General features: G+C 38.4%; 4 protein-coding genes across 24 annotated transcripts in view; 2 read left to right on the top strand and 2 right to left on the bottom strand.

Annotated features, from left to right (window-relative positions):
* Positions 1 to 104, bottom strand: part of LOC122047146 (molybdate-anion transporter-like) — a 4,287-nt gene extending 4,183 nt beyond the window's left edge. For both annotated transcript variants that reach the window (XM_042608242.1, XM_042608243.1), the window contains exon 1: positions 1 to 104. This exon is cut by the window's left edge and continues 136 nt beyond it. In XM_042608242.1, the coding sequence (XP_042464176.1) occupies positions 1 to 15 (15 nt within the window). In that variant the 5' untranslated portion in view covers positions 16 to 104.
* Positions 105 to 21,549: 21,445 nt separating this feature from the next.
* LOC122049535 (protein TILLER ANGLE CONTROL 1-like) lies at positions 21,550 to 22,492 on the top strand. The gene is made up of 3 exons (XM_042610903.1): positions 21,550 to 21,593; positions 21,655 to 21,721; positions 21,822 to 22,492. The coding sequence occupies exons 1-3, from the start codon at positions 21,588 to 21,590 to the stop codon at positions 22,205 to 22,207; spliced, it is 459 nt and encodes a 152-aa protein (XP_042466837.1). The 5' UTR covers positions 21,550 to 21,587; the 3' UTR covers positions 22,208 to 22,492.
* Positions 22,493 to 45,698: 23,206 nt separating this feature from the next.
* LOC122047145 (myricetin 3-O-rhamnosyltransferase UGT77B2-like) lies at positions 45,699 to 62,348 on the top strand. 20 transcript variants are annotated; one of them, XR_006130488.1, is made up of 10 exons: positions 52,503 to 52,619; positions 52,696 to 52,734; positions 52,889 to 53,501; positions 54,360 to 54,520; positions 56,225 to 56,523; positions 58,805 to 58,967; positions 60,975 to 61,124; positions 61,320 to 61,409; positions 61,495 to 61,802; positions 61,870 to 62,348. XR_006130488.1 is itself a non-coding variant. In XM_042608239.1 (9 exons), exon 1 carries the CDS (start codon positions 45,841 to 45,843, stop codon positions 47,209 to 47,211), a length of 1,371 nt encoding a protein of 456 aa, XP_042464173.1. In that variant the 5' UTR covers positions 45,699 to 45,840; the 3' UTR covers positions 47,212 to 47,651; positions 52,503 to 52,619; positions 52,696 to 52,734; positions 53,425 to 53,501; positions 54,360 to 54,520; positions 56,225 to 56,523; positions 58,805 to 58,967; positions 60,975 to 61,124; positions 61,320 to 61,409. The 20 variants fall into 20 exon arrangements, 16 of the variants coding, with proteins under 16 accessions (XP_042464173.1, XP_042464168.1, XP_042464163.1 ...); XM_042608239.1 differs by lacking the exons at positions 61,495 to 61,802; positions 61,870 to 62,348 and adding an exon at positions 45,699 to 47,651 and having other exon boundaries at positions 53,425 to 53,501; XM_042608234.1 differs by lacking the exons at positions 61,495 to 61,802; positions 61,870 to 62,348 and adding an exon at positions 45,699 to 47,651 and having other exon boundaries at positions 52,889 to 52,939.
* LOC122047144 (ABC transporter G family member 45-like) lies at positions 49,379 to 61,893 on the bottom strand. Its single transcript, XM_042608223.1, has 22 exons — positions 61,752 to 61,893; positions 61,548 to 61,668; positions 60,499 to 60,587; positions 58,554 to 58,638; positions 58,275 to 58,434; positions 57,986 to 58,053; positions 57,850 to 57,903; positions 56,955 to 57,045; positions 56,216 to 56,517; positions 55,280 to 55,878; positions 55,023 to 55,183; positions 54,805 to 54,908; positions 54,353 to 54,518; positions 53,285 to 53,460; positions 52,856 to 53,188; positions 52,396 to 52,686; positions 51,648 to 51,731; positions 51,441 to 51,574; positions 51,131 to 51,358; positions 50,889 to 51,060; positions 49,886 to 50,140; positions 49,379 to 49,804 (listed from the first exon to the last, which is right to left on the bottom strand). Exons 1-22 carry the CDS (start codon positions 61,829 to 61,831, stop codon positions 49,535 to 49,537), a joined length of 4,023 nt encoding a protein of 1,340 aa, XP_042464157.1. The 5' UTR covers positions 61,832 to 61,893; the 3' UTR covers positions 49,379 to 49,534.
* Positions 62,349 to 72,089: the final 9,741 nt, after the last annotated feature.

Below are 72,089 nucleotides of genomic sequence, written 5' to 3'. Positions count from 1 at the left end.
GTAGAAGGTCTCCATTCTCCGGCGACCTTCCCCACACGCAAACGCAAGGATGGGAGGGCGAAAGATAAGTGGGAGTGGGTGTGGAAGCGATGTGAGATCGGCTACTAAATAGGCGGGGTGGGAGAAGGAATAAATAAAGGACTTAATTGATAAGTTCTATAGATTTGTGGCAATTCTCTAAATAACCCACTTTTTTTGAATTTCCATTTTGAAAAAAATGTAGTTGCTGAGTTGCTACAGTTGTATATAAGAGTTTGAATCTAAATAAATTTATATATGCTCCCGATTCTAAATCTACGACTGTTTCTAATATGGAAGCATCACGTTAAAATTAGCAACTATTAGAACATTCTTATTTATAATTTTATAGTTATAATTTCATAATTACTATAATATTATGATCTAATCATATTATAACAATTACGATTTTATAATTACTTTATAATTATTACATCATTCTGATCTAATTATATTATAACAATTATGAAATTATAATTAATCTCTAGTTAATTATATTATAGTAATTATGATTTTATAATTATTATATATATATATATATATATATATATTTTTTTTTTTTTTTTGAGAGAGAGAGAGAGAGAGTGTGTGAGTGTGAGCGAGTGTGTGTGAGAGAGAGAGTGAGTGTGTGAGAGAGAGAGAAGAGAGATTCAACTGCTGCTATATTCTAATCTGTTTAGGCCGAATGAATTAGCCACCAATTAGGCAGCCTTCCTCTTCCAATTCCATGCGAAGGTATGAATGGCGTTGATATTACAGATGCCATACAGACAATTAAACACTCCTTTGACTCTATTCAGTAACAGCAAGAGGTAGAACTCTTCCATCACTTAATGAGTGATCCCAATGCTGTTGATGCTTCGTATAATTGTGTTGCCACAATTATACGAAGCATCAACTCGACAAGTAACAAATTAGACCGATCACGATTTGAAAGTGTCGGTTCGACAATTTTTAACATATCAACGTTTAACTTTATATATATATATATATATATATATATCCTCTAAGATTTTAAAGATGTATTATGAATAGGAATGTAAATGAATCGAATCGAGTTGAATATATAGAAAAATCTAAAGTTCGAATTCATCTCGAAATAGATATATTTGAGTTCGAGCTCAAATCGAAGCTCAAAAAATTCAAAATTTTTTGTTCGAATTCGGTTCAAATTAGGGTTCGGGTTCGAGTTCAGCTTGAAAAATTCAAACATATTCATAAATTATTCGAATTATTATTCGAAAATAGCTACTCAAAAGATTCAAAATTTATTTATTTAATATATATTTAACTTATATTAATAAAATATTAAGGCTCGCGAGCGGCTCGTAAACTATCAAACAATATAATTTGGACTCGAGTTCGGTTCAAAAAAAGTTCGAACATATTCGAGTTTGACTCGAATTCGATAAATTTGAATACGAATCAAATATTTTTCGAGCTGGCTCGAAAAATTCGTCAGCCGGCTCATTCGTTTGTACCCCTAATCATGAATCTTAGAAGTATCAATATTAGTACTTTCTTAAGTATTTAAGTTGTCTAAGTATCTCCTAAAATTTTAAAGGAGTATCATAAATCTTAGAAGTATTAATATCAGTACTTTCTTAAGTATCGTATTTTCTTATGTCTCGGGTGTTAAAACTTGCTCAGGCTTATTATTGGTAAATTAAATATTATGATCCTTATTCGGATTGATTATTTACTTGCCCCTTCGATATTGAGACGACGAACTTCTTCTTTTTCACTATAATTGGAGAATTGAAGTTGAAAGGATCGAGATTTTGAAATTGAAAGATGAAAATAACGATATGAAAATGATGAAATGAACTCGTAAGTTCGGAGAATAAAGAAATATTGAATCATGGTTAGTGATAAAAAGGCTAAATAACTTCAACCGTTTTAAAAAAAAATCCCTCTCTCCTAATTATCAAAATTGTTTTTATTCTTTTCCTCTAGCTTTTAAATCACATTGTTATAAATGAATGGTTAAAGAGTAAAGCATAAATGAATTGTTACGTACAAAGTTGATTGAAATTATTTTATCTATTACTCTTGTTCCAACTATTTAAAATAATAATATAGCAAAAGAAAATTATTAATTAGTTATTAAATAATTAAGTAACACATGAGGATGTCAATGGTTACAATCTAGTTGGTTAGGATGTTATTTTAGATTTTAGCCTTGCTAACAGAATTTTTTTAACAAATTTTTATATATATAAAAAAAACCATGGAACTGACAGTTAAATGGGCCCTGAACCTTAACAAGCCTAACCTCTACCGGGCCAATTATGATTTAGGCCTAATGACTCGGGTCAACGGGTAATCGGCCCATTGACCTGGTTACGGTCCGGGGCAGTAGGCTTATAACAAACAATGTTTGCGTCTGAAAACTTGGTAGCTTAGTTCATATGTTAAACAGAGAAGATCTTGCCAACAATGAGGTAGATAATGTCGCCTAATATTTTGGGATTCTAATTGTATGTTATCATTATATATTTCCTTATTTATTAATTCCTGATTTGTTGAGTTTACCATGTATAAGTATAGGTTTGTATATAAATAGGTAAGGAACCTTTGTAATTATTAGATTCTTTTTGAAGATACTTCAATTCTTATCCTGGTAACAGAGCCATTAAGCAATTCTTTTACGTTCTTACTTATGTTCTTCAAAAAAATTTGTTTCTTTATTTTTTTCATCCTTTAAGGATATGTTCTCACTTGATTGCTGTGTTTCCAGAACTTTTGATTAATCTCCATGGATACAAACAAATTCGAAACTATATCTATCAAATTCAACGACAGAAATTTTGCACTTTGGGATTTCTACTTTCGAGCTTTTGTAGAAGGAAAGGGATTATCTGAAATTCTTGATTGATCGGAGAAAGAAGGTGCTGAGAAGAATTGGAAAATAAAGAATGCACAAGTTATTACTTGGATACTCAACTAAGTTGAATTTGATATTGCCCTGAGTCTTCAATCTTTCAATACTACTACTGATATATGGAATTATCTTAGAGGAATTTATTCTCAAGTGGACCAGTTAAGGCAATTCGAACTTGAATATGAAATAGCCAACATCAGTCAAGAGGATAGAGATATTCACAGCTTTTATATAGAAATGCTAAAGTTGTGGACTGAACAAGACATGATTTCTTCTTCTATGATTTCCCCTATCGCATATGCTGAAGTTAAGAAAGGAAGAGATCGCAGACGACTGATCAGTCTATGGTGTGAGAGATATTGCAGTTGTGTTTTCTGATTTCTGATCACCACTCATAGTATCAAAAGCTGATGGATTTTGCTTATTTTTCAAAAGCTTGCATTCTAAAATGATGTGACCTGATTTCTTACGATACCTGCATGTATTTCGCTTTCGACAATGAGAGTGTACATGCCCAAGTTCATTACAGTGCCTACACCAAGTATCTTCTTTGTTTCCATATCTTTGCTTTGACTGATATTTTCGACGTGAAGTTGTTGAATATAGAACGGAAGAGTCAAAGTCAAGGAAGAGGGGCCCACCAAAAATAGGTCAAAACAAGAAAAACTGACTGACGTGAGAGTTAAAGTCAAGGAAGAAGTCAAAATCAGCTAAGCGGGTCACTTACGTCCGAGCGGACAAGCAAGGTCAAATGGATAACTCGAGATTAAGAGATAAACAAGCAGTGCATCCCTGACCACTCTCTCGGTCGAGTGGGAGGCATGTCCATTCGGATGAGAGGCAGCCCTCCGACAACGAAAAAGTTAAGTGAAGGGAGATTGCTCGGTTCAGCATAGTAGAGCGGGGTGTGTCCTGGCCGAGCTTCCACTGGTCAGCCTATAGTGGGAACCACCCATGTATATCCTCATACTCTTTTGGAGGTTTGTACCACTAACAATAGAGCATGTTCTGCAGGTAAATCATGTTGGTGCGGGAAGCATCCGACGATCGAACCTAGGTTTTGATAATGGCAAAAGGATTCAAAGTTAAGATTCCTTGTTATCTAACGTGCTTAAATGAGGTTTCAAGAAAGTCCTAACTGCGGTTAGGTAGGTGAAAACTTAGGGGGTGGTAACCTTAGGTCCTAGGGGGTGGTAACCCTAGGTGAAGGAAAAATCCTAAGGGGGGTAACCTTAGGTCCTAGGGGATGGTAACCTTAGGTGGAGAAAAATCCTAGGGGGTGGTAACCCTAGGTCCTAGGGGGTGGTAACCCTAGGTGGAGAAAAACCCTAGGGGGTGGTAACCCTAGGTCCTAGGGGGTGGTAACCCTAGGTAGGAAGTCCAGTCGGTCTGGAGGACCAGACTGACACCAGGTAATCTCTCCTGAGGGGAGTAGGTGAGGGCGCGTCCCGCAAAGGGAACAGTAGGCGTCGGGTCGACCTAGGGTTTCCGGTCGAAGATCCGAAGTCAGACCCGGACAGTCCGATGACTGTCACACTCTATAATCATACTGTTATTTATGTTCTAACATTGTCTTGCAGGGTATGTTGTAGTTTTGGGACTAACATGTCTTGCAGATACAAAAGGAACAAGCTAAGTCTTGGATAAACAGTGTCTGAGGTGCCTCCATGGAGATTGGAGGCGCCTCGGGTGCAGAACGTGAGCTGGCCGCGAAGCAGCGCTGGAGGCGCCTTGGATGGAGCTGGAGGCGCCTTGGACCAGAGATTGGAGGTGCCTTGGATTGGCTTAAAGGCGCCTTCAAGTGGATGAGTTGCGACCAAGTCCGTTCTGATCCACGCGACTGACTCGGCTTGTTGGAGGCGCCTTGGTTGGTGTTGGAGGCGCCTCCATTAGTGCATAAAAGGGGCTCTCGAGGCAGCAGTCAAATCAATGATTTCTAAGTGCTACTACTACAACGTGCTGCTCCAAAAGACGCCCTGAAGTGCTGTTACAAGTCCCCGATAATCTGGAGCTCCGAGATTTCGATTCTGTCGTCGGTATAATTTCTTTTAATTATTGCACTCATTGTAATACATCTTTGTACAATCTTTGCGTGATATAGTTGTTGCCCACAGAAAGTGATCAAAGATCGCGGGCCTTGGAGTAGGAGTCGCCTTAGGCTCCGAACTAAGTAAATCTTGGTCTTCTCTATGTGATTGTTTTGTTCCCTTCTTTTTTGTTTCCGCTGCCACAACTCGATACGTTTTTACCATTCCGAAACGAGCGAAATAGCCATGAGCGCTATTCACCCCCCTCTAGCGCTTTCGATCCAACAATTGGTATCAGAGCAGGGTTGCTCTGAATTGGTACAACTACCGTTCGAGCATTTTTTTCGTCATTTTTTCGTTCGTTTAGGGTAAAAATAAAACCTTACGCCTTTCATTTTTTTCCCTCCAAAATTAATTTCAAAAAATTCATTAAGATCTTTTCACGACTGGTCCGTATTAGCGAAATATCACATTTTCAAAAATTTATGGTAATATATATTTTATATTATTTTAATAATATTTTATTATTTTTTCTCAAAATTCCTGAATTACTATTTTTTTTCTCCCGCACTACTAATCCAAGACCAAGTCTTGGAACATTTGTTATTGTTTTTTTTGTGTCCGAGATTTCTCTTTATAAATGGCCCATCAAGAAGGCTACAGCACAACCCGACCTCCGCTCTTCACCGAAGAAGATTTCAGCTACTGGAAGTGACGGATGGAGGCGTACCTTCAAACCAAGGTTCTAAAATTCGCTAGGCGCTAGTCGGGCGGCAGACCAGCGCCTAGCGCCTAGGCCGCCTAGGCGTGGACTAGGCGCCGCTAGGCGAATTCCTCGGTATCCCTTGTTTCATGTGGACTGTAGACAATGGCATATGTAATCTAACTGTTGTCTTAAACAATTTCATAGCAATGGAGATCTAACTATGTATGCTGAAATAAATGCATACTTTCCAATACCAAAAAATGAAAAACTATAAAAGAAAACTAATAGTTTTGTGCAAAGGAAATATACTAGACTCAGTAAATATGAGTAAAAAAAATAGTTGAACAATAGAACATGCAGTAAGTTATCATAATCATGTAGTAAACAGTAAAATATTAGAAAATAGTAGCAATAGTTCAATTCAAGATTACAATGCATTGTGAACCAGTAACCACTAAGCAAAATATAATTGTTAAATAACATAAATCATGTCTTAACAAAATGAGTTCAAAATTAGACAACCAATAATATCTAATAGACTCATATTTATTATGCTTCTTCTTCTCCATAATTTTCAATAACTTGTTCTTCATCGGACGCAAACTCAATATCATTATTGTGATCCTCGTCTTCTTCTTCAGATTCAAAATCATCTTCATGAAGTTCTCTCACTCCAGAGCTTCTCCGGGATTGTAGATTTTCATCTGCTCCACTTGCTTTATCAACCATTTGTCGAGTGAGCCCGGAACCTAGTTCAACTTCATCATCTTCCCCACCATCCACAATCCAACCTTGTGTATTTGAAGCATCTTTTGCAAGAAGGACATCAACATTTCTTTCTTTTTCTCTTTTTTGTTTGTTCAACAATCTAGCATTAAATTGGACAAATACTAGATTGTTTAACCTGTTGGCATCCAACATATTTCTTTTCTTTGTATGAATCTAAAAAAACAGAGAAAGTAAATATTATAGTTAGTACCTGAATATATAGACGTTAAAAATTATAGCTGATTTAATTAAAAACTAAAAGTTTAAAACTTACTCCTTCAAATGTACTCCAATTTCTTTTACACCCAGATAAACTTGTAGTTAATGAAAGTATCCTCAATGCCACCCTTAGCAAGTTAGGTGTGTGAGCATCGTATGTACTCCACCATGCACATGGATCAAATGTATCATCATTTTTTTCACATGCTTTTGCTGCCAATATTTTTCCAAATAACCCTGTCTTATCTCTATATTTTGAAAATTCTTTCTTAATAATTGTATCTTATAGATCTAACTCATTGGCATGGAAAGTTTCCATGCATTCAAAAATCCCCGTCGCGACCTCCTCATAAAGAGCAATAGAACTATCTTTATAGTAAAAATAAGGATTCAACAAAAAAGCAGTGGTATGCAATGATGTATCAAGTCTATCCTGTTGGTGCAGCGGAGGCCGGCAAGAGAGGGGTGAATTGCCTAAAAAAAAAAATAAAGTATACCCTCCTCGGAGTTTTCAACTCAAAATAAAAGCAATAGTAAATAATAACAAATAAATTAATAGAAACAAAAAGAGACTCAGCTATTTACTTGGTTACAACCAAGAAGGTTGTTAATTCAAGGCAGTAAGAAAAAGCGCACTGAAGAATCTCCTTCTCTGAAGGTGGAGAAGCCTTTTACACTTTGGAAGCTTAGAACTATTGCTAGGAAAGACTACACAATTGATTGCTTGAGTTGTATATCAATTCCTAGCTCTAGGGGCCTTTAAATAACCTCTGGAAACTCTATCCCGAGGGTCCAAGGAGCCTCCAACAAGGTTCAAGGCGCCTCCAACTCGGTGTAGCGGATAGAACTTTATCCACTGCGAACGGTCAAATTTGACCAGGCTGAAGGCGCCTCAAAGCAAGTCTGAGGCGCCTCAGCTTGAGGCGCCTTCAACATTGGTTGAAGGCGCCTCGAGCAGTCTTCTCAACTCCGTTTCTTCTTTGCTTTGACTTCTGAGGCTCCATTTGTTTGGGTGATTGCGGCCAATCGAAATAGGGCTCACCCGAACCCAATTTCCGACCTTCTCCTCGAGCAGTCTTCCTCCCCGGCTTAACATCCCTCGAACGCCGCACACGTTCTTCTCGCCCACCGGTGTACTCTTCCGCAGCTCTTTCATCCTTCGGACGCACCGAGCCCATCGGCTCCCTTCCCGTGTCGTTCTTCTCATTAGCTGCGTCTTCCGCTCGACTTCCTACGCTCCTAAGCTCCTACACACTTAGACATAGGGATCAAACACAAAGTAGGACCTAACCAACTTGGTTGATCACATCAAAACATCCACAGGGATCCAACAATCTCCTCCTTTTTTATGTGCATCAACCCAAGTTCAAGTTAGCGTAAAATAGACAAGTAGTAATTTTTAAATAAAATTACTAAACTAAGATGTTAAGCATAAGTTTGCAATAAATAAAATTGTAACTACTTAATTAAGAGTTAACCAGAATTTTTCAAAAATATTTTTAATTTTAAAAAAATTCTCTCCCCCTAAACTTGTACTTCTCTCCCCCCCTTTGATCACAGTAAAAACGGGGTAATAATAAGAGAATATGATTTTAAAAAATATTTAGCAAATTATAAGTTAGAAAAATTACTGAGCAAGATGAATTTTTTTAAAAAATATCTAAGCAAAAATGATTTTTTTTAGAATTTTAAAAAAAATTCTATGTAAACTGAATTTTTAGAATTTTTCAAAATAATTTCTAAGTCAAAATTAATTTTTTAGAATTTTTCAAAAAAAAAATTCTAAGTAAACTGAATTTTTAGAATTTTTCAAAATAATTTCTAAGTCAAAATTAATTTTTTTTAGAATTTTCCAAAAAAAATTCTAAGTATACTGAATTTTTAGAATTTTTCAAAATAATTTCTAAGTCAAATTTTCTTTTTTTGAATTTTCCAAAAAAATTTCTAAATAAACTGAATTTTTAGAATTTTTCAAAATAATTTCTAAGTCAAAATTTTTAGAATTTTCCAAAAATGTTTAAAAAAACTTTCAAAATATTATTTAATTCTAGTTTAATGCTTTTTCAGAAAGTTAATTAAATATTTTATTTCAATATTTCAGCTTCTAGGTCGTGGCGAGACACTAAGCATTCTTGGTTATTGGAGCAACAACCACTTCCTTAGACAAAGCTTCATAAAGAAATTTTAACGTTTAATTTTTCTTCTGAAAGCCTTAAAAAAAATTTTTAATCTATCAAGGATTTTGGAATCCAGTATAGATTCCTTCCTACTGGGTTATTCAAATATTTAAAGGGTACATAATTTCTGGGGACTTACCTAAGTTGTCCCTGACGTTTTCTAATGTACCAATTCAATTTTTCATAAATTCTTATATTTGATTTTAGAAATTTATTTAAGCATGCATTATTATTCTTCAATTTCTCAATTTCTCAATTTCAACTTTTAATTTTTCATTTTCTAGTTTTAGATTATCATACATTTCTAGTGGGCATGTTTTTGCTAGGTTTAATTTCAATTCAGCATTTTCTTTTTCTAATTTGAATAAGTCTTTAGAAAGAGACTTAATAAATTTAAACGACTGAGTAGGGGTTAGAGCACGTACCTTACTTACCTGACTTGGTGATGCTCCCCCTTCATCGTCGCTTTCTTCGTCTGAAGTTCCTCCCCCTTCATATATGCTCATTTCTAAGCTTGACTCTTTTTCCAGCTAATGGTTAGCCATTAGTGCTAACCCAGAGAAGGCTTCGATGTTTGATTCGGAAAAAGATGAATCTGACCAAGTGGCCTTCAGGTTCTTATGCTTGGAGGATTCTGGTTTCTTGTACTTTGTCTTTTCCTCCTCTTTCTTCTTTTTCTTTAATTTTGGGCAGTCATCTTTGATGTGCCCTTCTTCGTTGCAATTGTAACAACGAACCGTTCTTTTTCTTTGCTAATGTTTACTCGACTGTGATCTAAATTTGTTAGATTTAAAAAATTTATTAAATCATCTTACCATTAATGCAGCTTCGGATTCGTCGATCGAGGCTTCAGAGTTAGAATCGTTTGTTCTTGCCTTCAAGGCAATGTTCTGACTTGCTTTCTCCACTTTATTGGGCTCTGCAATCCGAGATTCGTGAAGTTCAAATGTAGAAAATAAATTTTCTAAAGTACTTACCTCGAAGTCCTTAGAGATGTAGTACACATCTACTAAGGAGGCCCACTCTGGAGTTCTGGGGAAGGCGTTGAGCGCGTACTGGATTGAGTCCCGGTTCGTTACTTCTTCTCCAAGGTTGCTTAGTTGAGTTATTAACTCCTTAATCCTTGCTTGGAGTTGCGCTACCTTCTCACCGTTGTTCATCCGAAGGTTCATTAACTGGGTCCGAAGGATGTCGCACCTCGCTAGCTTAGCTTCCGAGGTACCTTCGTGAAGCTCTAGGAATTTTTCCCAGAGGTCTTTCGCAAAGTCATAGCTCCCGATTCGACTTACCTCTTGTGGTGGCAGCACGCTAAGCAGGTGAAATTCTGCCTTTCTGTTGGCGACAAAATCAGTTTATTCCTTCTTGCTCCACGTGTTTTCTTTTTTATCTTTTGGAACTGTATAGTCATATTTCATAATTAAGCAAATATCAAATTCTGTCTTGAAAAATACCTCCATCCGGCGTTTCCACGTCGCGAAGTCTCCGTCAAACTTTGGGGATGAATATTCGCTCCGGCCATCGTTTTGATCGTTGTGCTTCAGTCGGCGGTTAGTCCTTCTGAGGTGGTCTGGCTCTGATACCAATTGTTGGTGCAGCGGAGGCCGGCAAGAGGGGGTGAATTGCCTAAAAAAAATAAAGTATACCCTCCTCGGAGTTTTCAACTCAAAATAAAAGCAATAGTAAATAATAACAAATAAATTAGCAGAAACGACAAAAGACTCAGCTATTTACTTGGTTACAATCAAGAAGGTTGTTAATCCAAGGCAGTAAGAAAAAACGCACTGAAGAATCTCCTTCTCTAAAGGAGGAGAAGCCTTTTACACTTTGGAAACTTAGAACTATTGCTAGGAAAGACTACACAGTTGATTGCTTGAGTTGTATATCAATTCATAGCTCCAGGGGCCTTTAAATAGCCTCTAGAAACTCTATCCCGAGGGTCCAAGGTGTCTCCAACTCGGTGTAGCGGATAGAACTCTATCCGCTGCAAACGGTCAAATTTGACCAGGATGAAGGCGCCTCAAAGAAAGTCTGAGGCGCCTCAGTGCTTGAGGAGCCTCAGACTGAGGCTTGAGGCGCCTTTAACATTGGTTGAAGGCGCCTCGAGCAGTCTTCTCAGCTCTGTTTCTTCTTTGCTTTGACTTCTGAGATTCTGTTTGTTTGGGTGATTGCGGCCAACCGAAATAGGGCTCACCCGAACCTAATTTTTGGCCTTCTCCTCGAGCAGTCTTCCTCCCCGGCTTAACGTCCCTCGAACGCCGCGCACGTTCTTCTCGCCCACCGGTGTACTCTTCCGCAGCTCTTTCGTCCTTCAGACGTACCGAGCCCGTCGGCTCCCTTCCCGTGCCGTCCTTCTCGCTAGCTGCGTCTTCCGCTCAACTTCCTGCGCTCCTAAGCTCCTGCACACTTAGACACAGGGATCAAACACAAAGCAGGACCTAACCAACTTGGTTGATCACATCAAAACATCCACAGGGATCCAACATATCCTTCATTTTTGACTCAATAATGGCTACGATAGGCTGATAATTTGATTCCACATTGTTCAGAGTCACCTTTATATCTTCTTTAGCTTGAAAAAGCTCCCCATATAAAAACCCCATCGATGGCTTTCTATCTCCATCTACCAATCGAAGAACTCTTACCAAAGGAGCAAATATTTTCAAACAAAATGTCACACCATTCCAAAAACTTATGCTCATCACTATAGAGTAAGTCAATTTTCCTTTGTTTGTTTTTGACCATTTACATTTCTCCCACATATCACTAGTAAACATGGTCCTTAAACTAGCTTTTTTTTTCAATCAAACTTTGCAATGTGAGGAAATTTGATGCAAATCTGGTAACTCCTGGTCGGACTATGTCTCTCCTCTTCGTGAAACTTCTCATCAATGACAAAGTCTTATGGTGAGCATAGATGAAAATGGTAAAAAAGTTGGATTGCTCAATAACCTTTTTATATCGTGGAAGTTTGCCAATATTTTCAAGCATGAGATTAACCGTGTGAGTTTCACATGAACTCCAAAAAATCCCAGGTTGCTTTTCTCTCATCAATTTAGCTGCAGCCATATTATTGGTGGCATTGTCTGTTACAATCTGAACAATATTCTGAGCTCCTACTTGTTCAACACACTTGTCAACATACTCAAAAAATAAGTTCAGCTGTATGCACCTCGTCTGAAGACTCTTTAGACTCTAAAAATGTAGTACCCTCCTTGCAATTAACACACAAATTCAAGATGCTTCTTCTTTTTCTATCACTCCATGCATCTGTCATGATCGAGCATCCATTCTTTGCCCATTCTTCTTCATGTTTCTTCAACAATTGTTTTGTTCTTTCAACTTTGGCTTTCAATAGTGGCTCCCTAAGTTGATATTGAGTTGGAGGCTTGAATCCTGGTCCAAATTGACCCACTGTCTCCATTAGTTGCTTGAAGCTATCATTATCAACAGCATTGAATGAGATTCCATTTTCATAAACCCATCTCCCAACATATTGTTGAACTTGTTGAGTTCTTTCTTTGAAAAGAGTTTTATTTATATTTTTTTGGCAAAACACTTTACTTCCACTGGAGCCTGCATTTTCTAGAGCAATTGTCGATGCATATCTATCCATGGAACCAAGTGGAAGAGGTTTTTTAACTCCATCCATCCCTTCAATTTCAAGACCTTCTTCTTCATCTAGGGAAATAGCCACCTCTGCTCTACAACTTTGTTCTTCCATTATTTTATTCTTCTTTCTGTTCCTCCCTTCTAAAATAGCCTGTTTGCACTTATTTTTGTCTTCTTGAGATGCTTTTCGACAACTAGATACATTTACAGGTATATTTCCAATGTGCTCATTTATCCTATACACTCCTCCTGACATTGCTTTTCCACATAACTTACATTTAATTTTGTCGAGGTTCTTAGGATCAATCAATATCCCAAACTCTCATCCGATGTCATTTGAATTTCTTCTAAGAATCCCGGATTTGGGTTGAGTGACAGATGCTGTCGAAGATGGATTGCTTGCCATTGATAAAAGTCTAACAGATAATCTGAAAAAATTATATATAACTATATAACAAGATATAACATGATAATAAAATTTAATTATACCATACAAACATACAATACAAAATATTTCAATAACATTAAGTCATTAACAAGTTTGAGAATATTTTTTATATATCTTAATCTAATTAATAAAATTTATTCGACATTTGTTTAAATAAATTAAATTTTAAATATATTTTTTATATTTTTAAATCTGTTTTATACTTTTATAAATTAATAATATTTATTGGAATTTTTTAAATTTTAATTTATTTTTCATATTTTTAAAACAGATTTATATAAATTAATAATATTTATTAGAATTTTTAAAATTTTAATTTATTTTTCATATTTTTAAAACTGATTTATATAAATTAATAATATTTATTAGAATTTTTAAAATTTTAATATTTATAAATCCGATTAATATAAATTAATAATATATAAAATTTATAAATATGATTTATATAAATTAATAATATGTATTATATTTTTTATATTTTTTAAATCTGATAAATGATAATATGTATTATAATTTTTAAATATGTTAATATATAAATTAATATTTAATATTATTTATTTAAAAAAATTAGGTATATTATTTATATATTTAAATCTATTATATAAATTATTAAATTATAAAATTAATAATGGAATTTTATTTTTATATATAATTTTATATATTTAAATTTATTTTATAAAAATTAATAAAATTTATTATAAAAAATAAATTTAAAATATATTTAATTGGGATATTAGGCTTTACGAACCAACCCTATTATTGAAATTATCCCCATTAGGAATTGTTTTAATTTAATAAATCTAAAAAAAAACAAAAAAAACGATGTTCCCGACTCTCTGTCGCGACTCGCACGACGGTGCGGACGCTACTGGCGCCTCGCGGGAGGCCTCCGGCGCCGCCGGAAGCTCCGCCGGACGTGTCCGGTGAAGTCCGACGTTGCTTCCAGCGACGCCGGAAGCGTCGCAGAAAGCTTCCAGTGCTGCTGGAAGCTTCACGAGATGCTGTCGGACGCGTCCTACGACGCTTCCGGCGGCTGCGGACGCGTCCGGTGTCGCCGGAGACTGCGCGACGATAACTCAACAGGAATAAAAAACCTTAACAAAAAGTAAGGAAACAAGATGTAAAAACTTACCGGAGCCCCAGAGCGACGAAGCCTTCGACGCAGCGACGCAACGACGATGAGAGAAGTCAGAAGACGAAGCGGCGCTGAGAGACGGCGAAGACGTAAACAGCAAATTTGGAACAAAATATTAAAAGTTTAAAACCTAAATAACTCGGCCGAGGCCCGCCTAGGCGGCCCAGCAGCCTAGGTCACCCGCCTGGGAGGTTTTCAGCGCGGCTTGCTGCCGTGTAGCGCCTAGGCGGCCGCCTAGCCCGAGTTTTCGAACATTGCTTCAAACCAATTTCGAAGTCTGGATAGTCATCAAAACCGGGCTCGAACTACCAACTGACGGCGCCGGCAAGCCACTACCATACGAGGACTGGGACACGACACTAATCAAAAAGGTAGAAGCGAACGCCAAGGCGACCTATACTCTTCAGTGCGGCTTAACCAATGAAGAGCTGAACCGCGTCAGCCCCTTCTCAAATGCAAAGGAGCTATGGGAGAATATGATCGAGCTACACGAAGGTATTTCCGATAAAGTAAGTAAGCATGATTTAATAAACAAATTATTTGAATTACATGAGCAGACTGATACTATTTCGGCCGAGGAAGGTGTTACGTTATTTGCAGGAATAAGCAAGACGAAAAAAGCACTGAAGGCAGCATGGTCCGAGTCATCAAACGAGTCCGAGTCCGACGAAGAAGAATCGACAAGCTTCATCGCTCTACCAGTACTAACATATGTGGCGGACACTGAGTCTGAATACAAGTCAGATACCGAGAGCGAATCTGGAACCGACTCCGAGCGAAGCCACGGATTCGTATCCGTTTCCGAAAGTTCTAAACCCACTGTAAGTTCTTTAATTTCTAGTATTAACTTAGATGATTCAGAAAATTTAGTTCCTTACTTACTAAAGAAGTTGGCTAAATCCAACGTCCGAGTCAAGTCACTCCAAAAGGAGGTAACAACCCTTAAGGAAGTGACTAACTCGAGTCCTTTAACTGAGCCAGTTCAAATTAGAAATTCAACCCAAGTCCAACAACTTGAGGAAGAAAATTCCAATTTGAAAACTCAAGTTAAAGAACTCAAGGGCATGTTGGAACGGTTTACTTTGGGTTCCAAGAATCTTGATCTGATTCTCGGAAAATAAAAAGTCATTTACAACCGATCCGGACTTGGATTCAAGACTAAAAGGAAATACCACTCATATTTATCACTTGGTAATAGATCAAATAGAAAGGTAGTCTAAGCATGGGTACCTAAGTTCAACTTGGTCAATCAAGTTGGACTTGGTCAATATTGGATCCCCAAGGATTAAGTCTACGACCTTGATAGACCATATCGAGGTTGTGATCTAGGGGGAGCCAATAGAAAAACTATTTTTAAAATTGTTTGATGCTTGTTTTTCTTGCTTTTTATTATACATGCTTACATTAGGATAGTATAAGGACATGAGTTTGATTTACACTGTAGTTAAACTTAGGAGTTACAGTAAGAAAATTAAATATATAATTTCTTAGATCGGCTATGTCTAGAAAGTGGTGGATGATCTCATACCTAAGAAGGCCTAGTGTCTCACCACTGCCTGGGAGTCAATCCTCGAAATGTATATTTAATCAACTTCGGTAAAACCTGTGTCTAACTCCAATTGTAAACCAACCCTGAGTATAATTTAAAAGAATAAAATTAATCATCTCACAAAAATACATAAGGTTCCTGATTGAAAACTTAGAATCGGGTGAGATAAATCTAAGTTGAACTTAGTTGAATCTAATTCAATTTCAATAATTAAATAACTCAATTAACCAAATCAACTTAATCAATTCAAATTAATCTAATGCAATCATTTAAACTTAACTAAGTCAAATATGTAATTTTCTTTTAAAATTATTTAAAAAATTATTTAAAAATCATTTTAAAAATTATTTAAAAATCATTTTAAAAAATTATTTTAAAATCATTTTAAAAATTATTTGAAAAATTATATAAAAATCATTTTTAAAAATTATTTCAAAATCATTTTAAAAATCATTTTAAAAAATTATTTTAAAAATTATTTGAAGAATTATTTAAAAATCATTTTAAAAATTATTTGAATTTTTTTTTAAAATCATTTTTAAAATTATTTAAAAATCATTTTAAAAATTATTTCAAAAATCATTTGAAAATCAATTTAAAAAATATTTCAAAAATCCTTTTTAAAATCATTTAAAAATTATTTTAAAAATCATTTAAAAATCATTTTGAAAATCATTTAAAAATTATTTTAAAAATAATTTTTAAATCATTTAAAAATTTATTTTAAAAATCATTTGAAAATAAATTTAAAATTTATTTTTAAAATCATTTTGAAAATCATTTAAAATTTATTTTTAAAATCATTTGAAAATCAATTTAAAAATTATTTCAAAAATCCTTTTGAAAATCATTTAAAAATTATTTTAAAAATCATTTAAAAAATTATTTTAAAAATCCTTTGAAATTCATTTAAAAATTATTTTAAAAATCCCCTTGAAAATCATTTAAAAAAATTCCTTTGAAAATCATTTAAAAATTATTTTGAAAATCATTTTAAAACACCTATTATTATTGAAAATAAAGATAATTCCATCTCACACACACTCACAAGTTGACCATAATTGATAACCTAAAATGGGTGAGATGAAAAATTAGAAACTATAAAATACCTATTATGTTTATATATATTACATGCTTGAGCTCTAGGACCATAGGGATTTATTTTGGCATTAATTAAGAGGAAGTGAGTGGAGTCAAGCCAAGTTTTTATTTAACAGTTAAACTCTTTAAAAAGTTAAAGCAACGCTAATTATTTTAATTCAGAAAAATAAGATTTTTAATTAAACTTTAAACTGTTTATTATCTTAACTAAACTTTTATCAATATCTTTTTAAAGCCAAGTTGTTTTTCAAATTTAACTAAGTATTTCAAAAAGGCATTTCAAAATTTAGCCAAGTTTCTCTTTAAAAATTATTTCAAAATTAGCTAAGTTACTACTCTTCAAAGTCAAAAATAATTTTTCTTAGCTAAAGTATGTTTCAAACTTAATCCTTCTCAGCAATTTTTCCCTTTACACGTGTAATGAATCTTCTAATTTCACTTAGTAAAAAAAAAAGTTTTTACAAGAAAATCAGTTCTAAAAAGCTAAGTGTTTATCAAAGTTTTTCCCTCTATTTAAAAGTTTTTTTTCCAAGCTAAACTTTTCATCTATTTTCTTAAAGTTGTTAGGGACAAAAATTATTATTTCTCACAACAAGCTAAGGCTTATACTCAACTTATCCTTTACTCTTTTGTTTATTTTTGATATATGACAAAGAGGGAGAGTATAAGAAAATTCAAAGAAAGATTAAGAATTCAAAGAAAGATTAAGAAAATTTAAGAATAGAAATTTTTGAATTTTTTAAAATTCAAGAGGAGCTTTTGTTAAAGGGGAGTCTTTATACTTAAGTTTTTTTACTAAGGGGGAGCTTTGCACTTAATTTAGCTCTGCACTTAATGCTTGTCTTTTCATGCTTATCTTTTTATGGCATTATTTTCTTAACTTTGAATTTTTGTTGTCATAATAAAAAATGGGGAGATTGTTGGTGCAAGAAGTATCCGACGATCGAACTTAGGTTTTAATAATGACAAAGAGATTCAAAGTTAAGATTCCTTGTTATCTAATGTGCTTAAATGAGGTTTCAGGAAAGTCCTAACTGCGGTTAGGCAGGTGAAAACTCTAGGGGATGGTAACCTTAGGTCTAGGGGGTGGTAACCCTAGGTGAAGGAAAAATCCTAAGGGGGGGTAACCTTAGGTCCTAGGGGGTGGTAACCCTAGGTGGAGAAAAACCCTAGGGGACAGTAACCCTAGGTCCTAGGGGATAGTAACCCTAGGTGGAGAAAAACCCTAGGGGTGGTAACCCTAGGGGTGGTAACCCTAGGTCCTAGGGGGTGATAACCCTAGGCAGGAAGTCCAGTCGGTCTGGAGGACCAGAATGACACCAGATAATCTCTCCTGAGGGAAGTAGGTAAGGATGTGTTCCCCGCAGAGGGAACAGTAGGCGTCGGGTCGACCTAGGGTTTCCGATCGGAGATCCGAAGTCAGACCCGAACAGTCTGATGACTGTCACACTCTATAATCATATTGTTATTTATGTGCTAACATTGTCTTGCAGGGTATGTTGTAGTTTTAGGACTAACATGTCTTGCAGGTACAAAAGGAACAAGCTAAGTCTCGGATAAACAGTGTCTGAGGCGCCTCCATGGAGCTTGGAGGCGCCTCGGGTGTAGAACATGAGCTGGCCGCGAAGCAGCGCTGGAGGCGTCTCGGATGGAGCTGGAGGCGCCTGAGACCAGAAATTGGAGGCGCCTTGGATTGGCTTGAAGGTGCCTTCAAGTGGATGAGTTGCGACCAGGTCCGTTCTGATCCACGCGGCTGACTCGGCTTGTTGGAGGTGTCTTGGTTGGTGTTGGAGGCGCCTTCAGCAGTGCATAAAAGGGGCTCTCGAGGTAGCAGTCAGATCAATGATTTCTAAGTGCTACTACTACAACGTGCTGTTCCAAAAGACGCCTTGAAGTGCTGTTACAAGTCCCCGACGACCCGGAGCTCCGAGATTTCGATTCTGTCGTCGGTATAATTGCTTTTAATTATTGCACTCATTGTAATATATCTTTGTACAATCTTTGCGCGATATAGTTGTTGCCCACGGAAAGCGATCAAAGATCGCAGGCCTTGGAGTAGGAGTCGCCCTAGGCTCCGAGCTAAGTAAATCTTAGTCTTCTCTGTGTGATTGTTTTGTTCCCTTCTTTTCTGTTTCCGCTGCCACAACTCGATACGTTTTTACAATTCCGAAACGAGCGAAATAGCCACGAGCACTATTCACCCCCCCCTTCTATTGCTTTCGATCCAACAAATCATACTTCGGAAGCTTCCAGCCTATCACATTAGAGATATGCATTCTCGCTTAAGGAAAAGTGACTTGTCTCTTCAGAGGGCATATGGAAAAACATGCGTACGCTTTGAGATGCGTGCACAAATGCTACAGTAGTACTATAAAAGGGGTTCCTATCTACAGGAAGAGGTATACGTAATTTTATCATACTACATGCTCTTTTGCTATTCTGCACATCACCGGGAAACTGACTTGAGCGTCAGAGGATCAACACTGGGAACTCCTTCCCAATCTAACACTGACGCTTTTGTGTTGTATGACTGTGAAATCTTTGTCCCGTGAAATTACTAGTCATATCTCTAGTTTATTATCTTGTCCGCTTTCGGACACAAACACTTCCAATATGAAACTGCTCTCCCATTCATATAATAGCCAATTTCATTCACTTAAGACCATCGTACAAACCTGGAACACTGGAACTTATCCAAAGCTGTGCGGCTATAGTTTCCTTGAAGCGTTGCATTTGTACATTAGCTGATTAGCTTTCGTCCACTTGAGCAAGCTTACCAGTTAGCTTAATCAATCGCCGCTGAGTGCTCCGACATGTCATAGTGCACGAGGAAGGAAGGAACTATCCGAAAAGCTCGTAAGAGTACGTAGTTCAATACTGAATCCAAGACAGATTAGATTCATTAGAAGGTTGTGGGGTTTTGCCAGTTGCAAAAGCTAAAGTCTCTTTGTTGAGTGGAACCCATTGCCCACATCTAAATCCTGCTTATGGTTGCTTGGATTGGAGAAAAGAACATCTTCTGTTTGGTGCCTTCGCTTAGAGAGGTACACTGCACCTAATTTGCTCTGTCTATCTTATCCATACAAACAAGTTGATCTGGTTCAATCAAAATATCATATGAAAAAGATTTGATAAAAATTATAGGATTAAGAGAATACATGATATCTCGATTGGCATGAGATTTTTTGGGCAGAATCCAAAAGGAAAGTCATGAGGGCATAGTTTTAAAGTGGATAATATCATACTATTGTGGAGATATGTGGACATCCTTTCGGACTCAACAAATAATATCAGAGTCATGGTCCAGACTAGATGTAATATTGGGGTGACCTTGAACGAAGTTGAGGGTAGGCCCGGAACTGGTCATGAGTGACTGGATACTCACATAGAGAGTCCAAGAGCAAAGACATGAGGGTCTAGGTCCAAAGCGGGCTATATCATTCGGTCACCCTAACCTACTCGCCTCCCCGTAAGTATCGAGTTACTCTGATCTGCTTCGGGGCCTTTCCCAAAAGCATATGGTCATATTGACCTGCTCAGAGTCCCACACAAATATCTGATCACCTTGACTTACTCCGGACCTCCCTACGAGTATCCGGTCACCTTGACCTGCTTCGGGGCCTTTCCCATAAGCATCCGGTCATCCTGACCTGTTTCGGATGTTTGCGAGGAGGCCCAGAGCAGGTCAGGGTGACCAAATGCTCACGGGGAGGCTTGGACCATGAGAAAAATTGTGGTCCTTCATTTGAGAGGAGGGTTATTGGGGTTCAATCAAAGTCTCATATTAGAAAGATTTGGTAAAGATCATGAGGTTAAAAGGATACATGATATCTCCATTAGTATGAGATCTTTTGAAAAAAATCCAAGAATAAAATTATAAATATTTAGACAGAATAATATTATGTTATTATAAAGATACATGGACATGTTTTTAAGAATAAGACTTATTGAAAAAAGTGATGTTTCATTCTCCATAAAACCTTCAAATTTAAAGTGTCAATTGACTAAAGCCGTATTTAAATGGTAGATTTGTCCAAATGGCACATCTAATTTTTATTAAAAAATGTATTTGTTTCCTGTTTTCTTCCTCCCAATAATCAGTGTGGTGATACATTTAAAAAACAACACCATGGTGTTATATTTCGAAAATAACACCACCGTAATATTGATTTTTAAAATCAACACTATAATAATACTCAGTACCACTTTGATTCATATATACCTTAAAATCATATATGCTTATTTTTTTAATATATACTTTGAAATGCAACGTCACTTTAATATTGCATAAATTTTAAGATTAGTATCACATTGATACAATGTTGATTTTTGAAAATAAACGTTATAGTGATGTTGTTCTTTGAAATACAACATAACATAATAGTAATTGATGAAAGAGGTCAAATGGAAAATAAATGATCTTTTGAGAAATTTAAAAGTTAGAAGCTTCTTGATCATTAGATGCCTAAAAAATAGAAAAGGCACCCTACAAATACATTATTGCTCTGAAACTGGTGCTCGATAATTAGCTAACATGGTCTTTTGAGCATAGCAACTTTAAGTGCGCCGTCAATGGCTAAATTTAAAGCTAGGGTAGTTTTTCCTTTTTAAAGCCCAATAACTGAAATGGTTGAGGTGACACTATCAGAGGAGCCATTTGCATCAGCTTCAAATTAACCTGGAAAGGTGGTATCAGGACAAAGGCGCATGCAAGTACGTAGATGCTCTCCAATGGAATCTTTTCAGAGTCGATTAGCTCCAACACAAAGCTTGATCTACTTTGTTTGAGCATCCCACAGTGACTTCTGGATCCATGTTAGCTCCAAGTGTCCTTTCATGGAGGACTTGCCTCTCTCGTATCCTCTTCTCTTCTCACTTATTTAAACTCTAGCCCAGCAATTCCATTACATGCCATTCCGTTGGATTGATGCAGTACTGGCTCTTCAATGAAGGTGAGTTACTACATTGATTGAGTATTATCAAATCCAGTTCCTAATTGCCTCCGATCGGTAGATCTTCAACTGGATGCATCGCAGATTGCTCTGCTTCAGCGACTACTCCCATTTCTCTGAGAACAAAGGTTTGTTCCCTCCTTCATTAACTCGGTGAAAAATGCTCGTCGATTACTTGTCTGGTTAACTGTTCTTCTCTGCGGATCCTGCTTCTTCGGCCGATCGAAGAATTGGGCGAGAGAGAAGAGGCAGCGCCGGTGACGGCGGCGGAGACGGAGGCCCTGCTGCTCCATGACATGTTGAACGGCATTCTCGCCATCGGCACGGTGGGCCGCCACCACCCGCTCATCTCACGCTGCCACTCTGCCTCCCCCGAGACAGAGGAAGCCGCCGACGACCACGGCCGCGGCCGCGATAAGGAGGCGGCGGTGTTTAAGATCAAGGTGTCGGTGGAGGAGGAGACGAGGAGAATGGAATTCGTGAAGGTGTGCGAGCTGGCGCACCGCGAAGCGGAGGAGGTCCCCGAGCTCCCACTGCTGAAGCGGGAGCGGCGGCGGACGACGCTGGCTGATCTCCTCGCCGTCAAGGCTGCCCCGGGGAGTGCGACTGAATAAATCTACGCCGATGACTATGTAATTATCTTAATTTTTTTACTGATTTCGCCGTGGAATCAATGATTGAATGCGATCCAACACTGCTAGATCGCAGACGAGCTGGCAGCCATGGTCGTGCTGATGGTGGCATGTAGTTGGACCGGTTAGATCGAGCCGGGTCCATTGGTCTGCCGGCATGTTGGGCGAGTGCATTTGGTCGAGTGGGTGGTAGGCTCCAGCTGCTTGCTTGGGGTTGTGGCATGCTCTTTAGACTCCATATGTCTCCGTGTCTTGGATGTGATTTGTCGATAGGATCGGGCCGGTCTATTCACTCGTCGGCAAAACCTTTTTCCGGCGAGAACTTAGGTCGCGGTCTATTTACTTGGTGGCTATCAAATTCAAACTCCGTATTATTATCCTTCTACGAAGTCGACTCCACTCCGTCCATCTTCATCTCAACGGATATAATTTAATAGCCTAAATCAGAAAAAAAAAAAAAAAAACACCGCCTTCGCCAGGGCTCATTCCTCGTTCCGCACTATAACTGGCTTCCCCTGCGCATCTTTCGCCGCCGCCGCCGGATCGACTCCGCTCCGATCTCATCTCGCACCGTCGTCCCTGTCTCGCGCGATGGCTTCCAAAGAGACTCCTGCTGCGACATCGGGGAAGGAGAGATCGCTCATCAAATCCCTCGTGGATGGAGCTAATTTCGTTACCGCTTGCGAATTTTTAGGGTTTCCGTAAATGGGATTCATCAAAAAGGCCTCTTTCGATAGGAAATCGACGGAGTTTCCTTATTCGACACCTGTAGATTGAATGGTGCACAAGGATAAACATTTGATGGATTATTGTAAAAGGTACCAAAATTCTAACAAATACCTTCTTTTTTTTGTCTTCCTGAACAATACTAGTAAGGGGAGAAACTGTTCTCCTTTACTTCTATCTTGATCTTTGTGCGTCTTGTTTTTTCACGAACAACACTTGAATTGTTTATTTCTAGTAGCTCAGAAGAAAGATCAAAATGATATGTTTTCTCCATTTTTTTTCTCCATCTAGCAGAGAACCTTCAAAAAGAGCTCTCCAATACCACCACCAGAAAGAATCACATTCGCTATGCCTGTTATCAATTCATCGGCTTACGTTGCCACGGTGGTAGTCGGAGCTGGGAAAGCCGCTGCTGGTAAAGCTCTTGGCAGTGAGAAAAACTCTTGATTTGTTTGTTTGCCTTTTTAGTACGGAAGAAAAACGTCCTGGACTAGGCATCGGTAGTGAAAGATTTATAGTATACAATTTATAGTATAAATTCTTCAATATAAATCTCTCTTCTATTACATAGGTGAGATTTATAAATTTTTTTATAAATCTATATCAAAATTTTAGGACCAGGTTTATAAAAAAAATAGTGGAGAGAGAATAGAGAGGGGATTTTAAAAGAAGTGGAGTTTTTAAAAAAGAGAAGTTTTATGATAATAGAGAGTGGTTTTTAAAAGAAATAAGGATTTTAACTTTTGATATGACAATGATGTGACAGAACATAAACCTCTTTAAAAGATTTACGATTACGGATGCCCTAAAGATGTCTAGTTGATCACTGAACCGCTGACACTAATAAACTAAAAAAATAAAAAAATTTAAAATTTACAGGAAATAGAGACTGAATTTATCCATCGCTATTTCATCGCTAAATATATTTAGCGACAGAAAGCGTTCCGTCATGTAGATATCAATCGTTGATACTGTAGTTGTGGACATTTATATTTCAGCTTTTTACCAAAAGACGTAGATAAAATTATGTATTTACCAAAAGACAAATTATGATTTTATAATTACCAAAAGATACATTAATAAATATGAAAGTCCTTTTATATCTCCCCCGCTAACATCATCTTTTGCTATCCCATTTTCCAAGACGTCCGAAGCACATTTGAATTGTTTAGATTTAAAAATTTCATTGATGGTTCGGATGCTGATAGCGTCAACATCTTTCTCCCTCCCCCTCTCAACGCGTGCAAGCCTCATACTTTTCTAACTCTCTGATTACGAAAAACTTTCATACATTTTTAGTTGTGAGATCGTCCCCCCAACGAAAGAGTACGTAAGCGTCTTCGTGCGTCCATCAGGCGACATCAAAGGTTTCCAGCGAAAATCCACACTGATCCTGTCTCTGCAATGAAGTTTAGGGTTTCTACCAATACTCTCCTTTCATAATAGTGGAAGGAAGTGGGCTGGGTGTTTCATCCTCTGCTGTTAAATTATCCGTAAAAGTATCACCTTCTAAACCATCGGATTTGCAAAGCCTAAACTAATTTGGACAGAAATTACATTGGAACAACATGTTAGGTCACTTTAACAGTTTTTTTGAAAAAATCCACAAAGAAAGGAAGACATCATGGGTGTGTTATTTTACATGATCGACATGTAGCCATGATCAAACAGTCCCCCTTTAGTGTTTTCTTGGACATACAAGATATACAGCATATCCGTGGTATATTGATTAATATATTTCAAAATTAGGATTCAACTTCTCAAACATTTAGACTCTCAGGTACAGCTTATAATTGTGAATTTTAAGCACGAAGTAGTAATTTATTAAAATAAAATAGTTTGAAAATCTTAATATTTATTTATTTATGTTGGTCCCCTGATAGCCCTGGTCATTGGTAGATCATGGCAACTGAGGGCCTAAAATGATCTCATATCAAGGCCAATGTAGTTATGATATGATTGAATATCAGGCCTAACGTTGGCCTGATATGAAATCATTTCAGACTCTTATTTGCCGTAATATTATCATATATGATATATTATCATATATAATATATTATTATATATAACGTTGGGTCTAATATTCATTTTAGGTGTACCGGTTGCATTCACAAGAAGAGACATTTCATTATTACTTGGTATTACAAACCATAGTGCTTTGGTTCCAATAAATTCAACTAAAGCATTGAGTGACCTCTTTCTAACTTACTTCTCAAATAAACAAAAAGCTACCAAATCAAGAATTGAGGAGTTTCTATTCTTCAAAGGACTCCAACGGCGGTATGTATTACTTATTTAAAGCACTCTATAGGTGATCGAGCGTTACAAAAATTATCAGCCTGATTATGGGCCTCATATGGGATAATACCAGGCCCAATGTGAACCTAATATTATCTGATATTAGGCCCAAGTTGGGCATGATATAATATCATATCAGGCCCAACGTGGGATTGATTGGTTGACACCTCGTCCGCTTTGTTCAACCGATCACAATATAATTTTTTGATCCCGATATCTAAAACGTGAGACTATATCTCTGTTCTATAAACTACAAACTTGCTGAGCATTATGGTTTGTTAATTAGTTTAAATTTCAAATACGCTAGTTTGAACACTTGATTTGAAGTCTACAACAAGTTATTGGAAATTTCTAATTGTATTGTAATTTAGCTTAAATATCTAAGTAATTTTTTACTTAAAAATAAATTGGTGGTAGGTGTTATTCTTGGATATTAAAATTCGACAGGGTTTGTGTTGTTCATTGAATGAAAATTCATAAGATTCATATGTTCCGTGCCAACTGACACGGAGCAAGAACTTCATTTGTGGTGGATAGAACCAAAATTTAGCATCTTATCTAGCTTCTCCCCTCTCAAACCTTCCTAGGGAACGTGAAATTAAAGAAATTCAAGTGTCGTAGGTCCATCAGTGGGTTTCGGTCAAAACACACTAATGGACCTAGACTTCTCCAATTTAACCCATTTCAAGTGCTTTAAGTTTCTATTCTTGCAAGGACTCTAACGGTACTATGCATTACTTATTTAAAGTACTCTATAGGTGATTGAGCACTACAAAAATTATTAGCCTGATTGTGGGCCTGATATGGGATAATATTAGGCCCAACATAGGCCAAATATTATCTTATATCAGGCCCAAGTTGGGCCTGATATAATATCATATCAGGCCCAATATGGGCCTGAATGGTTGGCACCTCGCCCACTTTGTTCAACCGATCACAATCCAATTTTTTGATCCCGATATCTAAAACTTGAGACTATATCTCTATTCTATAAACTAAAAACTTTCTAAAGATTATGATTTATGAATTAGTATAGTATTTCAAATGTGCTAGTTTGAACACTTGATTTGAAGTCTACAATAAGTTATTGGAAATTTCTAATTGTATTATAATTTAGCTTAAATATCTAAGTAATTTTTTACTTAAAAATAAATTGGTGATAGGTGTTATCCCCGGATATTAAAATTCGACAGTGTTTGTGTTGTTCATTGAATGGAAATTCATAAGATTCACATATTCCGTGCCAACTGCACGGAGCAAGAACTTCATTTGTGGTGGTTAGAACCAAGATTTATCACCTTATCTAGCTTCTCCCCTCTCAAATCTTCCTAGGGAACGTGAAATTAAAGAAATCCAAGTGTCATAGCTCCATAAGTGGGTTTTGGACAAAATCCACAGATGGACCTAGACTTCTCCATTTGAACCCATTTCAAGTGTTCTAAGTTTCTATTCTTGCAAGGACTCCAACGGTGCTATGTATTACTTATTTAAAGCTCTCTATAACTGATCAAGGGTTATAAAATTATCAGCTTGATTGTGGGCCTGATATAGGATAATATTAGGCCCAACGTGGGCCTAATATTATCTTATATCAGGTCTAAGTTGGGCCTGATATTATCTTATATCAGGCTCATGTTGGGCCTATATAATATCATATCAGGCCCAACATAGGCCTGATTGGTTAGCACCTCGCCCGTTTTGTTCAACCAATCACAATCTAATTTTTTGATCCCGATATCAAAAACCTAAGACTATATCTCTGTTCTATAAACTAAAAATTTACAACGGATTGAGATTTGTGAATTAGTTTAGAATTTTAAATAGGCTAGTTTGACAAAAGATATGAGATAATTTAAATTGGTGGTTGTTATTTTTGTAAATTAAAATGTGACAGGGTGTCAGTCATTATAAGAACAGAATATTATACTTATTTAAAATTACAAATATATAATTTACAGTTTAAAGTTGTTGTCGATCATTATTTTATGACCAATCCTAAATCTATAGGCTCTCATTTCAACTTGTATAAAGTCTGTTGATCGCTGAAACATCAAACTCTCTACACAGTGCATCATAATAAAAATACAATCTAACCTACAAGAAAACAATATTAAACTTGTAAGAATATATTTTGTGGTAAAGATGATGGAACATAAACAAATACTTATGATTTGCTTTGTTGTCGGGCCATTTACTTGAATCGATTTAAACTCTCTCCCGGAGATAGGTGCTAAACCACGATGCCGTATGTGATAGTATGACCCATTTAGCTCCTTAAAAATGACACATATACATCAATGACATTAGTAATTAATACATATCCAATGCTTATTGTGTGTATATATATATATATATATATATATAACATAATACTTACAGTTTTATCAAAAATAGCAGTGTAATTTTTTGTGACGCCAATAGAGTTATAATGAATTATATGACCTTCCTCCAGGTCTTATGACTATTGTTGGTGCAATATCTCTTGGGTCAGGTTGACCAGTTTGACTAAGCAAAATCTTGGTGAGTGGAGTCAGGTGAAAGTCCTGATGAGTGAAGTTAGGCAGGTAGAAGTCCTGGTGAGTGCAGCTAGGCAGGTAGAAATCCCGGTGAGTGAAGCCGGGCAGTGAAAAGACCTGGTGAGTGAAGCCAAGCACGTGGAAATCCAGATGGGTCAAGATTAACCGGACACCTGGTGTTGGAAAGTCCAAGTAGGTCAAAGGGTTGACCAGATACTTAACACATGGAAATCCAGGTAGGGTCAAGGTTGACCGGGCACCTAGTGTTGAGAAGTCCAAGTAGGTCAAAGGGTTAATCGGATACTTGGCACAAGGAAATCCAGATGGGTCAAGGATGATCAAACAACTAGTGGAAGTAAGTCCAAGTGGGTCAAGGTTGACTAGACACTTGGCACGAGGAGAAAAGTCAAAGTGGGTCAAAGGATTAGCTGGACACTTGGTGAAGAAGTCCTAATAGGTCAAGGTCGACTGAATGCTAGACATGAGGAGTTCCAATAAGTCACGGTTGATCGGATGTTGGAATTGAGAACCTTGGACTTGAGTTAAGCAAGTCCAAGAGAGGCCAATCGATCAACCAATTGATTGGGCTGTAGTCCAATCGATCGACCAATCGATTGGGAAGTGAAATCACGCACACAGAAGCTTACCCAATTGATCAGTCGATCGATTGGGCTTCCCAATCGATTGGTTGATCGATTGGAGGCTGGTTTTCTCACACGATTGTGAGGAAGCTTGAATTGATCGGTCGATCGATTCAAGTCTTCATCCAGAGAGCACAGAGGCGCTCTGAATCGATCGACTGATCGATTCAAGCCTCCCTAATCGATCAGTCGATCGATTGAGATTTGACTGTTGTGCAGGATGCATGTTTTGGACGGTTAAGATCACGCTGATTTGATGTGGCAATTGATTGGGAGCATTCCCAATCGATTGCGAACCCTAGAAGCGCAAGGTATAAAGCTGTGGCGAGCCTTCGTCTTTGCAACTCTTCGCCCGATTTCTCCCGACTCTTCACATGAACTTCTCCACACCTTTCAGCCAAATCTTGAAGGCTCTTGGAGACAAGTGTAGTTACACTTCCAAGGTTCAAGAGACATACACAAGGTACAAGAGATCAAGCAAGAAAGTGTTCTTTGTATATATTTGTATTCTCTTCTTGTTTGAGTGTATTTTGTATTGAGAGATTGTACGAGACTTCTCCACCTCCAGCTGCGACCGAAAAGGAGTGTTTATTTCATAGTGGAGAGAGCGTCGTGTGTGGATCCTTGGATTAGTCACCTCTTCTTGAGGTGGATACCAAGTAAATCCTATTGTTAGCATTATGAGCTTGCTATGAAGACTATCCGCTACAAATCATCATCACGAAGCAAGCAATCGAGCGCGACGAGCTATTCACCCCCCTCTAGCTACAAATCGACCCTAACAAGTGGTATTAGAGCGAGGTCGCTCTTCACTGGAATCATCGCCGGAAGGGGAAACGAGCTAGAGGGTGAAGAAGTTGGAGCAAAATTCATCAAGTCAAAGAATTCATCAAGAGCTCAACTTCAATATGGAATTCCAAGATGGACTCGGATTCGACACAAGGGTGCCTCCATCATACACATCAACAATTTTCGATTCTTGGAAATTAAGAATTGAAAATTTCCTCATGATGGAGATAGAGCAATGGTTTGCTCTAATGGAAGGCTTCAAAGCTCCAAAGGATTCAAAAGGCAAGATCCTCAAGAAGAGCAAATGGAGTCAAGAGCAAATCCAAAGGTGCGAGACGAATAACAAGGTAATCAAATTATTGGTTAGTTTATTACCAAGCACAATTCTATGCAAAATAGGAGAATTTGAAGATGCCAAGGAGCTATAGAGTAAATTGGCTAAAATCCATGAAGAACTCTCCACTGCACTAATACAAGAGGAATCTAAAGAGGGTGATTCATTGGAAAAAGAGTAATAAGAAGATGACTCGAAAGTTGAGAGATGCTCAACATCAAAAGAAAAAGTCTAAGAAGCTTCATCTTCAAGGGAGTGTAATGAAAAAGACAAAGAGGGAGCATACTTTTTGTTCCATGTACAAGAAGAAGATGAAGAAGTCTCCACCTCTAGGATTGAGGGGGAGCGACATTCGGTGACTCCGAACCAAGAAGAAGGAGAATCTTCTACTTCCAGGTCAAGCGAAGAAGAAGAAGAAGAAGAAGAAGAAGATGGGGCATCCTCCAAAAACCAAGACATCAAATGGAGGATCAAGTGTCATCCCTACACGTGAAGGTATAAGTGTTTCAATTAATAATAAAAATTATATCATTTGCTTTGAGTGTAGGGAACATGGGCACTATAAGAGTAAGTGTCCAAAATTGGTCAAGAAGAAGGACCAAGTGACACCCAAGGGGAAGGAGAAGCCCAAGAGGACCGACCCCATGACAAAGAAGATAAAGAAATACATTGTGTGTTTCTTGTGCCATCAAAAAGGGCATTATTAGAGCCAATGTCCTAATGGGAAGAAACCGATTAAAGTCAAGGGAGGAAGCACAAGTCAAGGGGGAGCTTCCAAGGTAAAACTCAAGGTATCATTTATTAAAATTATTCCTTTGACTAATGGTAAAAATCATGTTAATTCTAAGTTATATCATTTTAATGCTATTTACCGTAAAAATAGAAGGCATGATATTATTAAAGGAAAATATGTAGCTCTTTATGCCAAGACTACCTCACCTAAGGTTAGGAATGTAGATAGACTAGGCAAGAATAATACTAAGGATCTTAGTTATAAGCCTAGAAATAGAAATGTCCAAGGACTTAATGATAAACCAAAATCTAGGGATTTATGGAAATAAAATCAAGTCTTGAGGTTAAGGCTTGATAAAATTGAAAAGACCCTAAAAAGGATGGAAAGTATCCTTAAGGGACAAAAAGAGCATAACCTAGGTTTAGAGAAACAAGAGTTATCCTATGGTCGTAGAGGTTTGGGATACAAACCTAAGACTAAGAAGGATGTAGCTTCATATCATAGGATTCCATATACCTATGGAACAAATCCTAGGTCTAGGAGTCAAGTCAAGGATAAAAGGGAAGTTATCTCTAGGAGTATCTTTGCAACAACAAAGGTGACTAAGACTTCTAAGAAGTCTAAGAAAGCCACCAAGAAGGTCACAAGGGAAGTTATCCCTAGAATTGACCTAGAGAAAGTGATCAAGGCTTCTAAGAAGCCTAATAAGGTCACTAGGAAGGTATCTACGTAAGTCATCCCTAGTGAATAGGTTTTGAGTTCCTAGGAGCATTTTCTCTACTCCCTAGATGGGTTAGAGAGTGTCAACTCTAATTGGAAGGGTAGTTAACTCAACCTTGATGAAGTTGACACTCGGAGAACATTTTCAAGGTTATTGTTAACATTTGAAAATGAAATGGATTAATTGTTTACTCTTTGGAAGAGTAAAATATACCAAAATTTGAGGAATTTGACTTACTTTAAATTGGCACAAATTGAAAAAGATAAGAAATGCCAAGTTGAGATTTTGGTATTTTCTTAGAGAGGTAAGGGCAATTTAGGCCTTAATTTAAAATGATTACTCTTTGAAAGAGTAAAGTGTGTCAAACCTTGAGGAATTATGCTTAATTTAAATTGGCACAAAACCGGATACTTCCCTCTTAGATGTGTGACATTAATTCTGATTAATTTGTGAAGATAAGATTTGAATACTCTTCGGCAAGCTCCAAAACCCCAAAGATAGCGTTGGAACTAATTATCATCATTCCTTTGTAGTTCTACATAGGTTTCTGAGTCCCTGACTCTTAACTCACGTAAATATAGTGGAAGATCTCTATAAGCTTGGTCATAATCTCCAACGGCCTTCTTCATCGCTTTCTCTCGAGCTATGTATGCTTTTCTATATGATATGGTCACTCCAAATCTTGCTTTTATATATAATATAATCATACTAGGTTTATACTGTTCATTTGCAACAAATTGCTCTTCAACAAAACACGCTACAAAGGAGGAAGAACATGTTTGATGATCAACACTTTCCCTGATGGTGCCACATTGGTGTTCCTTTACATATTTTATAATAGTGAACTCTATATCACCCGGGCAACTACTTTTCATGTATATGGTTGATTGAAACAGATGTCTTTTACTTTATTTTTTCGAGTGTCAGCTAGGTTATATCTCATATGTTTAACCATGACATATTTCACAAGTACATTCTTGAACTCTTGTCGAGATGGAAAAATCTGTCCAACACAAAATTTATGCTCATATGTTGCATCTTCAATTGGCCTTTAGAGCAACCGAGAATTTAGAATATATGGATCATCATCTATTGGAAACTCCTCCTCTAAGTCACTGTACTGCTATGGGGGAATTTTATATTGTTCAATCTGCATATCATCAGCTAAGAATTCTTGTACATCTGTATTCAATTGTAATTCTCTCCAATTCGAGTATAATGTCCTTCCTCCTCACTCCAAGTAGACTTAAAGTAATCACCAAGTGTTGTACAAGGATTCAGAACCTCATCTTCTAGAATACTTGCTTCTTCATTTAGATCAAATGTCAAATTGCTGCTTATATTTCTATTTATGTTCTACACACCACTATATTCAGAAGACGATGAAATATCTGTTTTGGATAATTCTCCTACATTAGCTCCATATCCCATGCAAAAATTTATATCAAACGTATTCCATATCTAAGAGAGAATTTTTTCAGTAATATGATCGTCCTTGATAAAAAAATTACTAACTAATTTAGCAAAGTTATAACTATATAATCAAGTATTGTTGTATATACTAATTTAGCAAAGACCAAGTAATGATATATATGATGTACATATTATATTTTCATAATTTATCAGTAGTTGTGACATAATCCGACTAATATGGACCTAGGGTTTGTAATTTTTCATAATTTTAAACAATAGAAAGGATTGAGCGAGGAAATAGTATATATGATGTAAAAGTAAAGTTTTAAGCAAAGATCATGCAAGACTTGATATGATCCCACATCAGGCCCATGTTAGGCCTGATATGGGATAATATCAGGCCTAACGTGGACCTGATATCATCCCATGTCAGGCCCTCATTGAAACATAAATTTCTGGTAACATTGGACCACCACTCAGAGCCCTAAAAAGCAATGGATAGCATAATTTACATCCTTACAACATCAGAAAGTAACAACACATTCATTGGGTGTAATCAACAAATTTAGGTCCTTAAGTGGGTTTTGGTCTAAACATATTTATGGACCTAGGGTAATTGGATTTATGCAAACTCCCAATCACTATGAAGGATTAAGTGAGGAGAAGGTAGATATGATATCAAACCAAATTTTTTATCAACGAATACAGTGGGCCTAATATGATTGCATATCAGGCCCAACATTCTAATATCTACCATATCAACCTAACATGCATGAGCAAGATCTAGCTGAAATCTAGCATCACAGTGGACCACCTTGTAAACTGATTAAGTATTGGAGTACATCATATTGCAGGTATTGTTGAATATTTATTCCCCAGACATCGAATAAAACCATAAACACGATTTTTGTCATCACCCTTTGCTATCAAACTGTATTTTTTTACATGACAACCATATTTTACAATAGTAAATTTATACATACATCACTAAATTTTTAACTGTTTTCTTCTACTAATTTCCCTCTTGCTACAAATTTATTCTTCAATGCTACAGTTCTTAACTGTTGTTGTCCTATGAACTCTTCTCTTGAAACTCTTGTTTTGCAATGATGGCAAACAACACGAGAAGGTATAACAAGCGAAGGAGATTCATGATTGCTTCGTGTTTATAAGACCAGGAAAAGGGATGGAGGGAGAGAGAGGGTGAGAGGGTGTGCATCCAAACCATAAAATGATTTTAATTAAAAAATGTGGCTTGGATGCTTGGAAAATGGTGATTGACAAGAGGAGGTTGGCGGGAGAGGTAAAAAGGGAACTTCATTTTTTGTTTTACGCCATTTCGTATAAACAAAACTATGGTACGCCTTTTGGTAAATACGTAATTTTACCTACGCCTTTTGGTAAATTGCCGTTTATATTTCCATCACTATATATAGCGACAGATGTCTAAATTTTCGTCGCTACTAGTCAAATGGATCAATAACTCTGTTAAAAGTATTAGCGATGGAAAATTTATATATCCGTCGTTATCAGAGATGGATATTCAAGTTTTCCATCACAAATAGCGATGGAAAAATTAAATTTCCGTCACTAATTGCTTATTTTAGATATCGAAACATATTGTAAAAGGTATTGTACTCGTGAAAGTAGCAACAAACATTTGGCTATCTGTTGCTACTAGCAATGGATATTTGAAAAATCCGTCGTTAATAGCGACAGTTTTAAAAAATATGCATTGCTAATAGCGACGAAAAGTCAAATGTCCGTCGCTAATGTATTCTATAGTTTGTAAAATTCTTTTTTTATTTTTTTATTTTCCCTATTTTCATATAAATATAAATCACATCAACCATCATAAACAATGGTTTTCACAATAAACTTATAATACTTAGCAATAAAACTCATAATAAACTCATTACATATCAACAATTATAATATAACAAACTCACAACACGTAACAAACCTATAACACATTACAAACAACACAAAAATCTAGTTGAATTAAAATGAACTAGATACATAATAATAAATCTAAACACAAGTCCCAATCTAATACAAGATAAAGTTTGTCCAATACAATATATTATAATCAAAATAAGGAACAAAATTATCTCTACGTTTTGCATTAAATGTCATTGAGATTAGTTGTGAATAGAAAATACGATATTAAACTACGAAAGATATAACTACTTATCTTAAACTAATAAGTAGTTTAGCTAATGGACATTCTTTAAAAATACATGCTTGCATCTTTGGAATAAAAATATGTCAAATCTAAAAAAAAATTATGGAAATATATAAGATAAATATGCATATAATTATTAACAAAAATAATATTATTTTTGACCGAATTAAAAGTTAAGATAAATAATACATGCCTCAAAATAATCTACTCTATAGGGGAATCATCAGGATCCTGGGTGCCTTGAGACTCTAAATGATGCGGGTCAACCATCTATGAATCTAGAGAGAACGTCACTGTAAATGCTTGCATATGATGAACTATGGCCTCAGTCTAAGTCTATCGCTGCCACATGTCTCATATCTCTGTGTCCCTCCTAGTCATTGTTTACTCTAATGACGATAGTTGAGTCCGAACGTCCTCATTTTTCTCCTGTAATTCTAATACCTCACTAAATGAGAACGAGGAAGTAGAACGACCCCTGATCCCGGGAGTCCTCATCCGCTCATACATAACTATGACCTGAGAGCCAAACTCGTAGAGGGATGTCTTCTTCTTTTCAGTGGCGATATCATAATAAATGTCATTAACTGCATTAGTGGAAAGAGATTGTGACCTCTTTCCTTCTGCCTTAGGCTGAAACGCCTCAATAACTCTAATGGTCATTACTTCTTGTGTCAAAATAATAATTTTAGTAATCTCCACATAAAGTGTACAAATATATTCATGAAATTTAATATTCTTACGTTAATTGCCGAGGAACGTCGATCGACAAATGACCCATCTTTCTTCTTCTTATGGTTAATCATCCAGATAATATCAATATGATAATTATCTAAATAAGAAACATACAATCTAAATAAGCAGCATGCACATGCATAAAAAATACACTAGTGGAGTATTTACAAGATTGTGCAAGAGAAAAATAATTAGCAAGAGTCTAAAAATTAAGCTTCAATTATATCGAGTTAATGAGCTAGTGTTCTCATGGATCAAGTTATAACATATGATATAAAACTAGACCTACTTCTAAACTTGATGTTCTGATCTAATATGAAATAACTTGTCTACCTTCGTAGAGTGGTCATTTGGCCTCACATGACACCATTTCCCCAAAAGTTAGACTTGAATTTGGCCAATATAGTAAGACTGAATGCAAGACTGAGTACGCAAGATTTTCATGACCTATATGAGTTTGTTATCATTGACATAAACCAAAATTCTAGAACCACAAAGTGCAGAACTAAAGATAAACAAAGTCACTCAAATTCTAAAACCACAAAATTCCAGAACCATCTGACAGTGGCTGCCAGCTGCGTCCGGACGCAGCTGGCAATGGTTGTCGACCACGTCTGCGGCCTAGCAGTGCCTATCGGTTGCCTCCGCTGCTTGGCAATGGCTGTTGGCCGCGTTTGCGGCCTGGAAGTGGCTATTGGCCCCGGTCAGGCTTGGCAATGGCTGTCGCGCACGACCATAGCTTGGCAGTGGCTGCCGGCCGCGGTCGCAACTTGGCAGAGGTTGCCAGCCGCGTCCATGGCTTGGCAGAGGCTACCGGCTACGGCCAAGGCCTGGCAGAGGCTGTCAGTCGTGGCCTGCTAGAGGCTGTCAGTTGTGGCCTGGCAATACCTACCGGGCGCAGCTACGGCCTGGTAGTGCTCGGCTGGAGCACACAAGAAGAGGAGAACATGGGGGAGGAGAAGAATGTACCTTAAGTTGGAGGAGGAGAACAGGAGGATGAAATCGCCAGAGCAGTAGGAAATCGCCAGAGAAGTCGAAGGAGAAGACACATGAGCGTATAGGGAAGATCGCCCACTAATATCTCCCAAATTTAGCACGAATTTTTACTCCATCGCTAAACGGATAATTTAATTATTCGTCGCTAATAGTTATAAATATTTAAATATCTGTCTCTAATAGAGACGAATAATTAAATATCCGTTGCTATTAACGATGAATAATTAAATTATCTGACACTTTGGTTTGAAGGCAAAAGAATAAGTCCGCGTACATATAACAATGGATCATTAAATTATCTGTAGCTAATATATAGATAATTAAAATTTTCATCTTTAACAGCTTAATTATCCATTGCTAATAGCTACATTCATATATCCATTGTCATCCCGGCAGAAAAAATAGAGTTTATTACCAACCTATTATTAGTAGGGACGAATATTTTAGGCCCATTGCTAATAATGATAATAATTAATAAGTCTGTTACTATATAGAAATAAAAATTAAATATTCATTGCTAATAATATTTTTAGTGTGAAGTACTTGACCATCAGAGCAGATCCTCTAGTCCGTAATTTGCAGACCAGAGAATGATCAATTACATGAGGATCCTTGATTTGGATGGACCTATCTTTAAATAGATAGGGTCCATCCAAATCAAAGATCCACATCAATGAATCATTTTCTGATCCGTAATTTACGAATAAGAGAATTCCTATTGGACCATCACCCAGACAGCAAGCCCCGAATTGCATCGGATTCCTGCAATGCACTAAATTCGAATTTTAAATGTGTAATTGGCTACACGGCCATCACCGAAGCCCCGGGACCTCTTGATTTGTTTGCTTGCCTGTAGAGATAGATGGTTTCACTTGGAGATGGAGAGTGCGCTCGTTTACCAATGATTCATTGTTTGTTAAATTTTACCAAGGTGTACCCAAGTTTTGAAATTTTCAAAAACATACTATAATTGATATTTACCAAACAATACTACTTTTCAAATACTCTCATTAAATAAATATAAAAACATTGTCCGGTACCATGGTTGACGATCGTGACGATAGGCCGCGACCTCTGCTTCAAAATAGTTGCCAGGCCAGGCCAGGCCAGCCGTAGAGCGAGGTAGGTGGCTTGGCTAGGTAATGGTTGGCTAATTTATTCGAGATCTATTTTCTAAGTGGATCTTGTATAAGATCATCTGAAGTTTCTAGACTTGGTTAATCATCGTCTTAGAGTCAACTATCTTATAGTCTAAGAATCGACCTACGATGAACTTCTTGGCCCCTGCATCCTCCGTCTTATACTTCTTGTCCAAGGACTCTCACAGTTCCTCAGTCGTTCTCTTCATGCTATACACAGCGTACAACGAGTCGACAAGGCAGTTGAGGATATAGTTTCGGCAAAGGAACTCAGAATGAGTCCATGCATTCACTGCACTGATGGTCTGCGCATCAGCATCTTCAGCACGTTTGGGAGAGTCCTCGATTAAGAACTGAGCCAGGTTGAGCGTGGTCAGGTAGAAGAGCATCTTCTGCTGTCATCTCTTGAAGTTCAGTCCACTGAACTTCTCTGGCTTTTCCTCATGATTGATTGACACAGTTCCAATCGGGACGGAGGGGGCCTGCACATATTAAGTCTATTGCACCTCAACATTCCGTTCTGTGGTCATCTCAACAGAATCGAATCTGTTTCAAGATTGTTGGAAACAAACAATCTGTAGCCAAAGATTTTGAGGACTTAGCTGAATTTAAAATTACACAGAATTTAAATTCAACTTACAATCGAGATGACCTGAGCGGATAATCTCAGGCTGCAAGCAGAGGCTGATTTCTGCTACGTGCCAAAGAGCGGCTGATCAGACTCTGTTGCCGAGCGAGCAGATCTATTGAGCAGCAGGTTTGTATTTTCAAGCTGAGCAGTCAAGAGGCAGGCAGTACAATCGCGGACAGGCCGGTCTAAGCAGATAGGTCGAGCGTCAGTCAAGCCGGTCGAAGCAATCAGGTCGATCGGGAGAATCAGACAGGCCGGGTGTAGCGGCAGGTCGAGCGCATACTGGCCGATTGGGGCAAAGTAGACAGGCAGAGCGGAATGATGCAGGTCAGGCGGAGCAGACTGGCCGATCGAGCAAAGTAGACAGGCAGAGCGGAATGATGCAGGTCGAGCGGAGCAGACCGATCGAGTGAGAGGTAGATTGGGCAGTCAAGCAGAAAGGCCAGGCTGTTAGAGAGTTTGATCTGGCAGACAATGGCCGACCGGGCGAGCTGACAGGCCGAGGAGCAAAGAGGCTGGTCGGACGAGATAGTGTCGGCCGAGTGGGCTTACAGACAGGTCGATTGGGCGACGAGACAAGCCGAGCGAAGCGGTAGGCAGGTCGAGTGAACTGATGTCGGTCGAGCGAACAGACAGGCTGAGCGTTCAGAGAAGTCGATCAGGCGGACGAAGAGACCGACCGGACGGACGGGCGACAGGCCGAGCGGTCAAAGAAGCCGATCGGGCGAAGGGGTTGACCGGTCAGAGAGGCCGACCGGGCGAGCTAACCGAGGCCTGCGAGAGTCATAGTTTCCTTGAAACAGATTCACCACCTCCTCCGGCGATGCTTCGAGGCTTACTCGGATCATCTGTTTCCCATGATACAATGGTCGACCGTGATCCCCACCAAGCACTGGTGGTCACGACGAACTGAGTGACACCCGATTAGTATCACAAGCACTCCGCCGAGTAGGAGTTGCACAATAGAGGAGGGGAACACTGGTGGAGAGCTTATGCTACTTTCTTTGTATCTAAACCTATGATCGCAGCCTCATTTTATAAGAGCTCAGATCAACGGCTACTTTAATGGTCTTAATGATCATTATTCGCCGAGCAGTGAAACACCTACCATTTCACTCATTATTACTTGAACGTTTAGCATCTGTATTAATCTCAGACTTAATGCATCCGTTACATAGCAGCAAAAAGTTTATGTGGCAAAACGTTGGTTGTTCTACTTGGGCGAATTTTGCCCCGACCGGTCCGACTTCAGCGTGCGCAGGTCGTGCCCACACACGAGTCAACATGATTCAGTGCAATCCGGGTCTTGGATTTGCACCCCCGTGCGCACCCACGCGTGAGAGAGAGTCTCTCCCCATGCATTTGTTCACATTCTCAATGCATGTGAATCAATATAAACCAACTATCATGCCATGAAACTCTCAATGTGGAACTAAAGTCCTATTCACAAGGAAGTCTCTTTCCTCTTCCACCTTTTCTTCATTCACTTATATTCAACAATCCCCCATATAAATGGAGATAGGGTTTATGATAATATTCAACAGTTGAGTCAAGTATAGGATAGGTAGGTTTTATCCTTTGAACCTTCCATTGTGAAGTTTGGTTGCTGATAGTAGACACGATGTCCTTGAACTATATTACCGTCTGTGTAAGCAGTGACAAATCTTACCCAAGACTCTCCCTGATACAACTCCGTTCTCATGAGTGTGTTCGTTCTTGGCCATAAACACGCCTGGTTCTGTAAGAAGTTCTAAGAATTGTGTCTCTAATTCTCTTTGAAGTGACCCCACTTCTTTCTCACATAGGTGATCCCTCAAGAGTTGTCATCTACTCTTCTTGATCATTAAAAGTCCATCGGTTTACCCTGTTCTAGTCATTGCTTCATTGGGCTATCCCCCACAGTGTGTCTAGTCAGTGAAGATTAGTTGTCCCTTTGAACCTAGTTCTTGGGATCTCCAGTCAGCATAGATTGGGTGTCCTCTACACTGAACGCTGACAACGACATCAAGCTCATTCCTTATGATGAGCTTACAACTAACTCTCGATTTAACCCTTTGGTTAGTAAATCCGCTAGGTTATCCTTTGACTTCACATAGTCAACAGTAATAACTCCCGTTGAGAGTAGTTGTCAATGGTATTATGTCTATGACGTATATGTCTAGACTTACCATTATATAGATGACTCTGTGCCCGACCGATTGTTGATTGACTATCGCAATGTATGCAAATCGCCGGCATAAGTTTTGCCATCGTGGAATATCTTCTAAGAATTGTCGTAGTCATTCAGCCTCTTCACCACATTTGTCAAGAGCTACAGACTCAGATTCCATCGTGGATCTGGTTATTACGGTTTGCTTAGAAGATTTCCAGGAAATGGCTGCACCTGCTAGAGTGAAGACATATCCACTCATAGACTTAGAGTCTTTTATATCAGATATCCAACTTGCATCATTGTACCCTTCGATCATAGCAGGATATCTTGTATAGTGTAGTCTATATTCACGAGTATTCTTTAAGTACCTCAGTACTCTTGTTATCCCTTTCCAGCGCTCAACACCGGGATTACTCGTGTATCTACTCAGTTTGCTTACTGCGTAGGCTAAGTCTGGTCGTATACAACTCATCAAGTATATCAGACTTTCAATCACTCGAGAGTACTCTATCTGAGAGATACTTTTACCTCGATTTATATATATATGTTGACTCGTATCTATCGGCGTTCGTGCCAACACAGTATCACCCTTGGTGAATTTCTCAAGAATTTTGTCCACGTAATGAGACTGACTAAGAACAAATCCTTATGTTGTTTTAAGAATTTTGATTCCTAGAATCACATAAGCTAGGCTCATATCTTTCATATCAAATCTTGAGTTCAACATACTTTTTATGAATTTTATTATCTTATCATTACTTCCAATGATAAGTATGTCGTCTACATAGAGGCACAAGATGACATAGTCACTCTCTGTGGCTTTCATGTAGACACATTTATCACATTCATTGATCTTGAATCCACATTCCTTCATGACATTATCAAATTTTTCATGTCACTGCTTTGGTGCTTATTTCAAGTCATATAATGACTTCACCAATCTACAAACCTTATTTTTCTGTCCTGACACAAAAAGCCCCTTAGGTTGCTCTATGTAGATCTCCTCTTCTAAATCCCCATTTAAAAAGGCAGACTTTACATCCATTTGATGTATTTCGAGATTCCATAGAACGACGATAGCCAACAGTACTCTAATGGAAGTTATTCTTGACACCGGAGAATACGTTTCAAAGTAATCGAAGTCTTCTCGTTGTCGGTATCCTTTGATTACCAATCTGGCCTTATACTTATCAATCGTGTCATCTGACTTCATTTTCTTCTTGAAAATTCACTTGCAGCCTAGTGGTTTACTTCCCGGAGGAAGATCCACAAGTTCCCAAGTGTGATTTTGCAAGATAGATTCTATCTCAGATGCAATTGTCTCTCTTCAGTGATGTCCATTGGAAGAGCTTACAGCTTCTGAGTAACTTCGGGGCTCACTCTCCAACATGAAAGTGATAAAATTCAATCCATAAGATTTTTCTACCCGAACTCTTTTGCTCCATCTAGGCTCAACCTCCATAGGTTCCTCCTCCTCCTCATCATCTTCTTCACCTTGTGTTTCATTTGCCCATTTTGAGGAGCTAGCATCCTCTCGGGTCTTATACGGAAACACATGCTCAAAGAACGAGACATTTCTCGATTTGATTATCGAGTTCTTGTGTATCTCAAGTATGTGTGACTCATACACACAAAATCTATACGCAATGTTGTTTTGTGCACATCCAATAAATATGCAATCAACAATCTTTGGTCATATCTTAATCCTTTTCGAGCGAAAAGATGCTCAACCTCTGTAATTTTCTCATCTAGCTCTGTTCCCAATTTTGCTCGATGAGTTGTTTCCAATTAGAGCTTGGCTTCAGAAGTCTCTAGGGCGGTCTTTAATTTGGTCAATTTTTTAAGTTCAGTTTTTGCCAACCCTTGAGGTTCTTGAAGCTGAGTCTCTAGCTTGCTCAGCAATTGGAAGAGTGTACGGAAGCGGCATCAGAAACTTGTTGCTTCAGGGATGTATTTTCCTGGGCCAAAGATGATAATTTCTATGCTAGGCTCATCCCTATCACCCATCACTAAAAGATAAATAGTGTTAAAAATATCCAATAGGGGACACAATAAACAAAATTATCTTACCTTGGTCAGTTTATAGGAATATTCATCATCTAGCTCCTTGGGAGTAAGCTAGCTCAGCTAGTTCCCTGTTATCTCCTAGGCCTCCTTTAAGTGACCCCTCAAAAATATTTGGCCATTAATCATAGGGGTGGTCTAAGGAGAAAGTGTGGCCTGGGCGGATAGTAGATCAAGGGCAGTCGAAAATTGATAAGGCCTCCTTGGCGCGACAAAGGTTGAGGTAGAAAGAATCATCGCACGAGCAGGAGCCGGAGAGCCGCTCGGTGAGGAAGTGGCTTCCTATACTTGAGTGGTTTTCGGCATTGGACTGGCAGAAGGAAGGGCGGACAAGGTCCGCTCGGAAGATTGCTCTAGCACGTCCTTCCGGATGGGTCCTTCCCGAGCACTTCAGTGGAGGGCATTTGTCCTTCAAGGACTTAGACGTGGATAAGCTTACACCTTTTGCGTCTCTTTTTTGAGACGACCTTCGCCTTCGAAGGGGAACCCTCAGATACCGGGAGCGGGGTAAGGAGATAACTCCCCAGAAGCAATGATCGTGCTAGATTCGGTCGTCCAGCTACCAGAGGCTCCATTGAAAGGGATGGTCGGTTGGGTAGCTCGCTTGGCTAACAGTGCCCACTTTTGTTCAAGGAGCTCTCTTCTTCTAGATTAATCTCTTCAGCGACCAAGGATTCAAAGATGACATCCATTGCATACAATAAGAAGAACCTTAGTGATAACATAAGAACCAAGTTACCAAGGCTTACCAAAAGAGCAAGGTAGTTTCGTCCAAATGGGGCTCAGACCAAACAAGTAAAACAGGCCTTTACGCAACCACTTGTAGATTTTGAAGCATTGGTCGCTCAGTTTAGTAGAATATGATATGAAGGTTGGGTCATGCTTGTAATTTCCTAAGTCAAGAAGAGGAGAAAGGGAAAACTGTCATTCACTAGACCAAGGGGCCGGCTCAAGCATCTCAACGAAAAAGAAGCGAGATTTTCAGCCCTTGTTCGAGGAAGGCATGTCCTTGAAAAAAATTGACTTCAGGCGGGATTGAAAAAGGAAGACCCCCGGTTCTAATTTTGTAGGGTAAGAAAACAAATAAAGATTGTGAGGAGTGATAGGAATGTCATACAAGCGAAATAGCATGAACATGTCGCACATAGCGCGGAATGCATTTGAGGCAAACTACTGTAAAGGGATATTGAAATACCGACTCACCTCCGACATGAACGAAGGGACAGGGAAACGTAGGTCGACTGCTAACTGGTCCTTAAAGAAAATGATGTGGTTTGTAAGAGGATGATGAGGGCGAGCGTCCGAGGAAGGAATAGCAATATTATAGCTTTTTGGGATCTCATACCTAGAACGAATGAAGGCCCTATTAAACTTATTGAAATATGAAACAGTAAGGGTATACCATGGGAGAAGGATTCTTGAGCCATGAGAAAACGCAAAGCAAACAAAGAATGAGCAACTTACTAGATCACTTAGGGCGCAAGAAAGAAGAAGTTTGTATAATAGAAGTCGCCAGAGAGAAAATCGGGGAAGACGAAAGGCAAAGTGTGGAGAGTTTGTGTTATTTAGGGTTTTTACATAATCAACTTAATTATAGTCGTTCAATCAAAATAATGGACACATAGAGGATTGTTGATTTGAAGGGGAAGATGTGTTGTTGAGTCGTACGAAGAAGTGTGCGTTAAAGACTATTTTAGAGAACAAGGAGTGGTGCCACGTGACATTCACCCATAAATAGACATTTTTGATGGAGGTGACAACCAAATCATTCCGCTACTAAAGGGTCTCTCCATACGTCCTCGGTACTCTCTTCTGAATAGTCAGCCACTGACAGACAGTTTCTGAAAAAATATTATTAAGTGCCCCAGGTGCAAATGAAAATATAAATTTTCGGACGGCCTTAGTAAAAGGGGTGAGCGGATGAGAATTATACTTGAGTCCAATCAATCGGCTACACTTCCTTCAACTAGACTTAAAGGGGAGGCTAGTGATACGAGCTATAACAAGCAGAATTAAAAGTGATGTGGTGGTCAAGATCAAGGTGACATGGTAGTTAAAGTCAAAATAACATGGCGGCCAAAGTCAAAGGGAGGGAGCATTCCCCACCCGACTTCATTGCTCGCTCAGTGCTAAAGCTCTTAAGTCTAGCCCGATCGGATCATAAGCCGTTTGAGAGAAGGGCGATCGACCCTTAAGCCGATCGAACATAAGAGGTTTAGTGCGTTATTCTTGAACTGAAAAGATAGCATGTCTGGTCATTCAATAGCCGACCAGGTTTAAAGGTAGTTGACCTTATAGGTCGGTCGGAATGTCCAATCCACCTCACAATCGACCAGCCATAGGTATGGTTAAAATAAAGGTCAGTCTCCTCGATGCTCATAAATCTCTCTATGCATGCCCGACTGGATGAAAGGCTGACCGGGTTTAAGGCACTTACCCTCATAAATCTCTCTATGTATGCCTGACAAGATAAAAAGCCAGCCAGACTTAAGATACTTAGCTTCATATTGATTCCCAAACGAATTTTCAGCACACACAGTTTATCATATGACTTCTCGAACGGATTTTCAATACTCCCAATGCATCATATTATTCTCTAAACGGATTTCTAATAGCATTTAATACATAACAAAGCAGCTTAATGTAATGACATACATAAAGACGACCGACCTTATGGGTCGGTCGAGATATATTTAGCGGACAACATGAGCAAAGAATCCGAAAAACCTGTCAGAATAATAATCGTATGTTAGAGAATATTTTTCTGAAACTTTCTTCAAGGATTATTATATTTTTCATCAGCCGATCACTTATAACAGTATATTCCTTTAAGCTTCTTGTTAATAATATAAGTTATAAATGACAAAATATATATATATATATAGATAAATGAAAAATTTCTTAGATAATTATTATATATTACACAAGTTGTACATTTCTATTTACCTAACAACTTCTAACATCTTTAGTCATCTTATGATTATAAAAAAAACAACTTCTAACATCTTTAATCGTCTTATGATTATAAAAATCATGAGAGATAGTATATAAAAAAGTGTTCTCTATTAGTAAAATATATTTTTTGAATATGTGAAATTTATTCTCACGCATAAGTTCTCTATTATTTTTTGTGTTTTTTATTTACGTGGCCAAAATTATACTGATTTGAGCATTAAAAGATATTCGCCACTCTTAATTTTTAGAGACTGACGTCTTATTTACTCATATGAGCGTGCATAGGATAAAAAAAAAGTCCCTTTTCCTAGAGTAAAAATTCTTCTTTAGTTAATAATTAAACCACCGTTTCCTGCACATAATTTTTTTCATTTTCATTTTTATTTTCAGACAAGGTCACTGGATCTTCCTCCTTTCCGAATAATGGCAACCTATATTTACATATAGCATTTATGGTGATGTTCACTTGACAGCCCCCACTAAAATCTAGAAAATGCTGGGCATCGTGTCCTCAACTACCGCCAGCGGATTTTGGCCTTTTTTTTTTCCCGACTCCAAGCTGTCTTCCAAGTCTCCGGCTGGCCGACATGAACTCCGCCACTATGCCGCCGCCGCACGTTGCTTTCATCGCCTTCCCGTTCGCCTCCCACCCGCTCTCGATCTTCCAAATCGCCCGAACCGTCGCCGCCGCCGCCCCCTCCGCCGTCGTCTCCTTCCTGGCCACGCAACGCGCCCTCTCCTCTCTTCCCCCAGCTGACGACACCCCCAACCTCCGGTACGTCCCAGTCGCTGACGGCCTTCCTCCGGACGCCTCCTCCCCTCCAATCAAGGACATCCTCCACCAGATTGCGCTATTCGTCTCGTCGACCCCCGGTAACCTAAAGCAGGGCATCTCCGCTGCGGTTGAGGCCAACGGCGGCGTGCCGGTGAGCTGTATTTCCGGCGACTCGTTCATGTGGATGTCAGCCGATGTGGCGGCGGAGATGGACGTGCCGTGGATCCCGCTGCATGCGGCGAGCTCCGCTGCTTTCCTCGCTCATCTCCACACCGATCTGCTCCGCCAGAAGTTCGGCGTCGACGGCGCGGTCGGCCGTGAGGAGGAGCTTCTAGACTTCATTCCCGGCCTCGAAGGGCACCGGGTCCGAGACCTCCCCAAGGGAATAATCGCTGGTGGCATCGATTCCCCCGTCTCCGATCTCTGCTACCGCATGGGTCAACGGACCCCCAAATCCACCGCCGTCGTTTTCAACACCTTCGATGGCCTCGACTCCGCGATCGATGCCAGTTTAGCCTCCGCCTTAACCAGATACCTTCCGATCCCCTTTCACTTCTCGTCGTCCTCGCCGGCGGCGGACCCCAACGGCTGCCTCCCCTGGCTCGATCGCCAGGCCCCTACCTCGGTAGTCTACGTGAGCTTCGGCTCCATCACAACCCCGCCGCTGGCAGAGCTCGCCGAGCTAGCGGAAGGCCTCGAAGCCAGCGGTGTGCCGTTCATATGGTCTCTCAAGGAGGCGTCGTGGGAATGCCTGCCGCCGGGGTTCCTGGCGCGTGCGGCGGCGGCGGGGCAGGGGATGGTGGTGGGGTGGGCGCCGCAGCAGGCGGTGCTGGGCCACGCCGCGGTGGGTGGGTTCGTGACGCACACCGGGTGGAACTCGGTGATGGAGGCGATCGCCGCCGGCGTGCCAATGATTGGCCGTCCGATCTTCGCCGACCATTTCATGGCCTCGCGGTCGATGACTTTGGAGTGGGGGAACGGGATGGGGTTCGAGGGGGAAGTGATGACGAAGGAGGGGGTGGTGCAGGCTCTGGATGCGCTGATGAGAGGGGAGAAAGGGAGGCAACTGAAGGCGCGAGCGAAGGAGCTCAAGGACGCGGCCATGGCGGCGGCGGCGCCCGGTGGTAGCTCCCACAATAATTTCGAGACCCTGCTCCAGTTGATGCTCGGAAGTCATAAATAACCATTTTCACATTATTATTTCAAAAAAAAATAAAAATATCGCCTTGCCTGTTGCACTTTTATTTTATCTAACTGTGGATGTGATTTTGGAACCGCATCGACCGGCCGCTTCAAGTCGCTGAAACCCGGTTTGAATATCCTAGCCGTATCGGGCATGAACAGGGCGAACTAAACCCGCCGGACACGACGAATTAATTTAGACCTCGAAACTCTTGCCTGGATCACGTGATCAATTTCGTATGAAAATTAATCTTAAAGAGAGATGTTGTACATTGAGTTGTTTATTGTATTATATCATTCGATGCGTTAAACCCTAGCGGTCAATCGATGCTGCTGCGCGCCGAGTGATCATGCCGTCGGAACCTGAGCAGTTCGCCCGTGGATCGGAGGCGAAGACCATTGAGCTTGCCGAGAAGGGAACAATTCACGTTTGAAGCTAGCGTAAGTGATGACCAGTGAGCTCCTTTCGGTCCTTCAGCATTTTGCTATTCTCTACCTTTATCTTCTTCTTTGTTTTTTCTCCGGTATAATGATCATAGAGAGAAGATTGAATATTAATAATCAAACTAAGTTAATTAAATAAATTGTATTACTTCATTGATTGCTTTTAAAGGCAATATAATGTCCTATATATAAACGAAATGATTTGTCAACATAAAAATTATCATAAATTTAATTGATCAACTCTAACTAATGATATTTTGAAAGAGAAAATTAAATAATAAATCTAAGGGCATATTCGAATTGCTAATTTGAATATCTTTCACTTGTCCACAGTCCTTCAAAATAGCCATGTCCTCAAGATTTTTTTTTCAATGATTTGCATAAAATGCCGTCTCATTGCAGATCAATTGATGACGTCTATTGTGTTGGGACTTCGTTTATGAGCATGCCAATACTTTCTTCTGTAGGAGCAGCAATGAGTCTCCCTTTGCTTTGCCTTGTGTCAAGTTCTCATCGAGTTAAAATGAAAACATACTCCATGTCATGCCTTTATTGAGCAGTAGTTAGTGCATTTAGTTGTCATGTAATGTTTTTTTTTTTGAGTAAAAACGAGTTTGATAGTGTCGCTCTAAGGGAATTACTTTATGTTGTCGATCATGGCAAGATATTATTGCTTTGCTCTCTTCAATGAAAGAAGTAGGGATTGTTGTAGATTTAGTAACTTCAATTATAGGTGTTGCGATGATTGTGATAGATGAATTCTTTTGGTCATTAGCAAGGTGTAGATCTTCATATGGATTATCTTTGTAGCTATCTTGTTGTTTAATGATTTTTTTAATCTTTATTGTTTGTAGAGTTTGTAATCCTTCTAAGGCATGAACTCATATAACTAGAATGCCATCTTGTATTTCGTTGGCACTTTCTTGTGTTTCACTTTCAGCAACTATCTTATTGTTTTTTAATAAATCCTTTTACCTTCATTGTTTGTGGAGTTCGTAACCCTTTTAAGGCATGAATTGATTGTTCGCTATAGTGTCATCTTGTGCTTCATTGACACTTTCTTATGTATCACTTTCATTGAGATCATCTTCTTCCATCTTGTTGTTGTCCAATGGATCCTTTTACCTTCATTGTTTGTGGAATTTGTAACCCTTTAAGGCATGGACTAATATGAGATAATTCATGACGGTATTATAATGTAAGATAATTGATGGTGTTGAAGGTATTATAATGTAAGATAACTAATGCTTGTGATGAACTTCTTTATGTTACCAAGTTGATAGAACCCGCATCATATCTTGTAAGAAAACAAATAAAAGGAGAAAGAGGGGATGAGATGATCACTTCAAGGGGATCAACCTCCAATAATGATCACTTCAAAGAGATCAATCTCCAATAATCAAAGTAATTTGATTAAATAATTGTATTATTTCATTGCTTATCTCTAAAAGTTACATAATGCCTCTATATATAACCACATAAGCATGCCTCGTCAACTTAAAAATTAATAATAAATCTAATAATATATTCTAACTAATAATATTTTGAAAGAGAAAATTTATAATAAAGCTAATGACTTATTCTAAAGGATAATATCCTTAAGAGGCTATTTGGATATGTAAATGGCTTGCCAATCTGATAAATACAAAAATGATTGCTTTCTCTATTTCTTGTATCTACTCCATATAAAGCTTGATTTTATTCAACAACATGCTGTAGATGTTACAATTTGCCCGAGTGATATGAACAATTGAGGGTTGTAATACAGGTTGAGGCTATCACTAACTGTCATATGCTATTTTGTATAAACCAACTCCATGTCTTCTTTTATCTGGAGTTGATTGAAATTAAATCTTGGTTGTACAAAACATACAATTTAGCTATCTTCTCTGAAAATTCAGATACTTGATGCTGAACCCAAATACAAACATAAATAACACAATTATTGCAAAGTGTAGGGACACAATGAGTGGAAGATAGCTCTCTTGTACCCCAAAATATTGCTTGAGAAACTCCTTCACCATCATCTTGATCCCTCCCATAATTTCCAAACTATCATCACCGTCACCTAGCTGTGTAACCATTAGACCATAAACAGTCCATGCAGCAGGATTAGCCCAATAATACCATCTCCACCAAATTGGTATCATCTGAAACATAAATGCCATCAACATATGTTGGACTAGGTTGTAGTATCAACATAAGCTGCAGAAGTACCAAATACCATATACCTTTTGAGGAATGAAGAATCCGGAGAAGATATTCCACGTAACAAAGAGGAAAAAAGAGAGAAGCGCTGCTATTTCTTGGTTTGGTGTTAGTGAGATTGTCATCATTCCAAAGAGAACAAAATAGATAAAACTCAAGACCAAGAACAGAATGAACCAGAAGAAGTTTGCCACTGTAAATGGGAATCCAATCATTGGATAAACAATGGCTGAGAAAATTAAAGCTTGGCTCACAACGTAAGGAATCTCAATGGCCACCTGAAAATTAGAAGTCATCAGAGGGGTGTAGATCAATTTTGTAAAGGGCAGTATCTATAAATTAAGATATTCTTGTTTTGCAAACCAAATGTGCACATCAAATTCTCATAATAGAAGCATCAGATTGGTTGTTGGTCAGGATGAGTGATATGAGCTTCTTAATTTTATATTATGTTTAGAAAGTACTGAGACAAGTGTCATGTATCAGATGGAAGTAGTGATTCATGTAGCATTCTATTGGGAACAACCTGATACTTTTCCAAAAATAATCTTGCTACGGCATCTAATATTTGAATTGGTTGTTTTACATATCTGTAAATATATCTCGGTTATTCATTGGAAGCTAAACTTAGATTAACATAATAGAAATTGAAACAGATGTGACACTTACTTTGGTGCTTTTTACTATATTTTTTTGCACCAAAGAGTTACAATCATAATTTGTAATCTAATAATTTGGTGGTGTATGAATTTTAGTAGGGTAAGTCATTCCAACAGAGGAATATTGTGTCAATTCTTGTAGGTATTTTTTGCATTTTCTAAATTGAAGAATTTTACTAGTGTTATAGAAGGGTAGATAAATCAATTCACTGAATCCTAATATATGAGAGTTTATTAAAATGAGTATTGCAGAAAAATAGCCATGAAAAAACTTTTCTAGGATATTTTACTCTTTTTGGTAGTTAAATCATTATTGTTTGTTTGTTCATCCACCCGTGTCTATGATTATATTAATTAGCAGTAGTACCTGAGCTATGGCATATGGCAAAGAAGAATACATCCCAGCTGCCTTTTCACGGTAAAATACAATCCTCTCCCTTTCCACAATAGGCTGTACTACACTAGCATTTGCGAACCCAATAAACAGTGCTGAACCATACATTGCTCCTAGAATGTTGAAAATATCTTGCTGTGTGTCTCTGTTTTTTTATTACAAATTATTAGTCAACAATAAAATTAGAGTAAATAGACTGAGTATTGGTTTCTTACCTTCTAGAGCCAATTTTAAAGAATACTAAACCAAATAGAAGTGATACTGAGAATGTGATGATGAAACGAACTACATTATGCTCCGGATTCTTCCAGTAAGATCTATGTTGTTTCCACAGGCAGGACATACACTGAGATGAAAAACTTTGTGTATATTTGGATTTGAAGTGAAGGTCTTCTGTGTTAGTCTGTCTTTCACTCAACTCATCAACCAGGTTAATGTTGTCTCTGAGGGATGCAAGAAGCACGTTATCAAATTGATGTATGATGCTTGTTTATACATCTATCAAGTTGGATATGGTAAACTTACTTGTGAAGTGATGAATTGCGATATATAGTTCCAAAATCTATGCCAAGCTTATACTCCATGGCAGGAGAAGTGACATTTAACATCCATGTTGCAGGATTTTGACCATCTATGATCATGGGTACTCCTGGAATAGCCTGAAAAAAAAAAATAGTATGGGGTTAAACATGTTCTTTCTCCTGGTAAACTGGCTGTAGTGACTTTTCTTACTTCAAAGTATTGTCTCATGTTCTTCGATAAATTTCCCAGAGGTCCGCTGTATATAAGCTGCCCTCCTCTTTTCATTAGAAGTAACTGAAAATCACAAAATTAACAAGTTCAACAATCAACCTATTTGGGGTACAGGCAGGAATAAGTTGCACACGGAACTTCTGTACAGTGTCTTAAATATCTGTATGTAGTTCCAATCTACTTATTCTCTGGTCTCTGTCCTACTATGAAACAAAAGCTTTAAATTCTTGCTTAGTCTGTGTTTCCTTGTTGGACAATAGCTATCACATAGTTTGTGGACATATCCAATGCCTTGAAACATGCCTTCAAACATATTAGATTACATCTCATCATCATTTCGTTGATGTCCTGAATACATCTTTTACTTTGTGATTCTTATTAAATTATTGTGAACATGCTTACTACCACACCTACGTTTGTGTTTCATATCCAATATATCAGCTAGCACAAGAAGCCTCTAATTTCTGACTACAGTTAATGGTTTATATATCAAATGATGTGTCATGGTTTTAATAATACTAGTTTCTTTGAAAAGGAAGAGAATTACTTTCATGTATATATGCTAAAGTGTTCAAATAGTCTATTGATTACCTTGCTGGTAGTGTGCACCACTAACTTATAGTATGATAAGAAAGCTGGTTTGATTAGGAAAGATGTGGAAGGCAGCTATGTGATTGGTAAATACCTCTAATATTAATAGATTAAATCGGCCAGCTTGGGTAAATACCTCATCAAAAGCTTCAAATATCTCAATGCTTGGTTGATGGATTGTGCAAACAATTGTTCGCCCAGTGTCAGCTGCCTTTCTAACTGTTCTCATGACAATTGCTGCAGCTCTAGCATCTAAACCTGTTGTGGGTTCATCCATGAATATGATAGAAGGGCTTGAAACTAACTCCACTGCAATTGTTAGACGTTTGCGCTCTTCTGCGGCAAGGCCATTTACTCCTGGTAAACCTACCATTGCATTCTTCAGTTCCTTTAGCTCAACCAGTTCCATAACTTCATCTATGAATATCTGAAGCAGAGGAAAAAATACAGAGTTGGTTTACTTGAGAAAACAAAGGTATGACAGTATGCATGAATTGTGTCAATGTTAGCATTGCATGCAAAATAATTGGTCATTTAGGTTGATAAATGCTCTGGTTTTTGTTGGTTTTCTGGTACCATGATTCGGGATAACTTACACTTCTTGTGTATGTGTCTATGTCTGATGGAAGACGAAGCCGTGCTGAGTACCATAAAGATTCTAGAACGGTTAGACAAGGAGAGTGAGTATCTGATTGTTCACAATATCCTGAAATCCTGGCAAATGTTTCCTGCTTTTTTGGATATCCTGATATCTTGATGCTTCCTTCAATGTACCCTGCTGTTTTTCTTCCTGCTAAAACATCTAGTAATGTAGTCTTTCCAGCACCTGTCACTCCCATTAGTGCAGTTAGTACTCCGGGCCTGAAGACTCCAGAGACTTGCCGTAGCAACTGAAGCTTATCCTGCTTCACTCCAGCTTGCTTCAGTTGCTATGAACAGTTAGAGAGAAGAGCTTAGTCATGTAACATACTAGGTGCACAAACTAACCAATCTTGTGTCTGAAATGATAAACTTTAGCCATTTACCTTAGGCATGTCTACATAATAATTAATATTTTTGAATGCTACGGTCAGAGGTTGAAATGGTAGAGACATCCTTCTCTGGTGTGTTGCTTCAGCTGTTAATTCTTGGGCATCATCTGCATTAACCTTCTTGAAATCTGTAGGCGCCATACGTATGTTGGATCGACTTCTCAATGGAGCTGCATTTGTTGGAGCAATATATTAAAAGAAACATGATTGGGTATCATTCCGCACATGAGACTAAAGATGGATGCTATAAATCAATCATCCTATCTGCTGAAAGATCTATGATTCAAAATTCAAATCAGTCTTGAAACAAAAAAAAAGAAGCAATTTGAACTTTGAAGTAGTTTTTGCATGTTTCATCATGTCAATGTGGAATCAGTTTTCAACAGCATTTCTGCAGTGAACTATTATCATCATCAAGCTGAGTTTGCTCATCTTCTGATTATTTGAGGTTTGCTACTTGAAAGGGAATATCACTAGTAACATTTTGTAGTAAATCATATTGTAGTTTATTAAAAAACATTGGTGCTTATTGTTTGTTAGCCTCATAAGGCTGAGGAAAAAAATTGAATTACCTAATTGGAAGGTCTTTTCCCCTGCTCATAGGTTTTGGATTTAATATAAAAACACCCAAAACCCACTAAACTCAGCTCATGCGTAGTCAAACACTACTCAGCAGAAATCAAATTCTCATAGATGTAAACAAAATTTTGCTACCTCTGGAAGCCCAGTTCATCATTGTCAAGTAGAAGTTTATGCTAGAAGTTGAAGTTAACTACAGACTATTTTGTAACTGTTTGTACTTTGTTGGGATACATTTCTAACTCAAAAGTTAGCAAGGAAAATATGTCTAATTTTGTATGAATACAGAGTATATGCTGTTTTGTGATTTTCTATCGAACTTTTAGATATTTTAAATGCTGTTGACAGGTTGAATTTTCATTCTAAAGCTTTTGTGCTGAGTAGTTCACTGTTATTGAGGCTATATGCTTGTTAAACTCTAGATAATATTCTAGATAAACATATGCAAGTGTACGCTTGAAGATGAGATCTGGGAATTTATACCTCGTAGGTATTCAAGTGCAACAATGCTGAGAATGTTGAAAACCAGAGCAAATGCAAGCAATATCGCTACAGAGTACCAGTACCAGTGCCACTCTGTTAACATCCCTCTTTGTCTCAGAATGGTCTTTCCAACTGTGTCCTCGGTGCTTCCTCCATTGTCAATTTTCTGTAAGAATAATTGCAGATACTGAGTTATCCCATTGAATAAGGAAGTTTAAGAATTTAGGCATTGTTAATTATATTTTCTTCTGAAATTACTAATGAATAAGGAGAAGTATCTATTATTCTTGTGAAAGCAAGTATAAATTTCTTTGCTCATTTTGTCATCAGAAGGCTATGAATGTGGAGTCATAAACTTTTCTTCATATGCATATTCAGTGCTTTTCAGAACATTAGTGTAGCTACAAGTTTCAAGCAGTGAGTTTGCAATTTTTATTGCCGTAATAGCTTACCGTACTCCATCTTTGATCAAGAAATTCATTGATTGCTACAGCATTCTGACCATATGTCAAAGGTGATAACCAATAGCCCCAGACCAACCATGATTGAATAGCATCTGTTTTCAACGTATTAAACAAGTATTTAATTATTAGGAAAAAAAAGGTTAAAGCAGGATAGGAACAGATTTACATCTTATAATACAAAACTGTGAAACCATCAGTAAACTAACCTTTGGATATGACAAAACCTCCTAGAATGTAGACAGCCACTAAAGTGGCTGTCCCTAGTGTGTTAGCCATCAGCTGTGTTCTTCCGATAACCGCTATAAAGCGGAAAAGTGACATCGACATCTGATGCACACAAAATAATGCCAAGAACTGTTGCAAGAATCTGCAATGGAACAAATATATGTTTCTTTTTAAATTCATTGCAATTGTTATGTCCACCAAATCAAGATTGAGGAACAAGGTATATGTGTGGGCCTACCTAATTGCTGATGGTGCAAAGCCAATCACATAGTATGTCAGACTTGTCCATAGACCTGCTTCAACAAATGAGGCTGGGAGGCTGAGGATTGTAATAGGTAAAAGGAAAGCCCATCCTGGCAGAAATAGTACTTCCCTCTGCTTGTAATAGATAGGAAGTCTTCTGATGATAATTTGCAATTCTGTCATACCATTGAATTTTACCATCACCACTCCACCAAATATTGCTCCGAGATAATGATAACCATCGATTACTGTCTGATGTTTCATTGTTGTTCGGAGGAAAATTGTCATAGTGATAAATGCCAGCAAGATGATTTGTATGGCCTTGAATATGTGAAATGGAGAATTTCTCTTCATCAGTAGCTTTTCCCTTGAGAAGCTGGCCTTGAATATCTCCCACTTTGGGACGCTATACATCTGGTTTAGTTTGATAATTTGATCACCCTCGTCAATGTTAAATGGCTTTTGCAAGTCTTCCTGGAGTTGCTGGCCAAAGCTGGAAGATCTGAAGCATTCTGAAAATTTTTGTATGGATATGTACTGATAAGTACTTTTGCTACCTGTCCAGTATTGTGATTGATCCATCTTTGATATTATCTGGATAAGTTCATTTCACACAGTCATTTCATCTGAGAAATTTCATAGACCTACATAACCAGTTTTAACATGTTTTTTTGTTTGATATTTTTGATTTTTTAGTTTCAGTAGTCACGTATTCAAGCATGCTTAAATCTTTTCTTTTCTTCGTCAGAATTCTTGAAGCTTTTTCCAATCTCTGTTCTGAAATATGCTTCTACTAGGGTTTTCATTAAGTTGTAAATTACAAAGAACTTGTAGTCAGTGCCTGACACATCTATTTCAAATTATATAATTAATTCTTAATCAATAATCCATGGGAAATCAGTTACTTAGAGGAACAACTGGTAGTTAATACCTCTTGCAGGAAGTCTGCAACGTTCTTTCTGTCAGGACATTTGAAGCCCATCCATTCAAAATATTTAAGGACATGTTCTCTTGGTCCTTGGTAAGCAATTTTTCCCTCACATAAAAGGATTATGTCATCAAATAGATCAAATGTCTCTTGAGTAGGCTGAAGCAAAGATATAACCATGGTGAAATCCAAAGCATGTGTAAGCTGCTGCAGAAACTTGAGAATCTGAAAGGTAGTGGAGCTATCAAGCCCTGTGGAAATGTCATCCATGAAAAAACATTGTGCTAGTCCTACTAGCATTTCACCTGCAGGTATTTTTTTCCCCAAACCAAACAAATGTCTCAGATTCAGAATGAAAGTCATTTTAAGTATGTGAAGATGGTTAAGATAATAAATATGATTATATCTCTACTGCTTTCTTCAATATCTTGTTTACGCTTCGATAGATTTATCATAGTGATTAAGGTCTCTAATATTTGGGCCTGTTTTGTTCTTGTCTAGATGGTAACACACTTCAATAAGGGCCACACAGAAGGCTATGAATTATAGCTAGCTTATCCAACTGGCATTAGAACAAACACTGTAATTATATTTTGAGAAATGTCGAAATGGTGTTAGAAAATGGATAGGTAAAAAAATTCGAAACTTTAGCAAATTATTTTTTGGGGCATGAAAACATACATTACAAAGACCTAAATGCATGCAAAATGCAGAACTGACGTTCCAAAGGCAAGATGCATACCAATAGTGACTCTTTTCTTTTGTCCTCCGGATATTCCCCTTCTCATCTGATCACCTATTATTATGTTTGCACACTCATTCAAGCCAAGTACCTGAAAGAATAAGTCACAGGAAGTCACAAAAGATAAAAGTTAGTTTCTGCATGAAAAAGGTTTTTAAGCTTCTTCTGGGAAATGGTTTCGCATGTTTTTAATTCATTAGCTATCGATCATTCTAGAGATTTTTGTTACTGTCCATGAGAAGTGAAGGGTTTACATTGGAATTGAAGGTTTCATAAATCGTACTCTGATTCTGCATCCTTCTTTGCGAGGTTTCGAAAAGTATAACTGATATGCAGTTGAGTCACTGCATATCTTGTGTGTCTATGCATATAAGGGTGGTGCACATGCAGTTCATATTTTATTAAAAATGCTAGATATTTTTATTGAAATATGAATTTGCATCAATTACATATTACATCAAATAATCCACCTAACCATCGTTGTCAACAAAATTTGCATGTATCACTTAATCAAAATTAGTCAACCTAATAAATCCTGTTTCATATATACTTTTTATAATATGAATCTGTGTCGTATGTATGCTAACCAACTATCACAATTCCTGTAACCAAAAGGTTTACTTGTTCAGATAAGCCATTCATATAACTTTCCTTTTTGTCTATTAACTGATTTAATCTCTTCAATATGAACTTAAACAAAGACTCGCACTTAAACAAGCTAGGTATTGGTGTAGCTCTCCTGGTCCTTATCCATAAGCAAATGTCATGCAATCCCTCACTGCATGAACTTATGTGGCCAAATAAGTGGTTTTGACTGAGACTTTTCAAATAATTCTTATGAACATCTAAAAGGTCCCATTTATTTGGCTGTACTTAGCAGGAAATAAAGGAGTACCTTCAGAATGTAGTTGACTACGAAATCCCCTTCATCTTTTGAAAACTCAGTTTCCTGCATAACCCATAGTTATCCCAATTAAGCTTCATCTCTATGTAAATTTTAATGAAGGGAAGAGGAGAATAATCAGGATTACCGTGGCATAGGTATTTGTCTCTTTTTTTATGCTTGCTTGTCTCTCTCCTGTGCTCATTTTAAGCATCTCTGCAAAAGCACCATTGATTGGTTGCAACAACATAGTGTTAATTCATATGAGATGCATTATATGTTTAGATATTTTTGCTTAGTATTATTTATATTATGATTTTCTTCTTATTAAATCATCATCTAGGAGTAGGCATAACTTAGTCTAATGGTTGTGCTCTACTCTTTCCATTTCAATGTTAAAAGAGAAGCAACAATTAAAGGAAGGCATAGATCCTTGCCTTTTTCATCTCCGGCATTTAACAGCTTCTTAGAGAACTCCAGGGTCTCCTTCACTGTCATCTCAGCTTGATGGGCATCAAGTTGGCTAACATATGCACACATCCTTTGTGAGATGTAGTGGTTCATCTTTTGTCCATTGTATGTGACTTTCCCTGTGACCTAGGAATGGAAAATCAAACAAGTACAAAAAATAAACTGGAAGAAATAGAATAGAACATTTGCAAGTTGATAACTTATGTTAAAGAAACAATAGGGCGAGAAGTAGAATAAATACTTACTTTTAAACTAGGATCTAGTTTCCCAGAAAGTGCTCTCAAAAACGTTGACTTTCCCGAACCTGGAGATCCTAGCACAAGTGTCATCCTGAAATAAATATATTTAACTTAAGTACAAAATTGTTTATGTATTATGTAATCCAATTCAGAGAATTTATAGAAACTGCTTTATCATTTACAGTTTAGAATATCACACAGGGCATTCACAATGACCTAACTATGAAAGGCTCTGACTTTTCATCTACTTCGTGCAGATGTGCAACAGTGCAAATTGCAAAATTAAATGCCTCTGGAGAGTTACTACAGAATGGTACAACATCTCAGCATACATCAGCCAAGCCTATATGATGCTTCAAATTTCTAAGCCCTCCATCCCAGCCTTTCACTTCCACACCCATAATATTATGAATTATAAAGGTATGTGGCCAATCTTATTAGTCTACATCTATACGTGTGTTTATGTGATAGATGGGTCTTGTGTGTATCCATACACAGTCAATTATATGCCATAATCATGTGGGTCCAATTGACGATATGCTGACTAAGAACACTATTATCAGACCGAAATCCATCCTACGTTTTAATTTAGATCAATACAAATCATATTTTCTGTATTTATGTGAATAATTGCTCTAGTGATGATTCTCATCTGTATAAGACCTTATGACTATTATGGCTTTAGCTCTGCTAGTTGAGTTAGGAGTTTAAGTTTAGCCTATGTGAAACTGTTGTATGTGTAGCCTAAATGCCTTTGCCTAACTTTGCCAAAACACGAGCTTGAAACCAATATAGTAAAAGATTCCTATCAGTCTACAAAGGTTGATCAGGTTGGGTGTGTTGATCCGATTGATCTTATAGATCTAGCAATTGTATTGATCAGATAGGTTGGCCTAATGACTCGAAAGTGTGAGTCGGGTGTGTCAATTGAGCAAAGTCAATCAAGTAAGAGTCTAGACCTCTGGTCCGCAATCCTTTGTCCCTTTTGCAATTTGCACTTTAGATTGCGGTCGGAATCTGGTCAAAATTGGTTGTGATCTCTCTTGGGTTCATCTTCCCACCTAGGTTATAGTTTTGGGTTGAGTTAGGCGGTGGGTGGACTGTATGGTGCCAAGCAAGGGGCGGCCCGCCCACCGCCGGCGGCCTCCAACTGCTTGGCTCAATCCAAAACTATAACCTAGGTGGGAAGATGAACCCAGGAGAGATCGCAGCCAATTTTGGCCAGATTCTGGCAACGATCCGACGTGAAAATTGCAGAAGAGACCAACAAGGGATCAAAGATTGCGGACCAGAAGATCTACACTCATCAAGTAGGCTCGGGTGAATCAAACAATTAAACAGATCAATCAGACCGAATAAATTGGGTAAGTCAAGCAAAACAACTTTGGTCGGTCTCTAGAGTCGTTAGGTGAATTAAACTAATTGATAAGATGAGTAGTACAAATGGGTTAGATGGATTATGGATAAATTATATCCAATAATATTTAATCATGTCAAAGATTATTCTTTATTTATTACTTATAGTATTTTTAGAAATAGCATATTCAAAGTTATATGGAGTTTTTATTTGCCGACTAAGCTCCAAGTATACATAAACAAGCATTTTACTGAGATCTTTAACAGCATGTGAATTTGAAGACTAGAGAAATATAATAATTTATCAAAGCTTGTGCCTAGATTTGTGCCAGCTAAATGTTAAAATCTCAAAAGTTTATTCTGATACACAACAATGTTTGCACGTGACTTTTCTGACAATGTTTCTTGAAGACTTGTTGCGAATGTACAGTTCGAAGAAATCCCGTAGGAACTGTCAGAAAAGTAAAACTTGTCCTCTTGTGCCAAAGAAAAAAAGAGAGTAAAATTACTCTTTTTTTTTTAAATGAAGAAAGTCAAAAGTCAACCTGCAAGCTATTTTGTAATCTATCTCAATGACAGAATTAAAAATGAGTACCTAGATGGCTTTACAATTCCTTTCAAATCACTCAGCACTTTGACATGCCTCCTTTTTGTATCATACACTTTTAGCCATCCCAGAAGTTCCTGTTAAAACATACAACAATTAAGTTAGGCAAACCTTGGCAGGCACACATCAGAAAAATTTTAAGTAAAATGCAGAAAACACCATGATCAGGATAGGATTCTCTGATCAATTTACATTTATTATGCCCCACAGCTTTTACTCGCTTTTATCTGCAACGACTATGTTGTCACTAATATCAACAACAGTACTCTGACACAGCTTTTACTCCCTATTTTCCATCACAAAAGAGCTTCCATGATGGCTTTCAAATCTTCTGCCATGCTTCATAGTTTGTTTTAGCAGTAGCTAAAGTATTTGATGGTGAGAAATGCAGTTGCAAGCAATAACATCTCTATTATTTCATTGCTTCCCAATGCTAATGAGTTTGGTTATTTATTCTACAACAGCTGGCACATTTATAATGGTGCTCAACAGCGCTCCCTCTCGCCTTGGCTGAACAAAGTGACAAGGAACATGATTGGAGTTAAATCACTATCTCAATGCACAGTGTGTTTTTAGGAAATCTTCCATGCTAACATAGACAAGTGGAAGATGAGGTAATTGTCAAACAACATTTTTTTCCATGAATCAATCAGTAAACAAATTATTGCACCAAATTTAATTTCTAGGTAGTCATTTTAATGAAGGGTTACTTCATCTGTACTGATCTAGCAGATTGAGCGCAAGTAATTACTTCTGCTACAGTACGTAGGTATTATTGAGATTCAACTAATGGATGGTCTTTTATTCAGATTCAAACAAGTTTATGAAACTTCTGCGGGACCAAAAGGATATAACTTTTGGCAACTAGGAATTAAGGGAATGTTTAATTATCAACAGAGGTAAGATTCCATCAATCATGGAGATTATTAATCATAAACTGTTGAAGCTGATTATATACGCGTTTCTTCAATTATTTAGTCACAGTACTGAAAACATAATTATCTAGTAAAAATGGGCCATGAAGGTATATTAGGAACCTGAGCAGTGTTGATGATGACATTCGGAAGGGTGGGAAGAACTCTCCCCGAAGCATGGACCTCGGTCTCCACTGACAAATGCTCGAACCTGACTTCAATCTTTGGAGCTTTGATCCCCGACCTACAATCATTCAATTGAAAAAAAAGCATGAACAATGAGTTGATGGAGTATTTTTCATCTCGTCACACACTAGCTATATATACCTTCTTCTCCAATCCTTCAACCTGGTTACGAGCTCTTCATGCTCCTCACAGGTAATCGAAAAGCCTTGTGATTCTTCCATGGATCCTCTCTTTCCTTACTCTATATAATCTCTTGCAGATCCTCAAAGAGAGCATGCATGCATTAATTGCTCGCTGCTCTTTATCACTTTGAAGACGCTTGGGCAACAAGTTAATGATTGTGGTAGCAGTGGAGAAGACGAAGGGAGAAGGTGTGCATATTTATAGGGAGAGAAGCAAAGTATTGATGCATGAAACCATTAAACCTAACTCCTTACGTGGTGTAACTGTCTCCATTAGCTATTTGACGTTCATTATATCAACTAGAGTGCCGGCCTAAACTTGCGGTACCATGTCAGACCAGTCAAACTTTGCTTACATGCGAAAAACTCGATTGGTCTACGTGTACAGTCAATCCATGCATGGGAACAAAACTATACTTGGACATTTCAGCACTTTTACGTGAGATGAGAACACTCTTAGCATTTTAATTAACAAGGGTATTTTGCTTAATTAATTAAGAGGATTTTTGTCATGTAATTAAACCCTTTATGTATTTTGCTTTATTTCCTTGTAAAAGTTTGTATTTCGTATCATTGGTAAATGTCCATGACAAGTGTTAGGCGAGTGGAGCTGAGGTGGAATCAGGACTCATTGAATTGAACTTTTGAAAGAAAAATCCGACCTACCCTGGCTTGAATTCGTGTTACTTTTGAAACAAAGTTTGACTTGAACTCGAGTGATTGATTCTGACATCGAAATTTGGTGTCCCCTGCGATCGAATGATTGAAACCTGATACGAGCCGATGTGTTTGCAATTTGTGAGATTCATATATGCTCTATGATCATCGACGCCTATCTACCTTTTAATTTTGCCTACACGATATTGACCCTTAACTGACTAATCCCTTTCTTTAATAGACACATATGGATATCTAGCTCAGAAAATTCAAAGAGATATAAAGAAATCTAGAGAGTGAATTCTGAAAATTTAAGAATATTAAAGCCAATGACACCATCCCAGTGACTCAAATCCGTCGGACAACGAACCATTTAATTGCTATTTTAATCCTCCGTTATTATTTTAAGCTTGCTTACTAAACCCTTCCAACTTTACTAGATTCCCCCACCATCTTTGCTAGATTTTGCGTCACCCAGGCTTCTTCCACACTTGTCGGAGCACGTTTTCCTGCCTATTTGCATGGCGGCCGTCCACCCTACGTACGTCCAAAGCAAATCTCACGTAATTAAACGTATAGATATATAAATTAATAAACAATAAAATTAATAATGATAATAATAATAAATACCAACATTAATACCTTCCAACTTCAGAATACATTTCTTAGACGCATAAACCATTAAATCTACACCCTCATTTTCCTCCTCTAGATAAACTGATGACCTGATGCACATGTGGAACATGAGAACGATATTACGGTAATACATTGGACACCAGTTTTGGCCTGTATAGCTGCGGGTCAAGATGAGACAAAAATTTAGGCATCGAGTTTCAAACATGGCCTTGGAAATTCCTGACAATTAACTAATTAAACTTGTACTTCCATCGAACTAAATTAAACCGATTCTTCGATATACCGGTGTGATCACAAAGTACTGATCAAAACCTTTCACGCTTACATTTCTGTCTTGACCGGATTAGGCAAAGATCGTTGTTGCTTGTGCAAGAAATAAAATCGTTTTGGACATCGAAATGAAGGTACATTTTCGTAGAAAGATGCATCACGTTATAAATTCATGCCTAGCTAGCTTGTTCACCCCTTGCAATAAATATAGGCGATAACATGGCATTAAATAGAGTTAAATATTGGATAGAGTTATGAAGTTTGAATGGTCCATTCCATTCATGATCTGTTGATAGAAATGCATTAATTTAAAAGATTTCTGGTTGTCGGATAGATGTTGTTATCTAACTTTAAATATATTTCATTACTCTGCCAAATAATATATATATATATATATATATATATGAGGATAAAACTAAGAAGGGTAAAAATCATTCGTGAGTTTTTTTTTTTTAATAAAAAGGCATCCCACTCTATCAATCACTATAAACTAATAAAGTTACCATCAAGTACACTATTCGATATTATTATCTCTCATCATACATATTAAATCTTGAATTGGCTGACTAGTTATATGAACATAATAAGTCTGGGTTGTAACAACTATAATTTTATAACTACTACAACACTAACTTTTCTTGTTCAACAATAATATTCACGTTATAATAATTATAAAATGTAATTACTGGTACAACTATAATAATAATTATGAAATTATAACTATTATTATTATGGAATTATAACTACTAGACGAGAGACTTGTCATATTCATATAATTGGCCTTAATCTATGTGACATAAGATAATAATATTAAACAATACACTTAGGGACAGCTGTGCTCTTTTTGAAGGGGGCTGATATGTGATAATTCAAGAAAAAAAAATGCTCTTTAACTTTTTACCCAACTAAGAAATATCTATTTTGTGTTAAGTTTAATATTAATATTATTAATATTGTGTTTTTTTTGAGTTTATATATATATATATATATATATATATATATATATATATATATATATATATATATATATATATATATATGTGGTAGTTTGAATACCCAATTAATGTTAGAGAGATTTTTTTATAGATATCTTATCTCTATAAAAGAATATTTAATTATATAATATATAGCATTTAAATCAATTAGATGATTTTTGTAAATTATTTAAAATTTTATATCTTATCTTTTACCCTCGCAAATTGATTCACTTCTTGTTGTAACATAATGTAATCTTAAAACTAAACTATATGTTTCTTATTTTCTCATTCACTATTTGATTTTCTTAGTTACGCAAAGATCACTTAAGACTCCAATTAAAAGCTCCTCTCTACTTCAATCATTCATTCTTTATTTTATTGAATAATAAATTCAAGATATCTCCAACTACTTAACTTGATCTCCAACTACTTAACTTGAAAACATCTCCCCACCTTACCGATATGGGCTATGAATAATCTCAATATTTTCTTCCAAGTGTGAGGAAACAGATCATAATTAAGACTCAAAGTCAACATTGTCTTCTCGCGCATTGAATTAGACATTCAAAATTGAAGTTTCTACTGATATTGAATGGTATTTATTTAATTTGTTCTTCTCCAACCAAACAATATATATGCGTGCGCTTAACGAATATAAAAGTATTATTTCATTTGAAAGAAGGTATGAAAAGTATACTAACAAATGGACCTTTATGTCGAAGTAAAGCTAAAAATTAGTCATTACATAAAGTCTACATTTGGGAAATAAAACTTGGAAGCTAGTTAGAGTTTGTGTTCCTTAAGATAATCACACTACTCCTGTGCACAATATTTTTTTCTATACTTAGTCAATAACTTACATATTTCATCATCTTCCAAGTTAAATAGTCAGTGCCTATAAATCAAATAAAGAATTTGTTCCATGGAGAAAATATTTTACTGTTGAGAATATAATTAAAATTTTCACATTCAAAATAAATATAAAATATCATGAATTTAAAAAATAAAAATATTTTCATTAACATGAGGTCTTTTGGGTAGAGCTCAAATATAAATCCATAAAGGTTTAAATTTAAAATGGACAATATCAGACTATTATATAAGTATGTGAATTTTTTTTTATCATAACAATTGATATCAGAACTATAATGAAATACATAAATTCTTTTGATTTTAACATTTAAAAATCGTATATTTGACTATATTAATTATATGTGTGCAGTTTGCATCGACTTAGGGTTGTTGCATTGATCTTTTACCTTTTGTTGTTATATCAAGAATAATATTTAAGACTCAATGTTTAACATTGGAGTTTGAAAATTAATAGAAATGAAATAGGTGGTGGCTCCATCCATCAAACAATATTTTAAGATAATAACTACAATATGACATCAAAAATAAGTGTCAATCGAAAGATATAACTTAGGCATGATTTGTTTTAGCTTGCAGTGAATTAAAATTATTTTGTCAAACTACTTCAAATACTTGATCGAATCTTTTTTTTTTTTTTTTGTTTCCTTTCTTGTTACTTTGAATTTTTATTTTTGAGTGATATAATTGATCTAACTAGAGATTCATGCCCAGAGATAGATCTTGCTTAGGGTTGGACTAGTTTTAAAAAAAAATTATTACCTGTGTAAAATTTTTATTTAACCCACTAAAACTCACTCTTTCTACACCTAAAGCTCAACCCACCTCATTAAGTTCAAGTCTCTCTCAACTCTAATTTCTCGATCAGTTCCTATCCCGTTGCTTGATTGATTTTGACAAGATACAAAAAAAAAAAAGTCCAATTTGAATTGAGGCCATTAATTATGTTCGGTTAACATTTATTACTTGTGTAATGCTTTCATGTTAAATCTGTAAATATAAAAAATAGCCTATACAATTAATAGATGTATGACTTATTCTTCTTTGATGTTAGCTCTATAATATAATAATTAGTCTATCTCATTAACGGTCTTATGATTATCTACTTCTTTGATGTTACCTCTAGGATAGAATAATAAGAAATCTATATAATTATAGATTAAATTTGTTTCAACAATCATTTAGGTCTAATAAACTAATAATATGAGTTTATTAGATACATTTTGATTCCTATATGACTAAAAAATATTTATGAAAAATTACATGATAGATCTACGAGTAAATTATGATATGTAAAATTAGTTTATCTTTTACTAATTGCATCATCTACTAATTAGTTTATATTCATAAAGTTTAGATAAAATTAATTACTATATATATAAATGATCTATATTAATTGCGGTCATTAGCATGCCTACTGTTTAAAATGGTGTTTATCATTCTTTTATTCTTTCTCATTAAATACATATTAATTATAGCTTTAATGAGAATTTTTAAATCTTAAAAATATGATAGACTAAGTGAACAATAATATATATTCTATAAAGTAACTCGTCTTCCATGGGTCGGTTCGGTGTTATCTGTTTCAATATTTTTTTTATAAAGTAATAATTAGAAATTTAGATATCTCTACAATGATATAATATTATATCCACTTGAGCCTAAATTCTTTAGTTTTATTTTTTAGTTTTATCCAAAAGACCTGATACCAATAGAGATATATTTTTCTTATAGGTCCATGATCTTTCTCATGTATTTTCAATATGACACTTTGTTTGCAACCCCAACAATCTCCCTTTAAACGAAAGACTACAGATCCCCTCAAGTGGAAAACCTATTTGTTTGACATTCGATCCTCGATTCATCAGGTTTTCTTGCCTCTCGGTCCAACCGACTTACTAGGTCTTCTTGTCCTTTGGTCCACCCGACCTACTAGGACTTCCTTGTCTCTCAGTCCAACTGACTTATTAGGTATTCCTTGCCTAATCGTAACTAGGGTTTCTCTTCATAACTGTCTACCAGGACTTCCTTTGTTCGAGAGTAATATTCTACTCACATGACTCGATTAGACTATTCGAAGGTCAGACCTGACACTCCGGCTTTGATACCATAGGTTATGATGCGGATAGGTCAAGGGGCTCAAAAGGAGATAGGAGAAAGTAGAGGGGCATTTCCGTCATTATGCATGTTAAGGGATTAAGGCAAGCACGGGTGGAAAAAAAAAAAGGGGCAGGTTCGTGATTAGGGGCCGCCGCCAGCCATCAAGGAGACTATCTCTCCTTCTCCAGCTCTCCGCCGGCGCCGACGAAGCCGCCGGCGCTCCCTCGCCGGCAGCCTCCGCGCGCACATGAGGATGGCAGGTGAGGGCAGAGAAGGGATTAGGGAGAAAAGAGGGGGCAGAGGCGTCATTTGGAAAGAGAGGGTTTTAGGAGCCGGTTCGTGAAAAGAGGAAGAGGGGGTTCGTGATTAGGGGTCGCCGCCAGCCATCAAGGAGACTATCTCTCCTTCTCCACTCTCAACCGACGACGACCCCTCCTCCTCCTCCTCCCCTGCCTCGCCAGATGAGACATCGCCGGCCAACGCGTTGCCGCCTCCGACGACATGCCTCCGCCTCCCTCGCCGGCAGCCTCTACACGTAGAGCAGCCCTCCTCCGGCACTTACCGGCAGTCCTGGTGCCGACTTTGCCTAGTGTTCCGGCCTACGCGCCGTTGTCACATTCCGGCCTACGCGCCGTTGTCACATTCCGGCCTACGCGCCGTTGTCACCTCCGGACCCAGCTCCTCTTCGGTCGGTTCAGAGGCGTCCACCCTTCCGGGTCAAGACGACTCGGTCAGTTTCACGACCAGCTCACTCATCCATCCGAGGGCGCCCCCCTGGGCCAGGGTACGTTCTCGTACCTCTTCCGCATTTAGTTAACTATTCTGTCATTATTATGCAGTTACTTATATGTCTGGGATTCGCCTCGAGCACCGAGGTACCAGAGACCTGGGGAACCCGGTCGCTGGATACAGGTATAGTTGACCGGAGGAGGACTTCTGACGATCTGGTCAACGTAGAGGACAGATCATCGACCGGGTCATGGGGATGCGGTCAACCTTCCAGACACGTCACACCGGCAGGTTCGTTTTCTCAGCTTCCAGACAGGAACAAATTGGCGCCGTCTGTGGGAACGCGCCTGATCTGGAACGTGAAGATGGACGACGCCGGAGAGTTCTGCTATTCTCATGACCTAGGTCAGTTTTTCCGTTATCTGTTCTCGGTTAGTTATATGATCTGTATTAGTTCTTCGAGTTATCATCGAAGGCCCCCGAGCTGATCGGCTGGGAGGTTTATATCCGAGCCACAGGCTCGAGGACCGAAGGCCCCCGGGCCGTTCGGCCGGGAGGATTATATACAAGCCCGTAGCTGCTACGGGCTCGATCCCGAAGACCCCGAGCCGTTTGGCCGGGAGGATTATATACAAGCCCGTAGCTGCTACGGGCTCGATCCCGAAGACCCCGAGCCGTTTGGCCGGGCTGCGTATGGGACACGAGCGATGCTTGAAATAGAAGATCCCGAGCCGTTCGGCCGGGTATATGGTATCCGAGCCCAGCGCTCGATGTGAAGGCCCGAGCCGTTCGGCCGGGTATATGGTATCCGAGCCCAGCGCTCGATGTGAAGGCCCGAGCCGTTCGGCCGGGTATATGGTATCCGAGCCCAGCGCTCGATGTGAAGGCCCGAGCCGTTCGGCCGGGTATATGGTATCCGAGCCCAGCGCTCGATGTGAAGGCCCGAGCCGTTCGGCCGGGTATATAGTCTCACTTGAAGACCGACGAGCACCATCGTTAAAAATCGAGAGTCGGACCGGCGACTATAAACCTCTGCACGGACCGGTGTGAATCCCCCGGGCTGAAGACCTCTGCACGGACCAGCATATCATATATTCTATCTCCCCTGTTCGGGGTCGAGTTATCACCGAAGGCCCCCTAGCTGATCGGCCGGGAGGTTTATATCCGAGCCACAGGCTCGAAGCCGAAGGCCTCCGAGCCGCTCGGCCTGGAGGACCAGTATACCGGACCAGTATATCATACATCTATCTCCCCCGTTTGGGGGTCGAGTTGCCGTCGCGAGCATCTATCTCCCCCGTTCGGGGTTGAGCAGTCCTCGCAGCCCGGCATCTATCTGACCGATCGACGTCACCACGGTCGCACGCGCGGCATCGTCCGCCCGGCATCTATCTGACCAATCGACGTCACCACGGTCGCACGCACGGCATCGTCCGCTCGGCAGTTATCCGACCGATCGACGTCACCACGGTCGCATGCGCGGCATCGTCCGCCCGGCATCTATCTGACCGATCGACATCATTCCGGTCGCACGCGCGGCATCGTCCGCTCGGCAGTTATCCGACCGATCAACGTCACCACGGTCGCATGCGCGGCATCGTCCGCCCGGCATCTATCTGACCGATCGACATCATTCCGGTCGCACGCGCTATATCGTCCGCCCGGCATTTATCCGACCGATCGGCGTCATTTCGATCGCTCGCACGACAGCGTTCGTCTAGCATCTATCCATCCGATCGACTGCACTTCGATCATCCGGTCGGTATCTTCATGGTCGCGTACTAGGCATCTCTCGTCCGCTCGGTCTACCTGTGGTCCAGCATGTCGTTCGGTCTGCTATGCTTGCACTTGTCATGCGCTTGTTGTTTTGTCGCTCATTTGATGTTTTGTCGTTCGCTCGGCCTCGGGCCGATTATCGACTTGATCTGCTCGGCTTGATTACTATCTCATTCGACACCACTATTATAGCGACCGCTCGAGCGACATTATATTATTGGTTCAGCGATTTGGCTTTGACATCGAGAGTGATTCAGCTCTTTGGGATTGATTGTCTAGTCAGTCGGACTCGCGCCTCCTTCGACTAGACTTGAAGGGAAGGCTTGTGATGCGGATAGGTCAAGGGGCTCAAAAGGAGATAGGAGAAAGTAGAGGGGCATTTCCGTCATTATGCATGTTAAGGGATTAAGGCAAGCACGGGTGGAAAAAAAAAGGGGCAGGTTCGTGATTAGGGGCCGCCGCCAGCCATCAAGGAGACTATCTCTCCTTCTCCAGCTCTCCGCCGGCGCCGACGAAGCCGCCGGCGCTCCCTTCTTCTCTTCCTCTCCTCCCTCGCCGGCAGCCTCAGCGCGCACAGCAGCTCCCTCGCCGGCAGCCTCCGCGCGCACATGAGGATGGCAGGTGAGGGCAGATAAGGGATTAGGGAGAAAAGAGGGGGCAGAGGCGTCATTTGGAAAGAGAGGGTTTTAGGAGCCGGTTCGTGAAAAGAGGAAGAGGAGGGGGTTCGTGATTAGGGGCCGCCGCCAGCCATCAAGGAGACTATCTCTCCTTCTCCATCTCTCCGCTGGCGCCGACGAAGCCGCCGGCGCTCCCTTCTTCTCCTCCTCTCCTCCCTCGCCGGCAGCCTCGGCGCGCACAGCGCCTCCCTCGCCGGCAGCCTCAGCGCGCACAGCAGCTCCCTCGCCGGCAGCCTCCGCGCGCACAGCGCCTCCCTCGCCGGCAGCCTCTACACGCAGAGCAGCCCTCCTCCGGCACTTACCGACAGTCCTGATCCATGCCACATTCGGCTCCGCGTTGTCACCTCCGGACCCAGCTCCTCTTCGGTCGGTTCAGAGGCATCCACCCTTCCGGGTCAAGACGACTCGGTCAGTTTCACGACCAGCTCACTCATCCATCCGAGGGTGCCCCCCTGGGCCAGGGTACGTTCTCGTACCTTTTCCGCATTTAGTTAACTATTCTGTCATTATTATGCGGTTACTTATATGTCTGGGATTCGCCTCGAGCACCGAGGTACCAGAGACCGGGGGAACCCGGTCGCTGGATACAGGTATAGTTGACCGGAGGAGGACTTCTGACGATCTGGTCAACGTAGAGGACAGATCATCGACCGGGTCATGGGGATGCGGTCAACCTTCCAGACACGTCACACCGGCAGGTTCGTTTTCTCAGCTTCCAGACAGGATCATGTTAGAACCAAAAGAATTTATATATCTCCATAATATTATAATATTGTCTACTTTAGACTAATCCATCATCATTTTATTTTTAAATTTTATCTAAAAAATCTCGCACTAATGGAGATATATTTGTTCTAATATGGGTCTTTAATTGTAAGCTTACAACCCCATGACTCGAGGCTCATTTCGTTTTAATTGACGCTCATCAAAGTGTGTTCCCTTTTGCATATCTCTCACAAGGTTTGAACACCACACTTTTAGAATTACATAATCAATTCGATGAAGTTATAAGGCGATTGTCAATTGGCATACTTCTCGATATAAATTCGATACGAGTTAACAACCACTCGTCCATTATTGGCACAAATTGTTAAGGCAATTACCAAAACAAACGCGTAGGATACATGTTCGAAGCGAATATTAATGGCACAAACACTTTCTCACATGGACAAGCATGGGGAGGAGATATGTAGCCCCATAAGAGTAAAAGACCTTTGAAGCACTTGACTAATTAATGAATTTGGCCAAAAGACAAGGGAACATGTGAGGTCTCCTACATGATAATACTAAAATATAAATGGAAAATGCTCCCTTGTGATTTTAGAATAATTCACACTCAAACCTTGAGCGGAGTCACGTATAAGCGTGTACTGGCTTTAGCCCGGGGTCCATCCGAGGTCATTTTAATTTTTTTTTATACGCACATTAGTTTTAAATTTCGAAATCAAATTTTGCTATAAGCCCAAGGCGGGGGTTTTTTTTTTGTTTTGTTTTGTTTTGCTGTTGTCATTTTTTTTTTATATTAAATTTTGGTTAACCCAGTAGATTATAATTCTGGTTCCGGCAATTCACAACCTAATTTTGAATGTAATCCATAAGAAGCCAAGG

Source organism: Zingiber officinale, chromosome 2B (assembly GCF_018446385.1).
Source record: "Zingiber officinale cultivar Zhangliang chromosome 2B, Zo_v1.1, whole genome shotgun sequence".
NCBI classification, from domain to species: Eukaryota; Viridiplantae; Streptophyta; class Magnoliopsida; order Zingiberales; family Zingiberaceae; genus Zingiber; species Zingiber officinale.
This window is presented reverse-complemented; position numbering and strand designations above follow the sequence as displayed.

Bases quoted from the DNA above. Each gene is read 5' to 3' on its own strand.
- LOC122049535 (XM_042610903.1), top strand. The intron at 21,722-21,821 runs GTTTGTTCCCTC...GGCCGATCGAAG, and splicing joins CCATTTCTCTGAGAACAAAG to AATTGGGCGAGAGAGAAGAG.
- LOC122047145 (XM_042608226.1), top strand. From the start codon at position 45,841: ATGAACTCCGCCACTATGCCGCCGCCGCACGTTGCTTTCATCGCCTTC.
- LOC122047144 (XM_042608223.1), bottom strand. From the start codon at position 61,831: ATGGAAGAATCACAAGGCTTTTCGATTACCTGTGAGGAGCATGAAGAG. The intron at 57,904-57,985 runs GTAATCCTGATT...TGGGTTATGCAG, and splicing joins AGACAAATACCTATGCCACG to GAAACTGAGTTTTCAAAAGA. The intron at 54,519-54,804 runs GTAAGCTATTAC...TTATTCTTACAG, and splicing joins TTGATCAAAGATGGAGTACG to AAAATTGACAATGGAGGAAG.